The 72,089-nt window shown below is 37.0% G+C and overlaps 2 protein-coding genes and 2 pseudogenes across 4 annotated transcripts; 3 read left to right on the forward strand and 1 right to left on the reverse strand.

The window, feature by feature from the left end:
- The first annotated feature begins 16,624 nt into the window (after nt 1–16,624).
- LOC114410627 lies at nt 16,625–17,699 on the forward strand (annotated as a pseudogene).
- A 217-nt stretch (nt 17,700–17,916) lies between these two features.
- On the forward strand, nt 17,917–19,060 carry LOC114410628. Its single transcript, XM_028374584.1, has 3 exons — nt 17,917–18,285; nt 18,440–18,585; nt 19,033–19,060. The coding sequence occupies exons 1-3, from the start codon at nt 17,917–17,919 to the stop codon at nt 19,058–19,060; spliced, it is 543 nt and encodes a 180-aa protein (XP_028230385.1).
- Nucleotides 19,061–19,720: 660 nt separating this feature from the next.
- On the forward strand, nt 19,721–57,218 carry LOC114409462 (E3 ubiquitin protein ligase RIN2-like). 3 transcript variants are annotated; one of them, XM_028372934.1, is made up of 13 exons: nt 19,721–19,820; nt 20,457–20,895; nt 21,476–21,553; nt 22,362–22,448; nt 22,561–22,682; nt 34,904–35,000; nt 35,108–35,213; nt 35,552–35,709; nt 35,813–35,950; nt 36,034–36,101; nt 36,185–36,415; nt 37,472–37,850; nt 56,658–57,091. In XM_028372934.1, the coding sequence occupies exons 2-13, from the start codon at nt 20,656–20,658 to the stop codon at nt 56,712–56,714; spliced, it is 1,761 nt and encodes a 586-aa protein (XP_028228735.1). In that variant the 5' UTR covers nt 19,721–19,820; nt 20,457–20,655; the 3' UTR covers nt 56,715–57,091. The 3 variants fall into 3 exon arrangements, with proteins under 3 accessions (XP_028228735.1, XP_028228733.1, XP_028228734.1); XM_028372932.1 differs by having other exon boundaries at nt 19,722–19,875; nt 56,658–57,218; XM_028372933.1 differs by having other exon boundaries at nt 19,722–19,870.
- Nucleotides 57,219–59,054: 1,836 nt separating this feature from the next.
- On the reverse strand, nt 59,055–63,619 carry LOC114410629 (annotated as a pseudogene).
- Between the last annotated feature and the right edge of the window lie 8,470 nt (nt 63,620–72,089).

Raw genomic sequence — 72,089 nt, forward strand, 5'->3', positions numbered from 1 at the left:
AAATAATAGAAATTTTTTGTTGCCATAATTTATTTATTATATGAAAAACATTTGGTGCATTTTTTTACTAAGTTATGTGATTGTTATGTTGTATTATTATTATTTATCTTAATTATTGTTTATAATTTTAATTTTATTTTTTATACTTAATTAGATATGTAATAGAATATAAAAATGTTAATTACCAAATTTTGTTGATGAAATTTCATGATTGATATCTATTCTTGTTGAGTGTTGGAGGCCAGAGACTCACATGTTTCACATGCCAGTTGGAAAGTACACAATCACACTCCAAGATGTTAGTATTTTTGTTTGGTTTATCCATTGATGGTGAATCTATGGTTGATGTTGGTTCCCACGATTGGACTCAATTATGCCAAGATTATTTGGGAGTGGCTCCAATTGGTACTCATTTGAAAGAGAGTATGGTGAAATTGAAATGACTTAAAATAATATTTTAACATCTTTGAGCATGTACATAGGCAATTGCAGTTGGAGCGATTTACCTCTGCTTTAATTTTATGCTTGTTTGGAGAGTGGTTTATTGATCATTTTTGTGTATATGCACCACTTAGATATCTTCTGATGATTGCAGACCTTTAACAATGTTGAAGTTATAGTTGGGGATCAATTTTATTTGGTTTTTTGTATCTTAAATTGTGTAAGACGATTGATTATGAAGTCAAAGAAATTAGGAAAGCATGTTTGTTGGCACATTTATGGGCATGGTAAAGGTTCCCTTTCTTGGCACCATCACAACATTAGTCGTCAGTTCAGGTCTTCCCCTTGGTGCATGGTAAGTATGTAAACAATAAAACTTTCTTCAATTTGAACTTTTTACATAACCTAGCTTTATTAGCTTTATACCTAATAGGTACAAGGGTGATTAAAACCCTAATTTCACCAGTCGTAGGTTAGAAATCATAATTTACTTAGAGAAGTTGGACAAGATGCAAACCCATGACATAAGTAGTTTTTATTAAAAATAAATATTCACACTTATGAATGTTCTATGCTTTTGTTTTGTTATCTTGTAGATATTATGAGATACGTACACACAACACATGCATTTGCTTTCATTTCTTTGTTTTCAAGGATATGAAATTTGGAGATCTGCAGTGTTAATAATTTGTTTCCATATTGTTGAGTGGCATTAATTGGATTGTGTCCTTCACAAATTTAGCATGCAACAACATTCCAAACGTGCCACTTCAACAGGACAAACTCCATAATTTTACCATGAAAAAAAGGAATTAAAAATTGGGCTAATGCGCACCAAGTCTTCATAGATATTTGGAATTCAAAACATGAAAGGGTGTTTAGTGCTCCTATTGCTGAGAAAATGCACTTACCAAGTAATGCAAGCTACATGGTATGGTATTGAGCCCAAATTTGATGAAGGATTAGTAAAGAAGGAGCAAGGCTAGGTTTTGCGTAAGTAAAATTTATGTTTCAGATTGTGTGATGTTTAGGGTGACTACATTTATTATTTATGTGGTTAGAATTCAGTTTATATTTTTATGTTTGTTGCAAGTTGATACATTGGAGTAATCACACGACGACATCACAACACTGATAAACCAACACAAATGATGAAGTTGGAACTACTGTTGCAAATGTGTTGCAGGATTGAAATCAAATGGATCGCATAACAAGGCCAACACAAGTAGCCCCTCCACTAACCCAACATTTTTTACACCCATCGGAGAATGTCAATACTAGCATGGGTCATAGGGAAGGACGCAAACTTCATTGACAAAGAAGATTCCTTCAACACAATGCTTTTAAGTTGCCACCACCTCTAACTCAACCCAATGATGGAACTTTTTATGCGACTCCTAGTCAACCTTTTGACGATTATGTTCCATTCACGTAGGACTCCCAACATCAGTCGTCAAATTCAGAAGTACATGCATTGAGTTTCATTGTTTGTGATTAATCAACTATAACTAGTTACGTGAAATTTTTTTGTCTTGACATGTTACACATAATAATCACTTTGAGATTCATCATTACATTTTCCAACATCATCTGGAATTATCCCAACTAAGAAATAGACTTTCCTAGATCGCATGTACTCGGTTTGTAGAAGATTGGCCAAGAGTTGTATAAAGAGTTATATTTTCATTCAAAACAGGATGTCCACAATGTTGTAGTCTCTTAATGAACATGCATCAAACATTTGATACTGTTGAAAGTAGGCCAACAACATTGAAATTGAAATTTCCAAGAAATGAAGATGGATTGCTGTTAGAGAATGAGAGTTTTGTTGTCCTATAAGATTGCGAAATGGATAATAAGCAAATGGCATGATCGAAATCGATGCGTCAACCCAAGCTTAACACAAAATCATGTGAAGATGACATCCCAACTCATCAGCAACAACATTCTCAATATAATATCATTTTTTATTCATGGTTTTCTAAAGTTTTTCTAATCTTATTTTTTTCATTTTTTGTGTAGCCATGATTGAAATTGATCCACTCGTTTCCGTATCCATGATTCAAGAACGAATTTCAAGCAAAAGACATTTTAAAATATCGTATCATAGCATGGAAAGTTAAACAAATATGTTTAAAAAGGTGGTTGGAATGGATGATACGAAATTGTTTAGGATTTGCTTACGATATTGAAACCATAAATTTTTCATTTGAAGGTGTACTTCACATGTGATTTCACCAATTTAAATGTATTTTTTAGACGTTTAAATTTGTTGTTGACATTTCAACTGTTGTAAGCCCATAGTTGAAATTGATGGAACATTCTTGTATGACAAATATGAAAGAAACCTGTTGATTGCAACTTCCCAAGATGGAAATAATTATTGACATCCCATTGCTTTGGCAATTGTATTAAGGGAGATACTACGTGATTGATCGTGATTTTTGTCTAAGATAGGATAACATGTCACCCAAAACAAGACATATGTTTGATCTCAGATCAACATCAAAGTATCAATTGTTGTAAGATCACCAAAATTGCAACCACCACAGTCTTATCACATGTATTGGATTTTTCATATTGCAAACAACTTTAACCACAAATTCAATAATACAAAGTTAAACACAAGAGTTGATCACATTAGATTATTGCTGCTCTTTTTGTTTATATGTAAAAATTGGTCAACACATGCCAACAAACTATTAAATTTATTTTTACACATTTCTGTAGGTTATAGAATATGTTTGTGCCAATTTGAATGGAGACTTAAAGATTTCATGAGATTAATGCATAAATTATGCATTGGATTAAGTGAATTTCCAAAGAAAAATGAATATTTGCACATGATCGAGGTGGGCATAGATATGACCATATGACAACTAATATGTTAGAGGTAGTAAATAAGATTTTCAAAGGTACACAAAATATGCTCATAACTGCTTTGGTTAAGTTTATGCATAATAATTTGGTCAAGTATTTTATATGTAGAGGTGTGCAAGCCAAAGTAGAATACAATTTTGATTGACAACATTGCAAGAGGTTGCTAGATGCCTTTGACAAAAATCACCCCAAAGCTTGTACTTATAAAGTAGGATACGATATCATGTAAACAAATTTTAACGTTGAAGAGCCATTCAATCATGCAACACAAAAAGGAGGAAAAACATGGATTATTATCTTAAATGAGTGTTACTGCGACTATGAAGATTTTCAAGCCTACAAATATCCTTGCTAGCACATCATAGCAGTGTGTGCTCGTGTTAACATCAATTGATACTAGTATGTAGATCTGGTGTACAAAATTGAAAGCATCATTCAACCTATTTTGGCAATTGGAATTCCCTTGGCTGTGAGGAAACCATCCCTAAAAGGAGTGGCTTTATTATTGTTTCATATGCATCCAAATTATGTCTCAAAGGTAAATAAAATTTTATGCCCATAAGGAACGAAATGATCTGGATAAAATCTCAATGTAAACAAACGTGTAGCCAATACAAGCATAAAGGGAACAACAAAAGTAATTGTCCTCAAATTTGAGATTAATTTGGTGTGAATGAAGACAAAAATAAAAACAACCTATGATTGTAATTTGAATGAAGTTTTTGCCTTCTTATTTTTTGCATTTCATGTAGTTTCATGTATCATCTTCTAACAAAATTTCAACTTCAGTTTACTAAAATGTTTGACAAGTAAAAACATCATACAAATGGAAAGTAAAATAATAATACAAATTAAATCCAATATAAACACTCACATTTGATTAATTCACGATAAAATACAGGTAAAGCTTTCACCAACAAAAAACGTAAGACATGTTTCTAGGTGGTGCCTTTTGTAGGGAATTTTTTGCCCAGCAACTCCTTCACTAACCAGCTTTGAAAATGAGGACACACAGGTAATGGTAGGTAAGGTGACGTCTCTTGTAAGCAATGAACATGATGAAGTCTCGTTAGATGAAAAAGAAAGTGTGAAGACCCTCTGAATGACACTACCTGTAGGCTAGGCATTGGGTAGTACCTCCTATACTCACACCTGAAGTGGTGTCAAACCCCAACTAGGTGATGCTTGCAAATGAAAAAGCTTGAGTGTCGCCTCTTAAATCCTAGGTGGCAAAAACATCATTGACAGGTAGACAATTAGTTTTTCAAAATACCATTTTGGTAAAAAAATCCTTTAGTGGACCTATTAAGCTTTGCTCCCAATGATGTGAATGCAAACATTATACTTTACACCTAAATATGCTATTGATAAATTTTTTGTATCAGGTGATTTGTAATCAAATAGAAGATCTTCAAGCACTATGGTGATCTCTCCAAAAGTGGAAATTGTAATTTTTTATCAGCACAATAAAGATGATATTTGAGAGTTGTATTATATCTGTGTTATCGTATTTTTCTTGGTACCACATATTCGCTTTACGATGTTGACATCACATGAGCTTATCACCGATATGAAAATATCTAATTAGTATGAAATCAAAATTTTCAAATAATATACAACACTTTAAAATATTTTTTTCACAAAAAAACAATACTTTGATGATTAAGTTTGACATTTAGAGCATGATTAATACTATTATCTAATTCTTCTCCCTTAAAACTTGAATTGTTATCTGTAGTGGAATCTATTAAAATAAAAATAGAGTTACATATAAAAAATAAGGGATAAGTGAAAAAGTTCATAGATGAAACGTAATCTCATGATAATATTGGTATTAAGTATCTTGAACTCAATCAAAATCTAAATGAGTATGCTATGCATTGCCATTTTCATCATGTTCCTTTTAAGTGTCAACATGGACAAGTGTTCTTAAAGAATGAGATGATGTTGACATGGATGTATTTAGTTTATGCAATATGAGTCTTCATTTCTATCATTTTCATTGGCTAACTTTTGACTTATCTCATTAAATTTGTTCAATAAATTTACACCAAGCATATCAGTACAGTTTACACTCTGTTTGCTCTATAAAGGATTCTAGATAGAACTTGGTTGATATTTATCTAATTGTGTTGATTGGTATTGCTAAAAGTTAAATCAAAGAGTGGATTCCTCATTTTATTAATCTTGGTTCAGGACATAATTGTTTAGTACTATTATCTTTATTGATATTTTTTCTCGCATTATGTAACTTTTTTAAGTGTTCTTTTGCTACAATGTTCTTGCTTAAATTTTGATCATTTATGATCTTGTAGTACAACTAATAAAAAATATGATTATATCATTTTATAATCATGTTATAGGTCTATCTTTAGCAAGGTTGTATTTAAATTAAGATTAATAATAGATCAATCTAATCTTTTAAATAATGAGAAAATTAAGATGACCATAGGCCAATGAAATATGCACATGCAATAGAAAATATAAGCCACAATTAAATAACACAATTGTAAGGTTGATTAAGAAAAAGAAACAAACTAAAATGAAGCAAGTAAAAATACCTTTAAAAATATCACTTTAGGGACTTGATGATGCAAATAATAAGCAATTAGAAGGAAAGTCAACCTTCAAAAAAAAATATAACTCTTAACATTATGTGTATATGATTGGTGATCGAATAGCAAAAAAAGCAACTCAATAGTGGGTAATCACCAAACTATTGTTGTTGTTGTAGTGATATGCCAGAAGAGTGTTATATCAATCTTGCTTAAATATTGATCATTAACATCATCTTACATATTTTACAAATTTAGAATTTAGATAAATTCACTTAGTCGTGTTATTCATGTGAAATAGTCAATTGATACAACACATTGAAGCTAAGATAAAGTTAACATCATATCAAACAACAATGTTAGAATAAGGTGACATCACTATTGGAAAAAAATAAGATACACTTACAAAATCACTTATACAAATGAAGGCAAACTTATATACCACTTATTCAAATGAAGGCATAAATATGAAATAAAGTAACATCACTATTTGAAAATATGTAAATCTCAATTTTATATTGGCTAGAATACCTAAGCTACTTTAGGTTCCTCAAATGTTTATCATTCCTAATATCACACCTTGAAAATTAACACTCAAATTATAGACAATTTTGTGTTTGCGTGATATATGAAGATATAATTGATTCCAAAATTATTTATAATGAAAATCTATTTCAAGTAATTAATAAATTATAAACATGTTATTTTATGTGGTAAATTTAGCAAAATTTAGGATTTATTAGAATTTAATTTTTACATTGTGTACAATTATATTGTGTAAGATTACACCATGTAAATTCACACAGTGTAAATTAACATTGTGCATGAGTAATTTGAATTACACATTGATTTAGGTAATTAACACTATTACCTATGTTAATTAGCACAAATTAACTAGTTCTGGTTAAAGTAAAATGATAACTTAAAGTTAATCCTACATTAACTATTTATGGGACCAAAATTAAAAATAAAATACCCAAATATGTGCATTACTTGGCCAAATGACCAAGTTCTTTATGTGTTCATCAATTACTTCAATCACCCACCTTTAATCCTTGTTTTTTTTATTAAAGTCTTGGACAAAGGAATTAGCCACCCCTACATGTAGTTAAGTGCCTAATTCAAAAGAAGATAAAAATTGAGAGAGAGAGAGAGAGACAAAGATTTTATTGTTTCATGCTACCCCCGTGAGTGCCATAGATAGAGGAAGGAGGAAAGTTGTTTATCCTCACTTTGTTTTGACTTTATTCTTGGTATTTTAGCTTTGAATCCCTGAGTAAGTAAACTCAAAACTCAATTTAATCTACATTTTTCTCTCTAGAATTTCAGGAGCTATAATCCTATGGTTTTGATTTTTCATTTTGGTGACTAAGAAATTCTATACACAACAAGTGTCTATCCCTTGACTTAATGTGCAATTTTATGTCGATCACCACTTAAGGCAAGGAGGAGTTTCTTGTTTCCCTCTAGCTTTACTTTTTTTTTGAAGTTTCATTCATGAGAATATGCGTTGTGTGGGTTAATGTGGTGCCATTGTTCTTAAACTCATTCTCTAACACTAAAACCCTTATATTGAATATGCATGGTTGTTGGATGTTTAAATTTTTCTTTATATTTTTCATGACCTATTTTGAAAAGATGGTTAGAAAAATTGAAATTTAATATTGTAGTATTTGAAGAAAATATCAATGTATTGATTTATTACAATATGTGTGGTATCAATCAATTATTAAAGAGGTGTGAAATGTTAAGAATTTTGTATCTTTTGCCATGACTAAAACAATGTAATATGTTGTTTTTCTTGATTTATTAAGGTTTAAAATGAGTTATTTGGGTGTTAAAACTTAGGGATAGCCTTAAATTTCATTTAAATAAGAGTTTTCTAGTAAAAGTTATTAATAAAACAAGTTTAAGGACTTCTCGTAGGATGGAAATCTATCACGAAATTAAACTGATTTTTACAACAACATGGACTATTTTTCTTAAAGTTTTGACATAAAAAAATGAGTTTGTTAGATGTAAAAATGTAGGGTAGTATATAAGATTCATGAAAAACTGATTCCTAGAGCACTTAGGATACTAAATAAGTTTAGGAGTGGAACTTTGTAAAACTATGTGGTAAAGTAATTTTAGACAATAGACAACTTAATATAGGAATTTGTGCCTTTGGATAAAGTTACCTTAGAATTATTTATTATGAACAATTGATTTATTTACTATATTATTGTTGAGATAAATTACCAAAATTGATAATTGATGCATGCTTTGGATTGTGGTGATTTTCAGCTGATAGAATGAATGACTGAGATGCATGCATATATATATTATCATTGTTATTGAATGATAGGAACGACATAGTGTGAACTTTGGAAAATTATATATGTGGTGTCGAGTTTATATTTTGTTATATATTTGTATATTGTTATTTTATCTGTACACATTGTGGTTTGGGTTCAGGGGTGTCTGACTCTTGACAAATTATTTGTTATGTTTGTTAGATGGGTATAATTATAGTCGTTATGTTGTCTGATTGTTTTGTGTGACAAGTGGTGCTACCGCTTAAGGAGTCACGATGGGTTCCCAGAAAGTAGTATGTTGACTTCAGCCTTATTTCTCTCTCTTATTTGTTGGATGTTTGAGATCATTGATGCACGTGGCATGAGGGCTATGCACACGATGCAATGATAGAATTTAAGAGGATTGGATAGAGAAGGAACTGATGGTTCTATTTCTTCTATGAGAAGGTGAGATTACATTGAGAAAGTGGATGATGGACAAAGATAAACTGGGGTATACTAGGAGGAGAGGTTCAAATAACTTGGGAGAATTAACGAGTGGTGAATATCTAACATTTGGTGCACTTATTTGGCACGGGAAACTCACATGCCTCCCTTTGCTACTCCCGACAGGCTTTGAGACTATGGATTTTTGAGTTGGAAGCTTGGGGATCAGTGTATGTTGTATCCATATGTGGAGATAACTCTCAACCATCATCCAAATAAATGTGTAAGGCCATTAAGACTTGGGAGGATTGGTTACAAATGTTAGGCCCTAATAGGTGACAAGTGTGCTAGTATGCACTTAGGATCTTGAGAGTGTTGGTTGCATAGAAAAATCAGATGTAGTGATTAATTAGGTTGTATGTTTTCCTTATTTGATTATGGTTTGGTTGTGGCATTTGAGGAGTGAAGGACACATCTTTACAACCAACAATTTCTAGGTAATGACAATGTCGAGGAAACTGAGGCATCTGCAGGCTTGACATAGCTCGCAAAGAGAGTGGGCATGACTGTGTGCAGTAACATGGACTACATGTTACACTTGCCATACTCGAGTCCACCTCGTGCCAGCAAAAAATTTGGATGCAATGCCCATTACTTTAGACCACACATTAACCTGCTATATCCCATGGGGATTTACATCTCATTTAGAGCTTTGATGATTATTATGAAGACTTTCGCGTGTATCTTGAACTAGAAGAGCCTCGTCATGATTTGGAATTCCTATGGACTTCGATGGAGTATGATGAACGGGGCAATGTTCTCAAATATAACATGGAGCCGGTACACCCAATTGAAGTTACAAAGGATCGAGGAGACCATTTGAACATGTCATCCAAAGAGATCAAGGAGTACAAGGAACTATTATGGTAGTTAGAGCCAAAGTTAGAGGATGAGGGTAATGATCCTTCTGAGGACCTATCTTAGATAGTTCAGTACTACTAGTGTGATTGTGGTTTACTTTGGTCCCAATTTCTTTTACTGATTTTGATGTATTTTAAGAGATATTTTCTCCAAGGGCATGTATTTTGTTGTACCGGTGGTGTATTGTTTATTTTGCTTACTTTCTACTATTTTGGGTTGTATCCATATTATTTCTCGTGACACTATTGATGTTATTTAATTATGTATGAAGGCCAAGTTATTCTATATCCGTGTTTATTTAAATTTGATGTAAGGATTTATTATTTTCTGATTGACACATTTGTTTTAATAATAAAAAATATATAAAAAGATGTTTTTGCCAATTGGAAGTAAAAATTAAAAGCAGTGTCACGTATTTTAAAATAAATTAAATAAATGTTTTTCCAGCAAATAATTTGGAGTAGAATTTGAGATGTTACATTTAGACTAATTAATGAAAGTTTAGAGCATTAGTGCGTCTAGATGTGAGAAACTATTAGTTTAATTAATTAAGAAAGAAGAGAATCACTTTCCCACTCACTTTAATTATTTTTAGTTATGTCTAATAAAAAAATAATAAATGAATCAATTACTCTAGAATTAATTTAGAAGTTAGAGTTTAATTAGGAAATAAATAAGAACTTAAGTCATTAAGAGTAGTTAAAAAAAGGGAATAAACCTAGGGGCAGCCCTCATGACCTAAGCCCTCTATAAAAGGAGAGCAACTCACCCTCCCCTCCCATTTAGTGCCCCCGACTAGATAGAGAGGGGGGGAGCTTCTCTTTTTTTTTTTTTCTTATCTTCTCCTTCATTGTTGTGGTATTTTGAAGATTTTTGAAGAGACTTAGGTGTGTTTGCTAGCCACTTTCCATGCTCTTCTTCAATCTTTTCTTCTTCATCTCTTCCTATTGCTCCATTTTCATGTCTATACTCTAGGAGATGCTCAAAGTTTCAACTCACCCCACACTCATCTCTTTGCTTCTTTGTGTTAACCAAGTGGTAAAGGATGAGTACTTGATCTCTTAAGAGCCATGCTTTGATTTTATGAAGTTAAACTTCATTTATGTTGTGATTTTGCATGTCTTTGTGTGAATTTCGTATCTGGACCTGCCCCACTATGAATGATGGGTGCTGTATTTTTGAATTTTGGGCACAAAAATGAGTTCTTTGACCCCAAAACCTAGGAAAACATACATGATATGTCTCATTTGGAGTTGTATAGCATTTGGAATTAAATTTTTAAGTTACGACAAGATATAAATGCATATTGCTTTGTTTTAAAAAATTTTGAAGTTGGAGAAGGAATATGTGATTATGGACCTCAAAATTGAACTCACTAGGTCCAAAAACCTAGGGTTAGACATAAGGTTCACCCTATTTGAGTTATTATAGCTTATGAAATTACAATTTCAAGTTTTGCTCTTTTTCAATAAATCTTACTCTGTTTTGCATTAACTATACCTATGAGCTTGGTTTCTGTAGATTTTGACCATGGAAATGAGATCTTCATGTATGGAAACATAGGGTTTGATATAAACTTTGCAAGAAAGGGATTTCTACAAGTCTTGAAATTAGAAAACAAGTTTTGTGCACTTTAGGAATTATGTGTAGGGAAGTTTGCTATTAGGGTCAAATGGGAGTGGATTTAGGGAGTTATGAGTCTGAAACTAAGTTCATTGTATTTGAAAATCTTGAGAAGTATATATGGTTTATCTTAAATGGTTTTTTACATCAATGGGAAAATTGATTTCAAAGTGGGCAATTATGTACAATTCCTAGTGAGAATGTGTCATGAATATGTAGAAATGTATGGAATAAATGATGTGAATTGTGGAATGAGTTGTTTACTTTGATTGAGACTTTATTATGTGAAATTGTGGGAATTTTTATATTATAGGTTGTATGACCAAGTGAGTGTGACCACTTGACAAAACATGTTGCATGTTATAAATCTAAGTTTATTTATGATGTTGATTATAAGCCGTCGCACTTTAAGATTGGATCCAAGGGTGTTTGACCCGCGACAAAATTTTACTTTGAATGTCTTGCAATGATTTTAGTGATTAGATATGTGGTGATGTATGATTTTGTAAAGTGGACTATTCCACTAAAAGGTTATGTTGATAATGATCTTAGAGGGAGAAGATGATTAATTTCTTTCCCCTCTTGATATGTTTGTGTGTGCGTGTGTATGCATGATGGAGGATATTTGCAGTTAGGAGCTTCATGAGGATCGACACACATTACGAGGAAGGAATGGATGAATGAGGTAGCGAGATTGTGTTAGAATTAGAAGGATTATTGTGTCGGGAGTTGGGGCATGACCCTATACTCAGTGGGAATACACTCTCTAATATCCATTCACAAGTACCAATGCAACCATCGTTCATGCTTCTCATCATGAAGGATGAGTGAGGATTCACTAAGTGGGGGTGAATGACAATACAATAGGTACAATGAGGGACGGTCTAAACGGTTCAAAGGAACTTCAGGGAATGTTGAGTGGTGATATCCCGAGTAAGGGAATTTCCGATTAGTGAGCAAATTGGGTGTTGAGCGAGCATGCAACATTGAAAAGTTGTTTTGAGTTGTGCGTTAAGTGAGCAAGTGATCACAAAAGTAATTCATTGAGCGAGTATATTTTCCTTGAGCGAGTAAGAACGTTGAAGACTTATTTTGCTAAGAGATAATGGTCTTGTTAAGCAAGTTTAGGCCCAAAGTATGGGTCTAGGACCCTCTAAAAAGAGTACATAGGTAATATTAAGATTTATACTTAGTCAGTTGTCCCCTTTGTTTTCGTCCATGTATATATATGATTGCTTGACGCTATGTTGTGTTGTTAGTGTAATTCAATGATTTTGCCTCATGCTTAGGGTTGTATGTATGCAACGACAAACCTTTTGTTTAATAAAAGATACTTAAGACACATAAAATTATACCTATGCCTCTTAGCAAAGGAAAGGGTAGGGAGTTTTCCCTAAGGTTTTAGTAAAGGTTTTCAAGAAAAGATGTTATGTTCATGTAAGGTTTTAAAAAGAGTATCCCCTCAGAGATATAGGGTAGAACCTTCCTCGGTACCAATCACGTCCAAGAGTTACACGCTCACCATAAAACGGTGTGCAAAGGGACTCAAGATCCTTTATGTAACCAAGGAGTGATAAGTTTTGAAAATGCTTATAAAAGGATCTTTCATGTAAAGGTTTTAGAAAGGATAAATATAATGAGATTTCAAAGAAAAGAAAAAGAGAACAAGGTTTTCAAGAGAAGAAATAGTACAAGTTTCCAAAGGGATAATGAGTAGTCCAGGGAACAATAATGATGAGGTATCTCTATGATAGTTAGAACATGGAGAGCCAAGATGCCCCCTATATGTAGAGCCATCAGGTTTCTAGTTGTCCCTTGAGGATACAAGGGAAACTCAATTTCTTGGAAGCAGGACACAGCAATCCTTCATTATGAAGGGAGTCTCACTTATGGAAGGGAAGGAAACACCCTTAATAATAGAAGGGTAGTTTAGCCACTTTGGCCAATGGTATTTAAGCGGCTCAGATAGTGATATTAGAATTAACATAGGAGGCTAATTCTAAGTGTCGAAGGAAAAGTTAGAGTATAATCCAAGGTCTAAGGTTAAGATATTATTAGAAAGTGTTAGTTATGAAAGTGAGAATTAAGAAAAGATCAAAGAAGCATAGAGAGGAAGGAAAATGATCTCTAAAATGGAGTAAGCCTAGAGTCCTCAAAACACTCACTGAGACATTGTGTCTCATCCCTTTAGTTTTACTGTTTTTACATGTTAGCGGATGAACGCCTCTTGGAGAAGCTTGGAGCTTGGAGTTGCTTGCTTTGAGGAAGACTAATATAGCTTGTAGTTTCCAATGTATGGGATTTTTATTTATGTTTATGTATCTTTTTAAGGTTTTGTAAGACACACAAGTGTCAAAAGCTTTGTATTTGTTTGCTTATGTAATATAAGTTTATATTTTAATTTTGGTGTAGTTAAATTATGATGTACTTATATACTAAGTTTTATAATTTAGTAAGATAATGAAACCACATTCAAATCTCCAACTCATCACACGTGAGTTCCACATCAAGTATAAAAATGATCTAATTGAGCTCTTTTTGGGAGAAAAAAAACACAAACCATATAGGTATCACTTTAAAGCTTTAGTCTCAGTATAGTTACAAAAATTAAGTTAGTCTATTCTTTGTCCGGTATAACCAGGAGGTGTAATCCCCCTCGCACTGGGTTGACTCATTTTTGGGTTAAAGTGATACCTCTAGTTGTCACTCCATATCCAAGTCGAAGATCGAACCCTAAACCTTAGTTAAAGGACCTAAGTGTTGAACCACTTGTGTCAACAACTTTTGGTTTAAGTTATCTAATTATTTTTTTATAATTTTGTTATTATTTTAATTAATTATATAAAAATACCGCACCTTTAAAAAACAAATTGGAAGTTGACACATCATCAAACTCAATGTTAAACATAACAATCAACGCATGAAAAATGAGTAACCATTTTGAAAACTAAAACAATTACATGTCTCAATTTTTTTTATAAGAAACCAAAATTACATATTGAATAAACTAGGACACTAAGTATGTTTGGATGGAGAAATTAAAGTGGGTAAAGTATTTTAACAGGGATATTGAAATGCCTTCTTATAAAATAATTTGTTTGGATAGGATATTTTAGAAGTAATTAAAATGTTATCATTTTTTTAAAGCATTTTAATAGACTAAATTGATAGAATTTTTAATTCTCCCAAAAGATAGAGGAATTAAAATTCCCCAGCCACTCTCACGCACACTCTTTCTCCCTAGCTCTCAGCAACTCTCACGATGTCGCACACGCTCTCTCTCTCCCTCTCATCACACTAGCTCTCTCCGTAGCTCTCTCTCCCTCTCAACCACTCTCACACACCACATGTAGCGCTCTCTCACAAGTAAGTTTTTCTTTCAACCATCTCTATTCATCACAATCTATGTTTCATTTTTTATTTCATTTTTGTAGCTCGATTTTGATTTCATTTTTGTAGCTACAAGGGTCGCTTGATTTTATTGATGTATGTTTCATTTTCTATTTCATTTATTTTGTTTCAATGATTTTGATATGTTGGTGGGTGTGGAATTGAATGAGTTTGGAGTTGAGATAGGTTGTGAGCACCATATGTTTGTGAATATGCTTCAAAGAGAAATAGAGAAACAAATCTGTTTGAAATAGAGAAACCAAGTACAGTGATTAACTAGTGTTGGGTCCCAACTCTGCAACATATTGCTGGGTTTTTTTTTACTGTGAATGAACACATAAGATGTTGTGTATCAATGCAGTCTACAATGGCTAGATTTGGACTATTCCTCTTTTTAGTACTGTTTTTAATCAATTTTCTTTCTTTCAGAACATATACCAACTATTTTATCATATTTTGGATTGTATCATAATTTTGATTTTGATAGGAGATGTGAGTAACTCTAAATTGATGTGACATAGGATGTTGTGTATCAATTTAGATTTTGATAGGAGATGTTTAAAAGATCAAATATTTTTTATGTATGTTTAAAGGATTTCAAATCTCTCTTTGCAATTGTGGACATGGTTGGTGTTTTTGTGGGGTTCTGTAAGTTAGTTTGATAGAGAATTCTATAGTTAGTTTGAAAACAGAATTTCCAAAATAATACTAAGTCTAGTAATGATAGAGAAAAAAATATATACACAAGAATTTGTTTAATATGTATTTTAGTAGGAAAATACGAAGAATTGCTATTATTATCATACTTGTGAGAAGTCCAATTTGGAATTGGAGGAGCACAACTTTGTACCAACCATGCCTTTGATAAGTATGGTCTCCTTGTTGCCTTATCTTCCTCTGTCTCATCTCTTTTTTTCTCTTGCAAACCAGGTAGTATGCTAGCTAAACTTGGACTTAAGGTTTCTTTCTCGAATGAGAACCCCAAATCCTTGAACCCCTAAACTTCTTCAAATTCAAGATCACTTAGGCTTCTTCTCATTGTTTTCTGATTCAAGTACCTGCGCCTCATCTCCATAATATCCTCTTTGTTGAAGCTTTCAACCTCATTCTTTCTGGCTGGTCTACATCTTGGAATGCTACAAGACTGTCATGCATAGCCAAAATAACACAAATGAGAAAATGTGAGGATTGAGTAGTTAACTTCAAAACATTCAAATCAATCTGAATTTGGAAGAATATATGTCTTAAAACTTTACTTTCTAAATAGCTATTGGCTTTTCTTAAAAAGTATCATTGTAGCAGTAAATGCTGCTTGTTTTTTCTAATTATATGATTTTGCTTAGCCAAAAACTTTTGGGTTTTTGGCCATGCTTTAATTGGTGCTATTCTGGGTGCTGGCCACAATAAAAGCAATCATAAAATCTTACTAGGGACAAAATCTTATGCATTTAAAATATAAATGAAACATGTGTCTATTACTTAAATATCTTACAAAATCAGATGATTGAAGTACCTTAGAGGTTTGCCTGGGGGGCAGAATGTCAATTTGTGTAGGTGTTGACGGTTGCTTGTGGAATCTGCCAGGTCTAGTATCATTTACTTTGTCACCCCTTCATGTGTTCTAAATTTATATGGAGGCTTTTGCATCTATTTTCATTGAATTCTGATTATAAATTAAATGAATGTTGTACACACATAGGCCAAAGATTTGACTATTAAAAAACGTGAATAAGCCTTTGTGTAAGTTACGTAATTGTGGAGTTGGACGGGAGCAAATTACAAAGTATAAAGGAGAAGCAACTTGTTCACGTACACACTGTTCTCTATTTTTCCTCTTTGTTCCTCATATATAGTGTGGATAGTCAAGAAATGGAAAGTAGTATAGTTGATGCTTTGGCTGCTTCAAGAAAACGTAGAAGAGATGAAGAAGAGGAAGAAGAACTTGAACAAGCATTTTTCATTATTGTTAGTGTTGTCACTATGCTTTTGGGTGCACTGACTTGGTATCATGACAAGTACTTTGTTAAGGAACCTGCTCGAAATTTGGAATTAGAGTTATGCACTTTAGTTCCTATAGCTGAAGCTATGACAATGTTTTTGCATATCCTTGCTCACAACCTAAAGTATAGAGTTGTGAACTTTAGTTATTGTAGATCCATGGAAATAATAAGTAGGTAATTCAAGAATATCCTGCGAGCTATAATGAAAGTAAGCAAAGAATATTTGAAGTTCCATGACTATAATCTAGAGGGCTCGGTGGAAAAAAAATGGAAATGGTTTAAGGTAAGTTTGTCATTTGTTAGTAATTATAAGGTACTTTAAGTGATTACAACTTATTTTTTATTTTAAAATGTTTTTAAAATTCGATTGGAGCACTTGATGGGATACATATTCCAGTAACAGTTGCTGCAGAAGATAGACCTAGATATCGTAATAAAAAAGGTGATATCTCTACAAATGTTTTAGGAGTTTGCGGTCCAGATTTAAAGTTTATATATGTGTTGCCTGGGTGGGAAGGATCAGCAGGAGATTCTCGAGTATTGCGAGATGTTTTGCATCGTCAAAACTGTCTTTATATTCCAAATGATAATATTATGAAATGATGAAACTTTATTTAACATATAAAAGAAATATGCATATTTTTTATATATAATTTTTTTTAAACCATTGTAGGTAAATATTTTCTTGTGGATGCGGGGTATACAAATGGCCCTGGATTTTTAGCACCTTATTGAGGGACTAGATATCATCTTAATGAGTGGATCGGCAACACCCCTCAAAACTACAATGAGTTATTTAATCTTCCTCATGCAAATGCAAGGAATGTTATTGAAAGGTCATTTGGGGTATTGAAGAAAAGATGAAGTATATTAAGAACTCCTTCTTTTTTTGATATAAAAACACAAATAAGAATTATTAATGCTTGTTTCATGCTACATAATTTCATAAGAGATGAACAATAAAGTGATCCAATTTTGGAAGCCCAAGACTTGGAACTTTTATCTGTTGTTGACAATAAGTTAATCAATCAACAAATGAAAAGAGTCACAATAATATTGGAGATGAAGTCACAACTATTCAAACAATTGAGGAATGGACAAGATTTCGTGATACTTTAGCAACGAATATGTTTGTCACCTATCAGATAAGAAGAAACTTTGATTAGAGAGATGTTTTTAGTGGATTTGGATTTTGTTTCTTATGTGTAATTGACTCTATACTCATGTATGTGGATACTTTGGATTTTTGTATTTCATAATACTTTAGATTTTGTTTTCTTTTTATGTGTAATTAATTTTATACTTTCGTAGAATGCTAATTTGACTTGTCTCACCTTTATATATATGTAATTATATATGTGAGATTTTTTTTTGTCTAGAGAAATGGAATCAAGCAATGTGAAGAACAAGTCAAGTGGAAAAAGAAAGATGTCTAGTGAGGACACAAGAAGTTACTTCACATGGAACTTGGAAATGGTGCGTGTGCTAGCTGATGTGCTTAGAGATAAAAGAAATTTGGGTAATAAAGGTGATGGAAATTGGAAAGCAGTAGCATATAGTACTACACCTCAAATTTTGTCCAAGCATTTTGGAGTTCACCTCATGGCAGATAATGTTAAGAACTGTTTTAAGCTTTGGAGAACATGGTATGGAATTGTGAGTGACATTCTTAGTCAAAGTAGATTTGATTGGGATAGCACAAAGTACATGATTACTGTTGAAAATGAAATTGCATGGAATGAATATGTAAAGGTAGTCAATCATCTTTTAATTTTATTCAATTGTAGTTATTATTTGTGATGTTATTAACGCGTTTCTATTTTTTTTTCAAGTCACATGAAGAGGCCAAACGATTTCGATTCAAAGTCATTCCTAATTGGATGATATTGTTGACCTATGTGCAAAGGATAGAGCTATTGGAATCAGAGCAGAAAATGCATTAGATGCAGATGATATCATGAGCAAAGAAACAAATGAAGAGGAAGCAATTCATAGTGTGAGTTTTGACTTAGAGGGATCAAGTTCCACCACAAGAAAAAAATATTTGCCCAAGTAAGAGTGGAGAGAAAGAAGGGATGATTTCCTCAATGAAAGAAGTAGCCGAGTCATTGAAAGAATTTGTTGAAGTGACTAAGAAGAAGATGAAGAACAAAAAAAAGATGGAGATAAAATAAGCTCAAGAAGTGGTACATGAAGTGGTGAGTGAGCTAGATAATATACCTAATTTTAATGGTGCACTTCGACATAGAGCAATCGATTGATTGACAGAAAATCCCATTAAGTTTGCGATTATAAAAGCTCTTCCATTGGATGGGAAGAAGGATTACATATCGTCTTTTATGCCTTGATGCCAAATTATAGGTACATTTGATATCATGACAAGTATTTTGATGTTGTATAATTATATTTTACATTTATATCTCTCATTTTATATAACAAATTATGTTTTAACAAATATGATTTGTTCAGTAACACTTAACATTATGTTTTCTTCTGCAGAAAAGATGTGAAGGAATTCGTGTGCTAAAGCAAATGCAATTAGAAAATTTGGAATTATTTTGGAAGTTTGACTTATTTTGTGACTATATTTTGCTTTAGTCCAATTTTTTTTGGTGTAATTGCATTACTGGCCAATGACTTCTACATAAAACAAGTTTTATTTATAGACTTCTAAATAACATTCCAAGGTGAAATGGTACTACATATTTTTTATGCTGTGAGTTTTATAATGGATCGTAAATGGAATAATGATTTAAATAGTTAAATTAATATATTTTTAATTGAAATAGATTAAAATAGTACATATTTATTGGAATATCACACTCGACAAATAATATATAGAATTTATTAATGAAAAAAATAATTCTTTTGTTAAAAAATTGTTTTATTCAAATATAAAATTTTAAAAAAGAATGCATTTGATTATTTTATCAAAATAAGAAATTTTAAAAATGAAGAAATTCAATTTCTTTATCTAAATACAAAATTTTGAAAATAAAAAAAATTCAATTTCTTTATCCAAATACAAAATTTTAAAAATAAAAAAATTTAAATTAAAATATTTAAAATTATCAAAATTTAAAACTCTTTTTTTTGAAATTTTAAATTTCTACTTCCAAACATAATCTAAAATTAATTCAAATATATTAACAATGCAATCTATACGTGAGTCAATGTAACATTTACCAAGTAACCTACATTAAATTCGCGCATTTCAATCTTTCCTCTCTCTACCTAAACTCTCTCTCTCTCTCTCTCATGTCTTTGTCTTGATTCCGATGCGAATGGTAATTGCAGAAACCCCAACTCTCCTTTCCTCTCCCTCCTCCTAGATCGAGTCAGGTTCTTTTCGTGTTTCTTTCTCGTTCCTTTTTTTTTTTTCTTTCCCTATTTTGTTTTTGTATTTATTCATTTTCTGACAAAATGAAATTGTTTTCTTAATCAACTTTACCATCAACTACCCTTTGAATTTTATGATTAATTTGGGTTTGTTGCAAATTCTCCATCATTTTAGTACTATGATTCTAGGGTTTTCTACAATTTTTGAGCTTGATTAGTAGATATGTCGTTGATTGGTGGGAGGATTTTGTGTGGGGGAGAAATTGGATTGTTTCAATTTCGTTTTTTTATTGTCAGTTTGAATAAGAAATGGAAGTAAAGTCGTTTTTCAATTTTGGGTATTGATAATTCCCAAAGAAAAATGCGAAATTCACATGCTCTTTGATTGCTACAATTGATTTAGTGGTTGCAATTGCAAATTTGAAAAAAAAATACCCTTTTCCTTTTGGTTGTGTTAAGTCCCTTGCTGGGAAATGAGTTGTGGGATTGCCTTCACTGGGCTCAGGGTTTTCTATTGTGTAATCTTTTTTGACTTGTTTTTGGTGGCATTTTAACTGATCACTTGTTCATACTTTCTCTTTTAGGGTATCCTATTTTATCTGGAGACCTGACATGGTAAAACAGTAACACACAGATGGTCGTGTTTTAAGCTGATTTATAGACTTTGCCCTCTGGTTCCATTGGATTCTGAACCATATTTATGATGGGCAAAGGGCGGTGGTAATTTAAGTCAGATGAAAATTCAGAACATTTTTGTGGGCAAAGAGGCTGAAGTTATCACTAATGGCTTTGAGGGTTATAGCAATTTCAGTGGTTTCTACAGTATTAAGCTTTGTGGGTCTGCAGTTTTGCACAGACTTGTCTTTGGATAAACTTACATCAGATGGGCTAGTCGGCTGGAATCTAATTCACTTGGACAATGCCAGCCAAGACATTGAGTTGCCTTTGGGTTTGTACACCACCATAGGGCTACTGGTGAATTGCATGATCAATGTATTTATCCTTCTCAATCTTTGCCTCAAGGTGAGTTTGTTGTATTGAGCAGTAGTTACCAATATTAGGAATTCATGGATTATACCAATTTATGATGTTAATTTGTGGTGGCCTGTATGTTCACCCTTCTGGTTGAGAATGTGTACAATAATAGCATTTAATATAGCTGCGCTCTTAACTTTATTTCAAGAGTTTCTTCTGCTTCATTACAGACTAAGATAGAAAAGGAGGGGGGGGGGGGGTGATAAGTAGCTCTTAAGTCTTAACTAGGTTGTTGGTGTTTTTCCTATTTTGGACTAGTCAGTTGATACAAGAATAGGATAGTGTAATATAGTTCCTGAAAATTGTGGTGGTCAATTATAATCAATCTTTTTTCTGCCTAGGATTTGGTAACATTTTTTATTTTTATAATTTTTTATATTAGAAAGGTGTAATAGCAATGATTTACACATTGTTCAATTTATGCTGCTTTTGCTTTCTTCTTTATTTTCTAAGTAATCTTGTAGGCTAGGGTGTCCATGATTTTTGTCCATGATAGTATAGATCCTGTTAATTTCTTTTATCAATTAATATATTTATTACTGTTTATGGGACCTCTTATCACTTGCAGGCTGTGTTTTTCACGGAGTTATATGCTTCTGAAACTCGTAAACTGGTTGAACGTCTCATTAATTATGTCATTTACAAGGTTAGCGTTTTTCTGTTTCGCTGTTTTCTGAAATGTGTCACTGTGAACTTTATTCTGATTATTTATTGACAATGAATGTTACTAAAGTATATGTTTGTTTAGAATCATTTTATTATCAAGTCTATTGTGTCTGATTTATGGATGGGAGCTACTGCATTGATTGAGCATCTCTTTTCTCACCTCTCCCATTCTTTTCTTTTACTGAAGATATAAATTTTTGTTAATGTGTTGGTTTAGAGTTTGCTCCTAAGATTTGTTTTTAAGCAAGATTTGATTAGCTAATTGACATGATCAATGCAAGTGTTTCTCAGATATGTGGATTGTCGAATCTGTGGATAAACAAATCATATTGTGAGTTGTGACATATCTAATCATAAGTGGCAGAGTAGTAGCTGTCAATTTTTTTCTTTTGCTGGCCAGTTTGATGTGCTAGGATGCCAAGGAAAACATCTTTATCATCGTCATCATCATCATATTATTTAAATTATCTGCTTCATTTTTATTTTTTTTACTTTTGATCATTGTTAATGGTCAAGTTTAGTGACATTTAAGAAATTATCAATATAGTTTGTTTCGAATTTTACTTAAAGGAAAACATCTTTATCATCGTCATCATCATCATATTATTTAAATTATCTGCTTCATTTTTTTTTTACTTTTGATCATTGTTAATGGTCCAGTTAATATGTAATTATGTATTAGCTTTGCAAAGTTTAAATGTAATTTAGGAACCGTGTGATGCTTATTAGTCATAAATTGACACTACTTAATTGTTATTTATAAGTAATATGTAATGGTGGATGAACAGGGGATGTTTCTACCATTGATTGTGCCACCAACAATTTATCAAGCAGGCCTTTGGTCAACTTGGTTGACTGTGCTTTGTTCTTTGAAGGTATATGTTATAGTAAAAAACAACAAATGGAAATAATTCTGTAGAGATTTGATATATATAAACAAAACCAGTGTTTAGTAACTTGTTCTGACACGGTTAACATATTGCATAGATGTTTCAAGCTTTGGCTAGGGATCGTTTGGAACGGCTGAATGCATCTCCGGCTGCTACACCCTGGACATATCTTCGTGTATATTCAGCATTGTTATTTGTTTTCATGGTTGATGTTCTCTGGTACAATTTTCTCTCTTTTTTTTTTTTCTGTAACAATGTTCATATTATTACCACTGCTATTATCGTTATTACAATACTGGATATTCCTCTATTCCCTACTTGGGCATAGCTTTTGTCCTGGACACGGCTTCCAATAGGATTCATATCCTTGCTCTGTAGATAAAGTCTGCCCATATGGAAGCTCAGCTTGCTAATTGAGACACTCATAGTTATCAATAGCAGCAAATAGTGCTGCTATTGTGCGGTAATGGAGCATTGTGGCTGCTGGCTACTATAAGGAAACTCATAGCATCACATTTTTGTTTTGCTCAAATAGGAGCCAAAACTGCAGCTGAATTGTGGAGGATAGTGCTGTTATTCCCTATTCCATTTTCCTGCAAAACCTGATAGCTCACACATTCCAGCCAAGCTCACCCTATTTTTTCCTGACCCATCCCATTTTTGGCTAAACTAACTCCATTGTAGCTTCCTCTGTTCTGCATGAAAATTTCCTTTCCATCTTTCTGTCTTTTTTTTATCTTGTTTCCTTTTTTACTTATCTGCCCCTTTTTTTATTCCTTTTTTGTCTGCCTTTTTTTTGTTTTGTTGGTCTATCTATTTTCTAATACAAGTGCAAGCACAGACAGCTTTTATTTTATATTTCTATTTTCTTATCTTGTTTTTTTTCAACCTAGAACACTTAGACAACCTAATATTTGAAAATACATTGATATTATTAATTATCTGTTTGTTTTTGGGAAAAAACTTAATTGTTCCTTTGCACCTCCAAACTCTCCTTTGAGATTTGAAAAACAGAGGAGTGGTAACAGTATGGGCACTTTCTTAGTTGTTGCTACTTAACTGTGGCATATGCACAACATTTTTTTTTTTGTGCTGTATAGTGTGTTCACACTATATAGTTCCTAGAATTCCACTAATTTTTCTCTGTTTTTTCTCTATAAATTCCATTATCTTCCTTTCTTTTAACTTCATTCCTTAGTTCATAGCTTGAATGAATAGTGAATGTATGTTTGACTTTTGATTATTAATTATGAACATAACTTTAATTTTGGATAAATTATAATTATAATTATTTTTGTTTCCAATTTTCGGTATAGCGGCCATCCCACTAGTGATTATGAAGTTGACCACTCTGTGCTGCTATCTAAAAAAAAAACCTATCAGAGTATGTATACTCTAATACCTCGTGGTTAAATAGGCTCTTTGCTCAAAAGATGCTACTGAACCTCATTTGATAAACTAGCTTCCAATGATACTCTGCTCCATTCGGTGTTGTTTATGGCGGATGGTGGATCATGGTGGTAAGCCAAAAATCTGCCATAAATTTATGGTGGATGGCGTTGCGGAAAATGGCAGACCAAAAAGAAAATATATATATATATATATATATATATTTATATAAAACTAGAAATACTAACAAAACAGTATATATAAATTAAAAAGTAAAAAAAAACAGTAGATATAACAGTAAATACAAATAATAAAACTAAACAGTATATCAACTTTTAGTGATTGGTGGGTTAAGAGAGATGAGAGACAGAGAGAGTGAGAGAGAGAGAGAGAGAGTGAGAGAAGGAGAGAGAGTGAGAGACAAAAGTGCAGACAGAAAGGTAGACAGAGGGAGAGAGAGAGGTAACGTGAGTGTGAGAGAGACAGTCAGGGTGAGGGAGAACATCAACCGGAGGGAAACACCGAGAGTGAGTGATTCTGTGAGACAGAGGAACCTTTCCTACGACCGATTCGTTAAGAATGACGAAGCGCCTGCAAGAGTTAACGTGTATGAGTGGCAAACCGTGAGCCATAGGAAGCATAGAGGTGCGGCCAAAGAGACGCATGGCGGGAACGGACGCCGACAACAGAATCACCGGAGTAACTGGAGGGATGATGCAGAGATTACCTCCTTTTATTTCACCAATTTCCCAGAGGAGATAACCAAGAGGGAGCTATGGAGCCACTTCAGTCAGTGGGGGGAAGTTAAAGAGGTCTTCATCCCCAATCGGAGGAACAAGGAAGGGAGGAGATATGGTTTTGTGCGTCTCAGAGGTGTAATAGAAGTGCGAAATGTAGAGAAAGCTCTCGACAATAGCTTCATTCGGGGGGTAAAACTTCATGTTAATACTCCGAAATATGGACGTGGAGAGATGATGAAGGTTCACACTAAACAGAAGCCAACGGGGGTAAAGACAGGCAAGGACGGACCACCGTGTACGGACGAAGCTTCTTGCAGAGGTGTAGTGGGGACTTCAATCACAAAATCATATGCAGAGGCAGTGATGGCGCTGGGAAGGAAGTCAAATACCTTGACAAAGGAAGTCAACCAATTCGGGAATAACTTTAGCACCTGCTCCACGTTTTCGCTGGCCATACCTGTGGAAGATAAGGCTCGATACCAAAACGCCTGGGTCGGAAGGCTGAAGAACATAGCGATTTTTGAAAGATTGGAAGACGAAATGGCGTGGAATGTGGGTCCAAGCATTTCGGCTAAATACATGGGCGATGATATGGCCATTCTCTTTGGTTTATCAGATATAAAAGCGGCGGAGATTATTCGACAGGAGAAAGAACAGTCCTCCTCTCTGTTTTACTCCTTGACGAAGTGGTCTCCCCAAATGAGGGCTGAAACCAGACTCGTCTGGCTTCGAGTTTGGGGTATCCCTCTCCTCGCGTGGAAGACGGACTTCATGCGTAGGATGGTGGCCGCAGTGGGTGATTTCGTTGACGTCGATGACGACGTGGAACACATGCGGCGCCTAGACCGTGCCAGGATCCTGGTAAGGACGCCACGACCGCCGCTCATCCAGCACGTTGCGCATGTCCTCATTGACGGCGTCAGACATCGCATTGATATGGTCGAAGAAAACGGCGGAGGGGAGTTAGGCGATAACCGCCACGGGAGGAACTTCTGGAGTTCGTCTGAAGAAGTTCCTTCCGACGTAGCAGACGATGACATGGATTCCGTCATCTCGTGGCCGTCGGGGACATCTCCGCCCAGGGACGCTGGGATATCTGCCGGCGACTCTATTGTGGACTGTCGGGTTGCGCGATCATCATCGTTACCCAATGGGTATTCGCGCGACATGGACCCTGTGGGTATTGACCCACCTGACAGGGTGTTGACCACTTTATCTCCCTCGGGTTCTGTCGTTAGCCCAAGTAGGAAGCTTTTTGAATTGGATATAGCTCCTCAGCCAACACACCCTGCAACCTTTCACGATTACGTAGCGGACCCAGTCCCCGAATGCCAAAATCTTCCTCTTTTGTCCAAGACAGATGCCACAACTTCCCCCAAAGCAGTTATAGATGGCCCTTCTGATGAGAGAGATATCCCCAGCCTTGGCCGTAATTTAAAAAGTAACTCCCAAATCAACGGTTCTCACACCCCAACGTTAGAATCTTATGATAAACAGACCCACCACCTTAATGGGCCTTGCACCCCTGCGGCCCAACAAATGGGTTCTCATAGCCCCCATCAGAAACAGCTGAAGATATCGAGTGGACTGCAAGTTTATTCCAGAAGAATGTGGTGTAAAAAGAAAAAAGCCCATAAGGAGATAGACACTCACAACAACTCTGCACCGTCAAAGTATCAAGAGGAAGCAACCTTCGTGAGACAATGTGAACTCCTAAACCAAATGGGGTTGACTTGTGGGGAAGATTTTCAGCATCTCATGGAAAGCTTGGTTGACATGGAGCAGAGAGATTCTGACTTGGTAGCAGAGAAGGGACATGACAATGGTGTTAATGATAAACCTATCATATAACTGTAGAGGCTTGGGGAGGGGGGTGAAGTGGGCTGCTATTCGTAAGCTCAATATAAAACATAAGGTGGATTTAGTTTGTTTGCAGGAAACTAAGAAAGAGTCTGTTACTAAGAATACTTGTCAGTCTATTTGGGGAGATGCTAATGTATCCTGGGATTTTGTTCCTTCAATCAACACTGCTGGAGGGCTCCTTTGCTTGTGGAATTCTCTGGCTTTTGAAGTAGATAGGAGGGTCAAGGGTACGAATTTTATGCTGTTGACAGGAAGATGGATTAAGGACAACATGATGGTGAACATAGTAAATGTATATGCACCGTGTGATATAGCTGGGAAGAGAGAATTGTGGGATCATTTGAAGCAACTAAAAGCCTCAAATCCTGAGGCTGCTTGGTGTTTTCTGGGGGATTTCAATAGTATAAGAAATACGGATGAAAGGATTGGTTCCTCCCAGAGGTCTATGGGTGTTCATGACAGGGATGGCTTTAATGAGTGGATAGCTGATACAGACCTTCACGAAATTAAAAGCTATGGCAGTATGTTCACTTGGTGTAGGCCAAATGGTTCTGTAAGGAGCAGACTTGATAGATGTTTGGTATCTGCTCAGTGGCTCACTAAATGGCCTGATTCCTCTCAACATGTGCTTAATAGAGACTACTCGGACCATTGTCCAATCCTTTTGAAAACTGACGTGTTGGATTGGGGTCCTAGGCCTTTTAGAGTCATGGATTGTTGGATGAAAAATAATCAATATAAAGCTTTGGTTAAGCAAGTGTGGTGTGGGGAAATGCAATCTGGATGGGGGAGTATCGCTTTGAAAAACAAACTGAAGACTCTAAAATCCAGTCTAAAAAGATGGAGTCTTCAGTATGGGGATAGTCATAAGAACAAAGTGGACCAATTGAAGCAGCAGCTGCATCAGCTTGATTCTATAGCACAGGTCAGAACCTTGGGGGCTGAAGAAGTCAAGGCAATGAAATCCACTCAGCAGGAATTGTGGGAGGTTTCTCTTGCTCATGAATCAATTCTGAGACAAAAATCTAGAATTAAATGGCTCAAGGAGGGGGATAGTAACACTGCATTTTTCCACAAATCCATCAATTTCAGGAGACACTACAATGCAATTCAAGGTATCTTCGTTGAAGATACCTGGGTTCAGCAGCCAAACTTGATTAAACAAGAAGCTGTTAAATTCTTTAATGCCAGATTCACAGAGGAAAAAGTGGACAGACCTATCTTGGATGGGGTCCAATTCCATACAATTAATTCAGCTCAAAGGGAGGAATTGTCTGCACCTTTTTCAGAACCTGAAATTAAGGAGGCTGTATGGAGCTGTTGTGGAGATAGATGCCCTGGGCCCGATGGTTTCAATTTTAATTTCATTAAGGAGTTTTGGGGGGGTCCTAAAACCGGATTTCAGGAGGTTTGTGGATGAGTTTCATGTAAATGGTAGCTTTCCTAAGGGTAGTAATGCATCCTTCCTGGCTTTAATTCCAAAAACAAATCACCCTCAGTACTTTGATGATTACAGGCCCATTTCCCTCATTGGGTGTATGTATAAGATCATAGCTAAATTACTGGCTAACAGGTTAAGGAAAGTGATGCCTGCCCTCATTGATGAGAGACAAACTGCTTTCATAAAGGATAGACACATCCTTCATGGAATTTTAATCCTTAATGAAGTTTTGGAGGAAGCTAAAAGAAGTAACAAGCCAGCCCTGGTGTTTAAAGTGGATTTTGCTAAGGCCTATGACACTGTATCATGGTCCTTCTTGGACTATATGATGGAGCGAATGGGATTCTGCCTCAAATGGAGGAGATGGATTAAGGCTTGCAACCAATCAGCTACTGTTTCCATTCTGATAAATGGCAGTCCCTCAAAAGAATTTGCTCCAACAAGGGGCTTGAGGCAAGGGGACCGTTTAGCTCCGTTACTCTTTAACATTGTGGCTGAGGGCTTGAATGGTATGATGAGGACAGCTCTGAACAAGGGCCTTTACAGCAGCTACCTGGTAGGGAAGCAGAAGGTTCCAATAAATATTCTGCAATATGCGGATGATACCATTTTTGTGGGAGAAGCTATTTGGGATAATGTAATTGCTATGAAGACAATGCTCAGAGGTTTTGAATTGGCATCAGGGCTGAAGATTAACTTCTCCAAAAGCAGTGTTGGTATTTTCGGGGCTCAATCCAATTGGGTTCAAGAGGCTGCTCGGTTCCTTAATTGCAGAACCATGGAGACCCCTCTTATGTACCTGGGGATCCCTATTGGGGCTAAGCATTCTAGTTGGATGGTGTGGGAACCTCTCATTAAAAAATTTGAATCAAAGCTGTCTAAGTGGAATCAGAGATGTCTATCTATGGCTGGGAAGGTCTCTTTGATTAATTCTGTCCTCACTGCTCTTCCTATATATCTCCTATCTTTTTTCAAAATTCCCCATAAGGTGGCCCGAAGAGTGATTTCCTTGCAAAGGAACTTTCTATGGGGGGGAGATTCTGATCATAAGAAAATAGCGTGGGTAAATTGGAACAAGATATGTCTCCCCAAGGAGTTTGGAGGCCTTGGAATCAGGGATATTAAGAAATTCAATGCAGCCTTGTTGGGAAGATGGATTTGGGACCTATCTTCTAATCAAGATCAGCTATGGGTTCGAACCTTATCATCCAAATACGGGGGCTGGACAGATCTAATCAATGGCAGAGATAGGCCTTGGCATTCTCAATGGTGGAAGGATCTCAGAAAGCTAGTTAAGCAGCCTGAATTTAGCCCTATTATTCAGCACATGGAGTGGAAGGTAGGGGATGGGAGTTTAATTAATTTCTGGAAGGACAAATGGTTGGGGACTGGTTCTGTCTTGGATCAGCAGTTTAATCAGATGTTCCTCATCAGCAGACAGCAGAATAGTAAGATTTGCGATATGGGTAGCTTATCCAATGGTACGTGGCGTTGGGATTTAAAATGGAGAAGAAACCTCTTTGATCATGAACATGCAGAAGCTGTGACTTTCATGGAGCTGATCAGTAATGTCCAGATCCAACCTCATGTGAAGGATTCCTTGCGTTGGTCAGCAGATTCTTCGGGCATTTACTCTTCTAAGTCAGCCTACAGACTGCTAATTGCTGCTAACAGAGATATTCCTCAGCCAAATATCTACAATTCGTTTTGGAGACTTAACATCCCCCCAAGAGCTGCAGTTTTCGCTTGGAGAATTTTAAAAAACAGGTTACCCACTAGATACAATCTTTTAAAAAGAAACGTATCCATCCCAGATCAAACATGCCCTTTATGTAGCTCTCATCAAGAGGAGGTTGGTCACCTGTTTTTCCATTGTAAAGTCACTACTGTTTTATGGTGGGAGTCTATGAGGTGGATTAAGATGGATGGTCCCTTAGCAGCATCCCCAGCAGATCATTTCATTCAATTCTGTGAAGGCTTTGGAACTGCCACTAACCAATCTCGCCGGCGTTGTTGGTGGATTGCTTTAACTTTCACAATATGGCAGCATAGGAATTCCTTGGTCTTCCAAGGCAAGAGTTTCGATCCTCCAAAAGTGATGGAAGATTCCCTATTCCTGTTATGGTCTTGGCTAAAATCCAGAGACAGGCACTTTAGTGACTCCTTTAATTATTGGTCGTCCAATATAGTGTGTTACTTTGGTTAACTGAATTTCTTCAGTTTTGTTTGGGAAGGGTGTATCTGAGTTTCTCAGTTTTTTTTATGGGCTTTTATTTTCTTATGCTCTCAGATGTATCTTTCACCAGCAGTACCTCTGGTGCTGCTGTGTTTCTTTGATTTTATATATATATAATATTTTGTGGCCCTTCAAAAAAAAAAAAAAAAAAAACTAAACAGTAGATATAAGGTCCTTCTGGGGGTGGTTTTTTGTTTCCAGTTTCGAAATTATTAAAAACTAAATCCAGTTTATGTTTTGAATTTTCAGTTTCAGTTTATTTTGGTTTTTAAATTTTAAAAAGTTGTTGTAAAATAAGTCATGTGAGTTGCACATGTGTTTTAATGAATTTTTTTATTTTCAAAAATACCCTTATCCTCTTCCTTAAACATTACAACATGAACAGATTCATCACATTCATCAGATTGCAACTTCAACATTTATTTTAATAAACCAACATGAAAATGAAAAAAAAATAGAATCAGATTGCAGCATAGTTTTTATTCAACTAAATGAGAATCAACGCAAAAAAACATGAGAAATGATATTTGTACAACAATTTATACAACAAAATACACAACTAAGAGAGAAAGAAATAAAAGGAAAAAATTGAATTTAAATTGTAATAAATGATAGGATTGAGGAGAGAGATGCACACAAAATATGATGTTGTATAAATTGTTGTACAACTTGTTGTTTGTGTATCATATCTCAAAAAATATAGAACCAATATCACATGTGTTCAACTAGTCAGATTGCATCTCATTATGCATTTCAGATCATAAAAAAATGTCAAATTCAGCTGAATCACAATTGCATATCAAACAAAAAGAAAATATAAATAGTATTGCATAACAGCCCGTGCATATTAGTGTCAATATTGCATTAAAAAAGGAGATAAGTATTAAATCCCTGTTCATGGATTAATGAAAAAGGAGATAAATATGCAGCAAAAAACAAAGGGGAAGATCCCCTGTGCGCCTCAAGTGGCAGCGGTGCCACACACTGGTGGAGGTCGGAGATGCGAGCGACGAACGGCGCAAAGAAACGGAGAGACCACCGTGAATGGAGGAGATGGCAGTGTGTGAACAGAGATAACAATGAGAGAGAGAGAGGGGGTGAGACAGAGCGTCGTGGATACCAGCAGAGAGAGCAGCAGTGGCACGCGTGAGAGATAGAGATCAGCATCAGCGCGAGAGAGAGAGAGCAGCACAGCGGTGAGAGAGAGAATCATCAACTGCGCGAGAGAGAGAGCACATTTGAGAGACTGAGAAGAGTGAAGAGACCTTGGGTAAAACCAACCCCACAAATCCTAAAACCTATTTTTATTGTTTGTGGTTTATGGTAAAAGCAGTTTTAAAATGTAGTAAAAATTCAACTTACCGCAGATTTACCCAAACATGCTTTTGTTTTAAAATAGCATTTTAAAACCATAAATCAGAAACTGGCAACCACCCCGAATGGGGCCCAAGTAATTAAAAACAGTACATATAAATGAAAAACATGACAAGTTTCATGAGTTCACAATAGGCAACACCTAACAAACTCATTCAAGAGTTCAATTGTTCAAAACAACAAGAAGAGCTAGGAACAATGATAACCGAACATACTCTTGAATGATTTTGTTTTGTTATCAGGACCTAACAAACTCATTTGAGAGTTCAAAATAACAAAATGATAAAAGCATAACTGCATAATGCAAACATAAAGACTCTAATCATCTTCTGGAACCCCAATATAATCCTCTTCATTGTTATCAATTGGAGCATCTCCCTCTCCCTCTTCTCCATCGGACGCCTCAAAATGATGCAAGATGTCTTGAATCTCATTCTCATGTTCTTCAGGTTCCACATCCTCAAACTCCAAATCCTCATCATTTTGTTGGACCGCTTTTTGCTTCCTTGTTGAAGATCCAGCACCCACTGCCTGTTTTTTAGCAGCAACAACAGTAGCATCATGTCTTCGTGGTTGCTTTCTTCCCTTTGTTTTTCACCTAGTATATATCCTAGTCTCTTCAACCTCTGAAGCCTCATACACACAGTTCTCCAATTTAGTGCTTCATCATCATCAAATACCAAATCATTTCCAGTATCATTATCATCATCCATCTCTCCCACTAACCATTCATTGCTCACATCAATTTCGTTGAGAGAAATTGGATCGATTTCATCTGTAGCATTATATCCCTGTTTGAGTTGCTGGTTGTATTTGACAAACACTAAATCATGCAACTTTTTGTGCTCAAGCATATACCTTTTTTTTAGAATGAATCTGAAACATAAATTAAACTTGCTCAATATCTCAAATACACTCCAAATAAAACTTGACCATCAAAATTAAATAAAAAGCATACTTGCTCAAATACACTCCAGTTCCTTTCACAGCCTAAAGCGTTGCAGGTGCAACTCAGAATCCTTATAGCTAGCTTCTGCAAATTTTGAGTTGGGGACCCAAACATTCTCCACCAATAAGCTACAATTCCAACCAAGCATGACTTAGAAACTAGAACGTTAGAATTCTGAATATGAATTGTAAAATTAAAATTTTAAAAAAAATCAAATTGTAGAAGTTTCTTATTGGGAGAATAGGTAATCCTTTGTGCCATTGCTAATTTAGAGCCAAAGTGATTACCACAAATCTTGTACAAATGCAACTCAGATAGAATTTTCGGTTGCACTTCAAATTCTGGTACCATCTTCTTAATGCAATCCAACATCCCATTCTGGATCTCAAAATCCTATGAAGCACGGGGATGCTTGCTAGGTGGCGTTCCCTGTTTCTGGTATTACACGCGGACGAGGAAGGTGTGGGTATGGCATGGGGACGATGTTGACTTATTGGGTATGGCTGACAAAGACAGGGACGGCAGTTGCCTTTCGTTGGGATGTATTGGGGAAACATGACGGACGAAGGTTTCTGTAATTAGGGGAAACTAGGTTTACATGCTGGGATCATCTATGTAACCTATACAGTCAGAGATTTGGTTCTTTAATTCATGCTGAATAGTTTTGTATTAGGGAACCAAACCTCCACATGGGAGACTGGTGCTTGTACATATAACAGTACCCCTTGTACTGCTTTCATATTAATATATAATTCTCTTTGTGGATCAAAAAAAAAAAAAAAGAAGGGGGAAACCACATTTATTGGCCTATGAAGCTGACAATTCCATCTTTGATCAATGATTTCAAATACATCTTTGTACTTGCTTTCCACCCATCAGAAATAAACATCTTTCTGATATCAGTTTTCTCTTTGTGGAGCCTTTCTAAGGTTAGATATGAAGTGGTAAATCTAGTAATAGTATGTCTCACCAATTCCCTCTGGTTTGTACAATTTCTCAACAAGCTCAAAGTACTAGAATGAGCATAGATAAACTCAACTAGATTGTTTGCCCTTCTAATTGTCTTCTTTATCAAGGGAAGCTTCCCAATGTCTTCAAGCATCAAGTCAATACAATGGGCTGCACAAGGAGTCTAAAATATGTTTTCTTTTCTCCATCAATATCTTACCCGCTGCAACATGGTTGCTCCCATTATCAGTGATAACTTGAACCACATTCTGTTCTCCAACTTCCTCCACAATAACATCCAGCAACTCAAAAAGCGAGGTTGAATGCCAAACCGGCTTGGTACAAAAAGCGAGCAATATGTTGGTGCACCTTCAGAACTTCATTCTTTTCCGTTGACTCTTTTATGTTAGTTTGCCTCAATATCTTATTTTCAGACTGGTTTCATCTGCTGAATTCTTGCAAAACCTGTCCATTGGGCCTTTTTTAGGGGCATTCGTTCTCTTTGCAGCAGAAGCAGCAGCAGTGTCACAGTTCTCAATCTCATCTTCACTGGAATCATATTCAATTGGATAACCTAACTCAGAATCTCTGAAATTTGGCACACTAGCAGTAGCAACACTACTGAACCCACTCTTTTTGCTAGCCATATATTCCTTAAGCTCTGCAACAATGGCTGGTGGGGTCTTTTGCAAGCAGCAACATTACCTGGCTTCCCTACCAAGTGTTCTTTGGCTCTGGTTATTCCTCCCTTGGCGACCTTTGAACAGTAATTACAAACACTGGTGTTTGTATCCCCTTCCACCTGTGGATGACAATACTTCCAACCTGGGTCTGCTATTTTTTCCACCTTGTGTAGTGTGGTTCAGCCATTGTAGAAAAAGGCTGAACGATGAAAAAAACAAAAACAGAAGATCAATAGCTGTTGCCAGAGATAGCAGTCGCCGGAGGAAGGAAAGACAAAAAAAACACAAATAACAGAGCCAAATGCACCGGGGAGGGCAGAGTCGCTGGTGAGGTTGTTGCTGGCATCTAGATTGCCGCCACTGCCGTCACCGGTGTCAGAGTCATTATTGGAGGTTGTCCAGCAGCAGCAGCAATGTTGCAGATGCCATACAGAACCCGCCACGCCACCGCTATTCTTTGGCATTTTGTAAAAAAAAAAAGCCACGCCAAACCGCTATGGCACTACCATAACTGCAATTTGATAACACTGGCTCCTTTGGCATCTCCCTGAAAGTTGACTTTTTTTATTGGAAAGTTGCTGCTGAATGCTGCTCTTTTTCATTGTATGTGCATCATGTCAATCGTTATAGTCTCTAAAGTGTACTTCTGGGGAGCTAACTGTAGAATTTATGATTTTACTTTTTAAATTTATAATATAGTCAATTCACTTTGAATATGTTCAGATTTAATTTTCATGAATGCTGAAACAATCTCTGTTATTATTGTAATTGGATAGCTTCTGAATGCTTCTGACACTTAACTTTTTTATGCTCCTAGGATAAGGTTTTGTCTGACAATATATCGAACACATGGGTCCTCTATGTATCTGTTATTATTCTTTGAGCCTTTCAGTATTGTTTTTGAGACCCTACAGGTATTTAGAATGCATCTTTGCAGATTTGAGATACATTCATCTGGTTAGCTTCCTATGAGGTACTGTTGCCGGGTTTAATGTTGTTTTGTGTGTTATATGATTTGTAGGCCATTTTGATACATGGATTTCAGTTGCTTGACATATGGCTGCATCATTCAGCTTGCAATAGCAATGATTTCCGAACACCTAAACTGCTTGACATGTTAACTGCAGGTAGTTTGGATAAAAATCTGTTTTTTAAACATCGAATAACTCATCAATATGATTGGGATATTAAGAATATGCATCTTTCTGTTCTACACATAATTTAGATTGTCACTACTTTTCCCCCTGGTTGCTCATTTACTTTGATGGTTTGCAATACCAATAAATTGCTATCTTTTTGAAATATAAGTCCTTTCTTTTGTCTGAAAATAAAAGATCACTAATTTACTTATTTCATCGGTTTGTTTGCATGAAAGATGAAGCTTGGTTTTTTAAGTCACAAGATATATCTTTGTGTCCTTGGAGGAACTTAATTCTAGCTTCCTGATTAAGTGGTGTAACTGCAGGTTCATTGTTGGAATTGAAGGGAATTCTCATTCGGAACTTGGGGTTTTTCTTAGACATGGCAACATTTTTTATGGCACTTGGCCATTACTTGTATATATGGTGGCTTCATGGCATGGCTTTCCATCTAGTAGATGCATTCATATTTCTAAATATACGTGTAATTATTTCATTCTTGATTCTTCATGAATTTTACTATCCACAGAAATTTAACTGACATTTGCATATTAACTACTTGTAATCATTGATGTTGTTTTGAGCAGGCATTGCTTAGTGCAATAATAAATCGCATAAAAGGCTTTATCAGGCTAAGGATAGCTCTAGGAACACTTCATGCAGCTCTTCCTGATGCAACAACTGAGGAGCTAAGAGCATATGATGATGAATGTGCTATTTGTAGAGTATGCTAGTTTGCTGCCCTCTGATTGATCTTGGTATTGGTTGGATATATTTTTAAATAATATTATGAATGCGTTTATGATAGGAACCAATGACTAAGGCTAAAAGGCTAAACTGCAATCATCTCTTCCATCTTGCATGTTTGAGATCTTGGTAGGGTTGCTTTTATGGACTTTTATCCTTTTCTATTTGGGTTAATCTTATTGAGATACTATTGGTTGCTTTACTGATTCCAGGTTGGATCAAGGCCTGACTGAGATGTATACTTGTCCAACATGCCGAAAGCCACTTTTTGCGGGTGTGCCTGAAAATCAAACAAACTCCGATGTGGGGACGATATCTAGTGATGAGCAACTTGCACGGCAAATAAGTGCTGGATTGGATCGGCCAAACTCTGCTAGGCATACCATGCCTGCAGGATTGTATCCAAATCAGACACTAAACACTCCTGAAGGTGTTCCTTGGAGGTTCAATCTTCATACTCAATGCTACATGGGCTTATCTCTCTTTTTTGAATTTAGCTGTTATTTATTTGTTAAAAATGTAGTTTTGAAAAGTTATTAAGCCACAACTGAAGGTGATACAAAATTCGTAAGCACAGATGCCTAACAAATGAAAACGCTAATAATAAAAGCAAAGAAATAAACTCAATAGAACTCCTCAATCACTCAGTTGAACTTAAGGAAGCACCTGGAATCCTGGAGGTAGTCAATTAAGCAGTTATTTCAATAAAAGAGCATGAATGGAATCTCTGCTGGAGATCCTTGATCTATTTTTTTTTCCAACCATAAACACCACAACCCTGAAAAAGGAGGACACAGCAGCATGGTCTTGTATTTCTTTGTTCTACCAAAGCCTCTGAAAAAATGAATTGAAAGTGTGATTGTAGAGGCTGGTGAAACCCAGAGTAAGCAAAAGAATTCCAAGGTGGCAATTCTGAAGTTGACTGGCCACTTCTCAATGTTGTGAAAATGACTGTGACCCCGAACTTTGAAAACACATGAAATGGATATCAGGGGATGTAGCTGTTTAGGTCCTTTAAGTCTTTAAAAGATATTTGTAAAAGTAGAGAAGGGGAACAAACTTTTTGTTCACTGAATTTATCTTTTGCAAACGATTTGGAAGAGAAATTTATCTTTTTCAAATCAAATACTTTAAGAAATACAAGCACCAGATCCTTTAAAATGTTTATATTGTCTCCTAATGATGCTATTTCTTATGTTTAGGAACTTCATTTTTTGAATGAAGAAGTATAGTTGTATCCATCTATTGGACTCTGTAAAAGGAAATATGTTCAATAATCAAAATAAATAAAGGATATTGACTCTACAATAACTACCGTAAGGAAATATTACCTAACTCCCTCTTATTTGATTTATTGCAAGAAAAGAATGGTTGATTACTTTTTTTCTTCTTTTTATTGACAAACCTAGTAGTTACCCACTGCATTTAAAATATATAGATTTGTTATCTTGCATGTATTGATGCATTCTCTTTTGCTGATTTTACTTTTTCTTATCTAGGGGTGCAGGGCTGGACTCAGGTTGGTGGCATTCTTGGCCAAATCAAGGTGTTGATGGGGCTGGTCCATCTACTGCTATCAGAACAGTTGGATTGGGAAGAGTTCAAATGATGATGAGGCATCTTGCATCGGTTGGAGAAACCTATGCTCAGACTGCCTTTGAAGATACCGCGTGGAACCTTTGGCCCATTAATCCCTCTCAGGCTTCTGCAAGTGGTTCAACCATTTCTCCCCCTGGTGGAAGATTGCCAGAAAGAACTGGTAGTTTACATTTAAGGAATGCTTCACAGTCAGCTAATGATGATGTTGCAAATATACTTGCCATGGCTGAGACTGTTCGGGAGGTTCTACCTCATATTCCGGATGACATGATATTCCAGGTGTGTTTTGGATATTTGCATTATATAATGTGCCAGAGTTTTCAAAACCATTTCCATTCATTAGAGAAATTTTGTTTAAGCATTTAATATTGGGTATGTGTGATGGTTGAGGGCCAATAAATGAAGTTTATAATGTAACTTTGTAGTTTCACTTGTCTGTACTTTAAGATGCTGTTGTAGTAACATCTCTTTAGAAGGGCACTGTAGTGGTCTGTTATTCTTGACTTTCTTCGTTGTATTATGTTCATTTTAATGTCACCAAAGCCTTTAATATTGGAAAACGATTGATGTAATGTAGCAGTCTATTAGTGATACTGCTCAATCATTTGCATTTTTTTTTTTTTGATCAGCAAAACTAAATATATTATATATATATGATCAAAACAGTACCAGAGGTGTAGTACAAAGGGATATACATCCTCATATCTAGACACCAAAATAAGGTATTCTAGATATTAGGAGAACATGTATTTTGTTCTAATTGTAACACCCATTACATAAGAAAACCCCGCCTAATATTGCTTGACCATTGATTTAGATGGATTGTGAAATGTTTCTCAAAATGTCTAAGCCAAGTCCAGGTCAAGAAAATAGCTTCATCAAACAATCTATTAGCATCAAATTCTGCATTTGAGAATAGAATTCTGTTTCTTAATTTCCAAATAGCCCAAGTTACCGCCAACCACCAATATCTCCACCTCTTAACCCTTAACCCTTCTGCCTGGATGAAAATATGCTGGAGAAAGTGTTGTTTAGGCCCGAGAGGAAAGGCACTTTTTAAGTTCAACCAAGACATCGATTCCCACCAAATTGGTTGGATCAAGATGCAATGGAAGAACAGATGAGATGCCTCCTCTTCAGCACCCCTGCAAAAAGGACAACGCAAATCCTGAATCTGTACTTGTCTCCTATGCAGATTCATCCTTGTTGGTAGTCTGTCCACTTGAAGCTTTGAATATGTGAGGAGGAAAACTTTTCACTAACTTGCTTAGTTTTATTTCATTCAAATAACATATATATATACAAATAGGAGAGAGACAGCTTTACAAGCTTTGACAAGACAGTACACACTGCTGTCTTCTACAACAAGATAAAATAGGGAAATCTACTCTAAAGATACATCTAATAATACCCATAATTATAACACTCCCCCTCAAGCTGGAGCATATAAATTATATGCACCAAGCTTGGAACATATAAACTGAATTCTAGGCCCCCTTAAGGATTTAGTCAAAATATCTGCTGGCTGATCATTGGAATTAATGAATTCAGTGACAATCTCTTTAGACAGTAGCTTCTCCCGAATAAAGTGACAGTCAATCTCTGTGTGCTTGGTTCTCTCATGGAAGACTGGATTTGAAGCAATATGAAGAGCAGCCTGATTATCACAATACAACTTCATTTGCATCACTTTGCAGAATTTCAACTCTTCAAGAATTTGTTTGACCCACATAAGTTCACATGTAACTACAGCCATAGATCTATATTCAGCCTCTGCACTAGATCTAGCAACAACAGTTTGCTTCTTACTTTTCCAAGAAATAACATTCCCTCCAATAGAGACACAATATCCGGATGTGGATCTCCTATCCATAGGACAACCAGCCCAATCTGCATCACAATATCCAGATACTTGTGTATTACCTTTGTCTTCATAAAGTAATCCTTGACCTGGAGCTCTTTTAATGTATCTAAGAATACGCATAACAACATTCCAATGATCAACACGAGGATTATGCATAAATTGGCTCACCACTCCAACATCAAAGGAAATATCAGGTCTTGTAATGGTGAGATAGATGAGTTTTCCCACAAGTCTTCTATATCTCTCGGGATCAGAATACATTTCACTCTGATCTGCAAGAAGCTTCAGATTCGGATCCATAGGACTATCAACAGGTCTACAATTCTGCATGCCTGTTTCCTCCAAAAATGTCAAGGGCGTACTTCCTTTGAGAGATCATAATACCATCTCCTGACTGAGCCACCTCAATACCAAGGAAGTACTTCAAATATCCCAGGTCTTTGGTTGAAAATGACTAAATAAGTGCTCCTTTAGCTGAATAATCTTAGAAGCATCATTCCCTGTAATCACTATATCATCAACATATACTATCAAGTAAACACATTTTCCAGGGGATGAATGACAATAAAAAACAGAATGATCAGCCTCACTACGTTTCAACCCAAAAAGTTGAACAATATGACTGAATTTACCAAACCAAGCCCGAGGGGATTGCTTCAACCCATAGAGAGATTGATGCAACTTACAAACAAGACCATACTCCCCCTGAGCAACAAACCCAGGAGGTTGCTCCATATAAATTTCTTCCTCAAGATCACCATGAAGGAATGCATTTTTAATATCAAGCTGATGGAGAGGCCAATGACGCATGGCAGCCATAGCAAGAAAGAGACGGACAGTAGTGATCTTAGCTACCGGAGAGAAGGTGTCACAATAATCAAGGCCATATATCTGAGTATAGCCTTTAGCTACTAATCGAGCCTTAAGTCGATCAGTTTCACCATTAGGCCCAACTTTAACTGCGTAGACCCATCTACAACCCACAGCCTTCTTACCGGGAGGAAGAGAAACAAGTTCCCAAGTACCACTATGTTCAAGAGCCTGCATTTCATCAATCATAACTTGTCTCCATCTAGGATGACTAAGTGCCTCATGAATATTAGAAGGGACAGAATGTGAAGATAGAGAGAAAACAAACGAAGAATATAAAGGAGACAAACGATGATAACTCAAAAAGTTTAGATAGGATGAAGATTACGAGAGGATCTAGTACCTTTTCGGATGGCAATGGGCCAATCTGAATCAGAGGGATGAGAAGTAGCAGGATCCATGGCTTGAGGATTGATTGAAGAAGGAGGAGAATCATGAGGAGAAGCTTCAAGTACTGAAGGACCAACTGGCTGTATCCTGCATTGGTTTGTGAGAAGAGGTGGAGAAGCAACATCAGTTGGATGAGGTGGAGAAGAAGGAACCTCACTGACATCTGGATTTGAGGTATCTAAAGGACATGGAGAGGGAATTGGAAGGACATTCTGGATGGAAGAAGAATGGTCAGTAGATGATGGGTAGAATGGTGTGTCTTCAAAGAAGGTTACATCTGCAGACATGTAGTATCGCCTGGTGGATGGTGAGAAGCATTTGTAACCCTTTTGAAGAGGAGAATAACCTAAAAAGACACACTTGATTGCGCGGGCAGAAAGTTTGTCTAAACCAGGAGAGAGATCATGAACAAAACAAGTACAACCAAACACTTTAGGTGGAACATGGAATAAATGATCATGAGGGAAAATGATTGAGTGAGGAATTTGATTCTCAAGAGAGGAGGAAGGCATTCTGTTAATTAGGAAACAAGCAGTAAGCATCGCATTCCCCCAATGGTGTGTGGGAACATGAGAGGCTAACATTAGTGATCGTGTGATGTCAAGGAGATGACGATTTTTCCTTTCGGCGATACCATTTTGTTGTGGTGTATGGGGACATGTAGATTGATGTAGAATGCCTTTTGAAGATAACAAAGAGGAGAAATCATGAGAAATACTCTTTGGCATTATCACTTCTGAAAACCTGAATTGTTGTTTTAAATTGGTTTTCAATCTCATTGAGGAAGGACATGAAAATAGGCAAAAGTTCAGATCTGTCTTTCATTAAATAAACCCAAGTACATCTAGAAAATTCATCAATAAAAGTTATAAAATATCGAAAACCAAAAGAGGAAACACGACTTGGTCCCCAAATATCAGAATGAATGATAGAGAAGGCTGAATTACATCTTTGAACAGTTTGTGGAAATGAGGACCTAACATGTTTTCCTAGTTGACAAGGTTCACATTCTAAGACTCGAAGATTCTTCAAACTAGGGACCATCATTTTCAGTTTTGGTAGACTTGGGTGACCTAGACGATCATGCAAAAGTTTGGGGTTTGAAGTTGCTGAACAAAAAACAGAAAAGTTGGGCTTCAAGTAGTAAAGTCCTCGTGATTCACGTCCTTCTCCAATCAGTCGACCCGTGCCATGTTCCTGGATAACAAAAGAATTAGCGGTAAAGGTTACTGAGCAATTTAATGAACGGATTAACTGACTCAATGAAATTAAATTGTAGGGACATTGAGGAATAAACAAAACAGAATCCAACTTCAATGAGGAAGATAAAGACACTTGACCACTCCCTTGAGCTGCAACTTTGGAACCATTAGCCACAGTAACAAGATGAGAAATTTTTAGAAAAGAAATGGATGTAAAAGAAGACTTGTTACGAGAAATATGATCAGAGGCACCTGAATCAAGTATCCAAGGACTGGGACCATCGATAGATTGAGAAATACATGTTGTTGAATAACATGGTACAGAGGAAGATGAAGTCTGGCTGTTGGATTTCTCAGATTTCAGCTTAAAATATTCTTGATATTCTTTATCAGAGAACTTAGATTCTGATTTTTCGGTTTCGGTCTGAGTTACCTGAGCTACTTTGTCAGGGAAGTCATGCAAGGAGTAACAAGTCTCTTGTGTGTGGCCCATCCTCTTGCAATATGTGCATTGAGGACGTCCACCTCTCCCACCGCGGCCTCTTCTACTGTTACGTCCTCCCCCTCTCCCACGAGGTGCAACCATGGCTGACGTCTCCACTACATCAGCCGGATTTTCTTCTTTCAATGCATGGGGAACACGAAGCAGCCTAGTGATGAGAGAATCCATCGATGGAACCTGATCTCCAGCTAAGACTTGATCACGAACGTGATCAAAGTCTGAATGTAGACTCCTCAAGATGAGAACCATATTGAACTTATCTAGCTTTCTATTCACTTCCTCCAACGATTCAGCCACAAGGAGCCTCTTCAATTCTTCCACTGCTGCCCGAGCTTTACCTATGTGTGCAATCATATCGTGGTTGGTTTGTTTGAGAGCTGTGACCTTCATGGTTGCATCAAACAAACTCTGAATATCATTGGCAAAGATTTCCCGGGCCTTTTTCCAAAAAGAGCAGCATGTTTTGAACGATATGAGAATCTCCAAAACATCTGCCTCAACTGACTGCCATAAGACAGCACAGAGCTGATAATCTAACTTTTCCCACTCAGGTCTCTTATCATCCGGAACTGCCTCAGCATCTTTTTCAAGATGGTCATGATGCCCTTGCCCAAGGAACCACAGTTCTATTGAAGCAGACCAGGATAAGTAATTTTTCCAATTGAGCTTTGCTGTTGTGATAGTGGGAGTTCTAGAAAACGAAAGTACTGGGCCAGACGAAGCCATTTTCACTCACAGATCAAAGGAAACTAAAGTAGAGAGACAAGGAAGGCACAAGGTCACTCAACGAAGTGCCGAAACCAAAAACTAATGGCTGATATGGACTCAGGAGAGCCCGACGAGACGGTCGGAAGCAAATGCGCGCGTTTCCGGCAAGGGGAGGGCGGCACGTGGTGGTCACGCGCCGGCGTTTGGCGCGCACGGAGACGGCGCGTGGGGAAGCTCCTGGCCCAGCGGTTAGTTGGGCTGGGTTGCGCTCCTCGAGGCGCACAGAACCCTGTAGTTGCCGGTTGAAACGGCCGGCGGCGGACGGCGGCGGTTACGACCCGCTCTGGTACTAACTTGAAGCTTTGAATATGTGAGGAGGAAAACTTTTCACTCACTTGCTTAGTTTTATTTCATTCAAATAACATATATATATACAAATAGGAGAGAGACAGCTTGACAAGCTTTGACAAGACAGTACACACTGCTGTTTTCTACAACAAGATAAAATAGGGAAATCTACTCTAAAGATACATCTAATAATACCCATAATTATAACATGTCCCTTATTAACCGCCAAGCGAATACCGTTATCTTGCTAGGAATTCTAATCTTCCATAATTCCTTACACCATTCCTCTTGCCGACCTCCTGTAATAGTTTCCAAAATCAGATTATATGCGCTGCTTGTCGAATAATTTCCTGATTGATCACCTAACCACTCCCATTGATCTGATCCTTGCTGCTGAATGTTCATGCCTTCGATCTCCCTTAGGAAATTGATGGCTGACTCGATTTCATTATCAAACAGCGATCTTCTCCACATAAAATGCCACTCCCACCCTGAATGTAGATGATGTCCCATCTGTCTAATGGTTTGGTTCTGCTGTGATGATATTAGATACAGTCTAGGATATCTCTCTGCTAAAGGTTGTTGCTGACTCCACTTGTCTTCCCAGAACCTAATCTTATCCCCACCTACGACCTTCCACCTCATTTTGCTGTGAACGATGTCTCCCTGATGTGCAAAATTTACTGTTTGTTTTAAATCCTTCCACCACACAGTTTGGTGTCCTTCCCTCCCTGCTTCATGAAGACTCCTCCACCCTTCATATTTTGACTCCAACACTCTGGACCATATCTCTCCCTTCTCTTGCATTAGATTCCACTTACACTTGCCAAGCAATGCAAGGTTAAAGGTATCAATATCTTTAATCCCCAGCCCACCTTTTTCCTTTGGCAAACATACTTGGTCCCATTTAATCCTTGCGATCTTATTTTGATCTAGTCCTCCACCCCACAAAAATCAAAGTTGTATCCTTTTTAGCCTTTCCACCACTGTTTTTGGGATCTTGAAAAAAGACAAGAAATAAATTGGGATTGATGTTAGTGCAACCTGAATTAATGTCACTCTCCCCCCCATGAGATATATCTTTGTTTCCATTTTGCCAATTTCCTCTCATATTCGTGGACGATGTTGTCCCACATTTGTGTTCGCCTCGGATTAGCCCCTATAGGTATGCCAAGATATGTAAAAGGAATAGTTAGCAGACTGCAGTTTAGATATTTAGCCGCATCACTCTTCCACTGGTCTGAAACCCCAAAAGCTCCAAAGTAACTCTTTGCATAATTGATTTTTAGGCCTGCGATTAACTCAAAAGCCCTCAAAGTAGTCTTTAAAGCTCTCACAGTTTCCATATTTGCTTCTCCAAAAAATATGGTGTCATCCGCATATTGTAAAATACTTATGTCAACCTTTTTAGATCCCACTGGATAGCCTTTGTACATATTTTCAGCTACTGCCTTTCTCAGTAAACCAGATAAGGCTTCCACCACCACATTAAACAGGAAGGGTGCTAGCGGATCCCCCTGTCTAATTCCTTTTTGAGGTAGGAACTCAGTTGTGGGACTTCCATTCACCAAAACTGACATTGACATAGACTTTATACTTCCTTCAATACATTTGATCCATCGAGAGCTGAATCCAAACCTTCTTAACATGTACAACAAGAATTCCCAAGATACCGAATCGTATGCCTTCTCAAAGTCTATTTTAAATATAAGGCAAGGCTTGTGGTTCTTTTTTGCTTCATCTATTATCTCATTGGTGATAAGTACACTCTGCAGCAAGTGTCTACCTTCAATGAAAGCAAATTGTGTTTCCTCAATTATTGCTGGCATCACTTTTCTGATTCTGTTTTCAAGCAATTTCGCCACTATCTTGTACATGCATCCAATTAAGGAGATGGGTCTATACTCTCCCAAATGTTGTGGGTTTGATATCTTGGGAATAAGAGCTATAAAAGAAGCATTACAACCTTGGGGAATAGCAACATTAGCTTGAAACTCGTGGATATATCTAAATATATCATGCTTTAATGTATCCCAGAACTGCTTTATGAATCTGAAATTAATGCCATTAGGACCTGGGCTCTTATCATTGCCACACTCCCAAACTGCATTCTGTATTTCTATCTCCTGAAAAGGGGCCACAAGCATGGAATTCTGCTGTTGATCTATGGTTTTGAAACTAATACCATCAATCTTAGGTCTATGAATATCTGCTTCTTGAAATCTCTTGGAAAAGAAGGTTCTGATTTCTTCCTTCACCTTGTTAGGTTCATCTATCCATATACCCCCAATGAGTAGTCCTTTAATGCAATTTCTGTTTCTATTTACATTCATCCTGATATGGAAATATCTAGTGATACAATCACCCTCCTTTAGTCATCTTGATCGAGATTTCTGCCTTAGCAATGATTCATGGGCTTGGGCAGCCATCCACAAAGCTTCCTGCAGCTGCTTTCTTTTACAAATTTCCAGATCAGTCAGCTGTCTATGTAGTGTGTCCTCCTCTAGCTTATTTAGCTTCTCTTCCAGGTTCTGGACTTTTTTAAAGCTATCTCCATATTGTTCCTTGTTCCATATCTTTAGTCTGCACTTCAGCCTTTTGATTTTTTCTTTTAATACATATGCTCTCCATCCTGAAACTTGGACAGAATTCCAGCATTGATGTACTACTTCTCTGAAGGACTTATCTGTTAACCAGCAATTTAATATCCTAGAAGGTTTAGGACCCCAATCAACATTGTTAGCTCTAAGTAGAATAGGACAGTGGTCCGAAAAATTTCTTGGTAAGGTAAACTGCACACTTTCTGGCCATGTGTCCCTCCATTCAGGGGATATTAATGCCCTGTCTAGTCTGCTTTTAGACTCACCATTTGGTCTAAACCAAGTGTATTGTCTGCCCACAGAAGGAACCTCCAAGACCTCCAAATCATCAATCCATTCATTGAATTCTTGAATACTATTGTCTCCAAGTAGCCTTTCAGATTTTCCAATTCTCTCATTTGGGTTCCTTATGCAATTAAAGTCCCCAAGCACACACCATAATCTTACTTGGGATGATTGTTTCAGCTGTCTCACTGAATCCCACAATATTCTCTTGTTGTGTATGTCACAAGGAGAATATATTGTCACAATGCATATTTTCTGGGCTTCTCTGATGCATTCTCCTTCCAAGTAAATGAATCCATTTCCAATGACCTTATTTTGTAGCTTGAAAGCTGTTTCAGTCCACATGCACAAAATGCCACCAGCTGAATTGTTTGCAGGCTGCATCTCCCACATAACTTCAGTACTTCCCCATAGAGTCTGACATAATGACTTATCAATAGTGTCTTTCTTAGTCTCCTGAAGACATATATGAATATTTTCTTTGTTGATCAATCTCCTTATGGCAGCCCATTTTACTCCCCTCCCCAGACCTCTAACATTATATGAGGCTATATTCATGGATCCATTACATTAGCTCCCAACCTCTCAGCTTCTATCTTGTCTCTGGTCTCCATACTACTTAATTTTTGTAGAATTTTGCTTTGCTGGTCATCTTCTATGTTTTCCACTGTCACCCCCAATTGTTGGATCATTTCCCACATTTTAATTGCTTCCTGGGTCTGTATATTATCTGTATTTGCCTCCTCTTCAAAGTCTCTGTTGATATCTCTTGTCCCACTGCTAGAGTTATTTCTTCTGTTATCTTGCTGTATGTTATTTGGTTGCTCATAGTTTGCCTTCATTTGTATTTGCCCTTCTAGCCTTTGATGTCTCCTATGGGACCAACTCTCGCGGGAGTATACCTGCCAGTTACATCCCATTTCATTTTTATTTTTGGAGGGGGTGTGGCCCAAGTAGCTTGTAGGTTCATTAAGTAATATGGATGGCTGGCCCAAGTTAGGCCCATATTGTAATGTCATATTCTGATGTTCAAAGCATTCTTCTATGTCATGTGCCCCGTCATTTACCAAAAGCCTGCTTTCCTTTTGTTGATGTGTTCTTTGCTGCATAATCACGTGGAGGTGAAGGGGGCTGACACTGTACACCACTAGTCTCCCCCTTCTCTCTCTGCCTATTTTGGTGAAAGACACAGGCTCGTATCTCTTGACCGTTGAAGTAGCTTTCCACAGTTGGGAACTTTGCTGCATGCGTCTCGATATTGGCATTGACCGTTTCCTCATCATTCTTTCCAGTCATTACCCGCGGGCCTTCCTCCTTATCCATCGGGTCTTCGGTCTGCTTCCATCTAGTGGGCATTCCAGTCAGTGTCGTGTCTCCGACGCCGGTGTTTGGCACAATAGAGCTATGTGGGGAGTTGGAGCGCTGATTCAACGGCGAGTCTCGCGTCAGCTCTCGGTTTGTACCCGCAAAAGTTGTCGCTTGTAGAAATTCGTCTCCGGCAAGGCTATCGGCAGATTCCCTTTCTTCCGACGAGTCACTGTAACTGCTGCCCCTACTGTGGTGCTCACAACTCATGGACCCGCACTCCTCAACAGCAGAAACTTTGAAGGTTTCGTCGTCGACGTGAACTTAAATGACGTGCTTGATCGTCGGCGGCCATGGGGTCCTGATGAGGACTCGTGCCCTATCCACTTGTCGTTTAGTTTCGACATCCTCGTCTACATCCACCATGTCTCCCATAGTCCCAACTATCTGCCTGATACGATTCTTGTCCCAGACTTGAAGTGGAATACCCCAGCAGTGGACCCACACCATTCTATTTCCGGTGCGAAGATTTGGCTTCCACTTCTCCAACGAATAGAAATGAGATATAGTTCCATGTAATCCGCCGTTCATGAGTCGTTCAGCTTCGTCTTCATTCATTCCAGTTAAAAGAACTTGATCATCCCCTAAGTATCGCGGGGCTAAATCCAGTCCCAGCTCCCATCTCAACTCCTCTTCCAACATTTCGAACCTGGCGGGGTTGGTCAGTCGTCCAACCCATGCGTCCTCTAACCACTTGGTTTCTTCTTTGTTCACATTTAAGTGTACTGAGGAAGTGTTGCTTTCGTCCCGTCAAACAGGTTGCTTTTGGTCCTGTCTTCGTGGCTGAGTGGTGTTTTTCTTTCTCACGACATCCGCGTACGGTAGTGCTGTTCTCTGGCATTGCTGCATGGTTCGCTGAAATCGTGTGGGCATGTCTCCTCTTTCGTTCTTTGCTTGTCTACCCATGTCTTCATGTGTTCGTCTCTCTTGATTATACTTGGGAATATTGTCAAAGAGCTTCTGACCTCCAATGACAATGTTATCTAGCTGCCTTGCCATCTGCTGTACGTCTCGGACCCCTTTAAATTGGACGAAACCGTATCTTCTTCCATTGTAGTTCCTTCGATTGGGTATGAAGATTTCTCTTACATCACCCCATCTTTTGAAATGCTGCCAGAGTTCATTCTCTGTGATATCATCCGTAAACCTTGTAAAGTAAAATGAAGAGATATCTGTGTGATCTCTCCAGTTTACTATAGCTGCCTTCTGCTGTGCTCTTCCTCTTGTCTCGGCATACCTCACATGGGGTTCCTTTCTAAGGCTCACACGATTCCTCACACCTCTCTTGGCTCTACTCGTCACTCTTACCCACCCAGTGTCTCTCTCCACACACTCCTCTCTCTCATCTCTCTCCTCTCTCTCCTTTCTCTTTCTCATCTCCTAAGACGCTTACATATGTATCTATAAACTCAATGTAACTCCAGTTGATTTCTTCTTTGCTGTATTCTTCCTCATTTTATGACTTTCTTAATACTTGGATAAGAATGTATTGAAGGGTAAATGAAATGATCTGATATCATGTTTATAAAAATGGTGGATGGAATTGGTTTGGCTGACTTTTGTAATATGAAAAATTTAAGAAAAATTGGTTGTAGGGGTAACAAGTCTACAAAATGTTATTTCTTTAATATTTTGTTTTTCTTTGGATTGCATGTATCGGTCAGTCTTTTTATTATGTAGCTGTTTCATATATAAGAAAATGAATGATCCATTATTGGGTGAAACATACAAGTGAACTGATATAGAATTGCTATAATAAAAACATGATATTCGCAAGCACACTTCGGCTACTGATATTTGATGAATATCAGTGTACAAGGAAGATAGATAATAGATTACACTCTGATATGGGAAGAAAGAAAAGAGATAGAACAGCTATGATGGTGTGTAAACCTTCCTACTTCAAACCCAGAAACCATATCAAATGACATCCTGCACTCCCTCCCTTGTCTCATATACCATTCAACCTTATCCTTCTAGCTCATGTGAGACATTAACCTACTGCCTTCTCTTTATTAATCCTCACAAAGACATTAGTAATAGGAAAATATCTGTACTGTCACAAACCCATAAACTTTACTTGTGGCTATAGCAGGCAACTAAAGAAATTGTCTAGGTAGTTAGTATACCCTTAAAGTTTCTCAGTGAATGAAGTATCTCCCAAATTCTGTCAATGACATAATGGCATGAGATGGATAACTTTTACGATCATTGATGATACATGTCATTGTCAGAGTTCATTTTCAACTTCTCAAGGACAAAGTATGCTTGTTATGAACAAAACTAAAAAAATTGATGCTGAAAATTTTCGTCATATTGGATTGCCACCTCTGATTACTGTTCTGCATCCTATAGTTGATGTTGATAGACTTTGGATAAAGGTGCTGATTCCAAGACATAAAGTATGCAGGTGTAGAAGTTTTTACTCGACCAACCAATCAGAAATCATCTTAGTATGACTTTTAAGATATTTATTATAAAAGTCAACAAATTCATCATCCAGGAAGGATGATTTGTGATTGAAGGACAATATATATATATATATATATATATATATATATATATATATATATTGTATTGTCGAAGAATGTGACACTGATGCAACTACTTGAGATACATGAGAGAGATAGAGAGAGCGGGAGAGGGGGAGAGGGAGAGAGAGGGAGAGGGGGAGGGAGAGAGAGAGGGAGAGAGAGAGTACCATCATCATCGTCAGAGAGATCTGAAGTATAGGAGCCATGGAATCATAAGCAGAGACAGAGGTAACACTAGAGAAAACAGAAGGAACTTAGCAGGTCATTCGAAGAGGTGGAGGGAACAAAGGGAGAAAATAGACGATAGGCTATACCTTAACGACAATGGCAGGGATAATAGCCATGGTAATGAAGGAAACTGGACTAAGGTGGTTAGCAGGAGGACAACAAAGGAACTGAAGAAGATAAAACTAGCTGAGAGACAACCATATAATCACGCGTCATGGGGTAACTCTACACACCACCATTTCAACTGGAGGAATAAGGAGGATATCACGTCCTACTACTTCACTCACTTCCCAGATGAAGTCAATGAAGAGCTGCTCTGGAAAAAGTTTAAACAATGGGGTGATGTGCGCGAGGTTTACATTGCCAAACACTGCAATAAGGAAGGCAGAAGATACGGCTTTGTGCAGTTTAAAGGAGTCTCGGATGCAAAATGACTGGAGGTGAAGTTGGATAACATCTTCATCAATAACCACAAGCTGTTTGTCAACTTACCTAGGTTTGCAAGGTCAACTCGAACCTTAGCTTTGCAACAAAAGGGTATTAACGGACGGGAGCCTAGCAGCGAGTTCAGCAAACCTCGAGAAGTAACCAGCAGACCAACACTGAGATCCTATGCGGAAGTGACGATCAAGGGTGACTCTCAAGGGGACAAGACGAAATGTGAGGTTTTAACACCCACCATTTCGATCAAACCACAAGAAGGTAGGAAATACTGGTGTAATGGTGCTTGGGTTGGGAAGCTAAAGAAAGCTATGGCGGTGGAGAGAATGGAGGACCGAATAGCCTGGGATTTAGGGTACAATATATGTACTAAATTCCTTGGAGATGACATGATTCTTCTTTCTGGGCTGTCGGACGAAAAAGCGCAGCAGATTATCAATATGGAGACTGATAGCGGGAACTCACTCTTCTATTCCTTGGAGAAGTGGCAGCCGGGATGTCGGCCCAACAATCGGGTTGTTTGGTTCCAAGTGTGGGGCTTCCCGATAGAGGCGTGGGAGCTTGAGCACATTAAGACGGTCGTCTCCACTGTCGGCGACGTCATCGAACCTGACGACGATACTAAAGACCGTCGCCGGCTGGACAGAGCTCGCCTGTTGGTTCGGACACCCCTCTCGCCGGCGATTCAGAAGGAGGTCAATGTCCGTGTCGGCGATATTAATTATAAGGTGTGGATGGTGGAGGAAGTAGGGGGCGATGGAGATTCGAATTTGAGGAGAACTTTATCGTCCGACTCATGGTCGGATGAGGTAACGTCGGAGGAAGGAGGCAACGATGTTGACGCCGATGATGACAGTGATACCACCTTCTCCTTCTCGCCAGAGCTATCCTTGAAGAAGTCGACACTCCGCTCGAACCACTGGTCAGATGACAAAACCAGTGGTTACAGCCGCGACACCACATACCAGTCCAGACCGCTGGGTAACAACTACTTTGATGACACATGCAGAGAGGGAACAGAGGATAAAGTCAAGATTACCCTGAGCCTGAATACAGCAAAGGTTGACTCTGGAAGCAGAAGTGCAGAAAAGGCAGAGGCAAATGGTTGCTTAAAAGAGGCAATCCTGAACATGGATAAAGCTGCTTCTCAGGAGCATAACGGTGACCCTGGAGGAAATATTTTGAATTGTGGAGATAAAGCTTCAAATGTCCAGACTCCTTATGGGGAAAGCGTGGGAGATAAAAGGCACACACATCCTTATCTAAGTCTGCCCTCCTTGCAGACCCAAAAAGATGTTGGGCCAAGTTACAACTTGGGCCCATTTCGGGAGAATGAGGGGAGTAATAAGGATGGACACTCACCCACAGCCCATTCTTTTAAAGAAATTTCTGATATGTATTCCAAAGTCTATGTTAGACAAAAGCATGCTAAATCTAAAGCCCCATCTCTCGAGCCTGTGGAAGAGGAAGCTCAAATAATAAAAGATGATAATGGAATGGATGTCATGCATGAAATACAAGACAAAAGCCCAAATCAGAGACATTTCGATTTAGAAAGGGGTCTAGAAATCACAATTGAGTGTAATACAACAGTGTTGGAAGAGGTTCAACTGCAATGGAACCTTGGGAAAGTCCTAGGTTTGGAGGCTGAAACAGATCAATCTGACTATATCCACAGCTTTGCCAACATGGAATTTCGTGATAGGAAGGAAGCTATGGAGCTGGGAAATAGAAAAATCTGCAGATGAATATCCTTTCCTATAACATTAGAGGGTTGGGTAGAGGTATTAAATGAGCCTCTATCAGGAACCTGGTGGGTAGGCTTAAAGTTGACTTACTTTGTCTGCAAGAGACAAAGAGGGAATCTTTCGATAAGGCATCTTGCCAAGCCTTGTGGGGTCATCCTGATCTTGCTTGGGAGTGGCAGCCTGCTGTGAATGCTACTGGGGGGCTGCTGTGTGTTTGGAATAATAAAAATTTTCAGGTTGATCTTCGAGTCTTTGAAAAGGGTTTCATCATGTTGGGTGGGGTTTGGTTGGCTGATTTGCAAAGGGTTGTTGTGGTCAACATTTATGCCCCCTGTGATATTGTGGGTAAAAGACAGCTGTGGCAGGATTTGAGTAGAAGGAAGATGCAATCCCAAGACAATTGCTGGTGTCTTGTTGGGGATTTTAATTGTATCAGGCATCCCTCAAAAAGAATGGGGAGCAATCGTGGCAATTCAGATACCAACATAATATCTGAATTTAATAAATGTCTTGCTGTTATGGAGGTTGATGATATTCCTTGTGCAGGTAAGCCTTTTACCTGGGTTAGGCCCAATGGATCCAGTAAAAGCAAATTGGATAGAGTTGTGGTCTCTGATGGTTGGCTATCTAAGTGGCCAGATAGTTCTCAACTTAACCTTGAAAGGAATTACTCTGACCATTGTCCTATCATCATGAAATCCAAGAGCATTGATTGGGGCCCTAAGCCTTTTAAGGTTTTTGATGGATGGTTAAATAATAAGGATTATCAGAAGGTGGTGAGGGATTGCTGGCTGATAATCAGCCTTTGGGGTGGGGTGGTTTTGCTCTAAAATGCAAGCTAAAGACTCTCAAACAAAGGTTGAAAAGTTGGAGTAAAGACAATGCAGGTGATCTGTGTCTCAAGGTGAAACAGCTTCAACAGAATTTGAATGATCTGGAGAATTCCATGCCTCCTCAGCCTTCTGACCAGCAAGTTCAACAGTTGAAGAAAATTCAAGCTGATCTATGGGAAAAGGCTAACCTGCATGAATCTTTTGTCAGACAGAAATCAAGAAGCAAATGGATTAAGGAGGAGGATAGTAATAGCTCTTACTTCCATAAAATTATTAACTATAGCAGGAGGAGAAACACTTTGAGGGGGCTGATGAAGGATGGTATTTGGGTAGAAAATCCTAACTTGATTAAGGCAGAAATTTTGCAGCATTTCCAGAGTAGATTTAATGAACCTCATCTGAACAAACCTAACTTGGATGGGGTTTATTTTAATGCTCTGTCTCCTACTTAGAGGGAGATGATGGTTGAGCCTTTTAATGAAGAGGAGATAAAGTGTGCTGTGTGGAATTTTGGCAGCGTCAAAAGCCCGGGACCAGATGGGTTTAACTTCAGGTTTATTAAACACTTTTGGAAGGAGCTAAAACCTGACTTGCTAAGGTTTATTGCAAAATTCTATGTGAATGCTACATTCCCTAAGGGCAGTAATTCCTTTTTTATTGCTCTCATCCCTAAGGTTAAGGACCCTCAGTCTATCAGTGACTTTAGACCTATTTCCCTCATAGGCTGTGTCTACAAAGTCATTGCTAAACTGCTAGCTAATAGGCTGAGAAAAGCTCACCTCATTGATGAAAGGCAGTCAGCCTTTGTAAAAGATAGACAGCTGCTCCATGGAGTTCTGGTTGCTAATGAGGTTGTTGAGGAGGCTAGGAGGTTCAAGAGGTCATGTCTGGTCTTTAAAGTAGATTTTGAGAAGGCCTATGATTCTGTGTCTTGGCAATTCCTTTTCTACATGATGAGAAGAATGGGGTTTCATGAGAGATGGATTAGCTGGATCAAGGGATGCATCACCTCAGCTTCTGTATCTATCCTAGTCAGTGGAAGCCCAACCTCTGAATTTAAGCCTCATAGAGGCTTGAGAAAAGGGGATCCTTTGGCCCCGCTTTTATTTGATTTGGTTGCTGAAGGTTTGATGAGGGAAGCAACAAGCAAAAACTGCTTTCAAAGTTTCTTGGTGGGGAAGAATAAGGTGCGTGTGAATATTCTTCAATATGCTGATGACTATTTTTTTTGGAGAAGCTTCTATGGAGATTGTGAAAGCTGTGAAGGTCATTCTTAGAAGTTTTGAGATGGTTTCTAGACTGAGAATCAACTTTGCAAAAAGCCAATTTGGAGTAATTGGGCAATCAGAGGATTGGTGCCTTTCTGCCGCTGCTTACTTAAATTGTGCCCTGCTTCATTTCCCTTTTTGTTACCTAGGGCTACCAATTGGAGTTAATTTGAGAAGAATGGTGGTGTGGGAACCTATAATCAGAAAATTTGAGGTTAGGCTGAATAAATGGAACCAGAGAAGCATTTCAATGGCTGGCAGGATTACCCTAATCAATGCTGTCCTAACAGCATTGCCAGTGTTGTATTTGTCTTTTTTCAGGGCCCCTTCAGCAGTGATTAATAGGCTAACTGCCATTCAAAGGCAATTTCTTTGGGGTGGCAGCTTTGAAGGGAAGAAGATAGCCTGGGTTGCTTGGAGACAAGTGTGTGCCTCTAGAGATATGGGAGGTTTGGGGATCAAAGACATTAAGGTCCTCAACAATGCTCTTCTAATCAAATGGAAATGGCTGATGTTTCACCAATCAGATCAGCTTTGGAGCAGGATCCTGGTCTCTAAATACAAGGGATGGAGAGGCTTGGAACAGGGGCCACCAAAGAAGTATTTCTCTCAATGGTGGTCTGACCTAAGGTCTGTTAATGAGCGTCCGAGTATGGTTGATGTCTCTAATCAGTTTTCTTGGAAGGTGGGTAGGGGAGATCAGATTCTTTTCTGGGAAGACTCTTGGGTTGATGGTGGGATACCTCTTAAAGACCAATTTCCAGAATTATACCAAATTTCTTCCCAAAGATCACAGATTGTGGAAGATATGGGTTCTTTTTCTGAAAATGGGTGGGAATGGAGTTTCTCTTGGAGACGAAATTTGTTTGACAGTGAGATGGGGATAGCTTCAATATTTATTGATCAAATTGCAGCTATCAGTATAAATGGTAATCTGAAGGACACTTGGGTGTGGGGAGCTGAATCTAATGGGATCTTTTCTACCAAATCTGCTTACAACCTTATTAAAGCAGAGCAGTCTTCTGGAGTCCAATGTCTGGGTTTCCATCAGCTTTGGGATCTTAAAATCCCTCCAAAAGCCTTATCATTTGCTTGGAGACTGCTTTGGGATAGGCTTCCTACTAAGGATAACTTATCTAGGAGACTAGTTGACATTGACAATGATCTCTGCCCCTTTTGTCAAAGCCAACCTGAGGCTGCCTCTCATTTGTTCTTCACATGTGGTAAAGTTTTGCCTTTGTGGTGGGAATTCAATACATGGGTTAAGGAAGATAGAGTTCTCCACTATCGGCCGATGGATAACTTTCTCCAGCACTCAACTACAGCAGGAAGGAAGGACATCAATAGAAGATGGAAGATATGGTGGTTGGCTGCTACAAAGTCAATTTGGAAATTCAGGAATGACTTAGTGTTTCATAATCAGTCTTTTGATATCTCTAAGCTGGTGGACAATACAATTTTCCTCACTTGGTCTTGGCTGAAGGGGTGGGAAAAAGATTTCAATGTTCCTTTTCACCACTGGTCCTCAGCAATGTCCTTAGCCTTTATATAGTTTTGCTCTGTAGGGTTGGGTTTGTGGTGTCTTTCTGTTGGGTTGCTGTCTTCTGTATCTTCATCAGGAGATCTCTCTCCTGTGTTTATGTAGTACCCCTGGTACTCTTTATCTATTAATATAATTATTTTTGCAGTTCAAAAAAAAAAATATATTGTATTGTCAGGAGCATATATTATTTATTCAAAGTTTTAAGGGTTTACTTTCCAAATATTATAGTTGAAGGGTGTAGTTGCAATTGATCTATAGTTGAGGGGGTTTACTTGTTATTTTGGATCCATGATTTTATCATATAGATTGCTTGCTTGATGTAATGTGCATTAGAATCTAAAGCAATTAATATTGCAGGACTTGCAAAGGACAAATTCAGTCACGGTTACTGTGAATAATCTCCTCCAAATGTGACGTATCAAGGTGTATTATTTTACTCCTCAAGGAATATGAAGAATCAAGGACTTGAGAGTTACTACAATTGTCCTTGGAAAGGCATAGGCTTCATTTTATGTATATAGAGTCAGCACATTCAACCTGCTCTACTTAAGAAAGAGCAGAAAATATAGGCATGTTCTTGCTTTCTGTCTTCTCCTCGAATCTGTAGTAAAATAAGTGTGGGGTATGTTCCCAAGTTGGGTAAGTTCCTATCTGTCATGGTTCCGTTTCAATTGTAATTTTGAATCTGTTGCTACCTCCAAAATATGTTGTAATGTTCTTTCCACTCCCACTCCATTTTGTGGGGTTGGCAGACAGAATGAGGGGAATATCAATTTCTTCAAGTGACTCAATTTGGGTCATGCAACATCTAATTCGAATGTGTTCTAAACTATACAGAACTTATACAATAGGTTTTCTATTATCACGGTGCGATTGGAAGATGGTAACAAAATAATTCAGTGCAAGTTTGGTGGTTGAGTTCAATTTATTTTGAATAGACATTTATTTATTTTTAGCTTTTCAGAAAGTTTTTAAGAGACAAACAATTTATTTCTCTAAGTGGTAGAATTCATGATTTATAAACAACTGATGTACCCTTTCAATGACAAACTCCTACAATACATACAAATTATCTTATTCTTTTTTCCACAGAGGCTGTATGATCGGAATTGAAATAGTTGCACATATGAAATCCCAATTATGCGTTATATATTCAATTCAAGTGTTTACAACCTGTAATATTAGAATCATAGATCGTGCATTAATTTGATTCCAATGCTGATGTTTGTACGTAATAATAAAATGATAAAAAATAAATAATTACATAGTCCTTATTTTTAAATGATAATTCGTATATTTCTACATTATTATTTTTTCCCGAATACGATGAAATGAATCAAATGATGCAAGAAGACATATTTACTCAACAACATGGTGGTCAAGGCCTATGTTAGAGCAGTAGTTAATGTAACGATAGGTCTAATAGATAATTTTTCAACATGTACTTTTAAGATAGAGAAATAATTTAACAAGGTAAAATTAATAAAAACTTGTAAATTTAAATTAATTTATGCATTTCAATAACTTTAGAAGACTTCTTTTAAAAAAAACTTTAGAAGACTCATTTAACATTTTCACAAGTTAAGGCATAAGTCAGTTTAATTTACGAGAGAAATTTAATTTATTTTACTTTTTAAATTTATCTTATATTCTTATCCTCCTATAAATACTTGTTGATAAGTTTTCTAAACCAATTCAATTGAGAATTTAAATTTATATCTTGTATGAAAATAAAAAAAATACTTGTACATCCAATTTGTTGAGGAAAAGATGGTTTAACCTCATGGTTTCAATGAATAACAAATAAGGTGATGAATAAGGGTGTTAATTGTTAACGAGTTTTTTTTAAGTACATATGAAATATTTAGTGACTTTTGTATGAGAATTACATATGTCTTATGAAAAATCGTCATTAGTCTTATGGTCTTATACTCTTGTTATCTTAAGAACCATTCAACCTTATGAAGAAAGAAACTTTCTTTTTCACAAGGGTGTCATCATTGATGAAGACAGAATAAGAAACAAAAAAAAAAAAACATGTTAGTTCGTAAGAATGGAAAAAAGATCTACCAATTAAACTCTATCTATTCTCATTTATATACTAAAAAAAGAAATTCACTAAATTCTGTAAATCCCAATTAATTTTTTTTCTTAAACTATCATTAATTGGAATTTGATATCAAACACAAGGTCTCGATTATATAAAGGATATTTTAAAGATAATTTCATTAAAATAAATTAAAAGTAATTGAGATTTACTTATATTTGAGAATAAATAATTTGAACTGTTTTTTTATTATAAAAAGAATGGAGGGAGTATATATTATGAAAGATAGATACATAGATAGATAATAAATAGATATTGTTTCATTGTAATGACCAAAAAATTAAGTCACATTTAAGCTAACACGTCAACTAATAAAAATATATTTTCAATATACTTTTGAACTAATTTACTTATTTATCCGTGCATCGTGCATGTCCATATCTAATTTTAAAACAAGACTACAATGATGGAATGCCTTATTTTGTGAAAAAAAATCAAACAAATACTTATCTTTCTTGCATCCGAAACAAAGAAAAGAATACAAGGCCCTAAACTAGAGTTGAATAAAACATACAATTATCACATGTTAAAAGTGTCAATAAGTCAAACAACCTTCCTCATAACCCACAACCAAACAATTTCTAGTTTGCATTAGAACTTTTATCATCCATGCATCATAGCATTTTGGTTGGAAAAAAAAATTGTAGCTAATTGCAATCCAATCCACATTCCTCAAGAATGGGCCCATTTGACTTGGGTAAAAATGGATCAATTTTCACCCACAAGACAGAAATGAAAGAGGAAAGGGTGTTGCTAGGTGCACCCAACACTTAAGGGGAAAAAACTAAAATACCCTTGATTTGTAAGCCTTTTAAGTTGATCTGTAAAAGGTTTACGAATCAACTTGATCTATACAATTTACGAACCACCCTCACGCACACCCATCACAAATGCAAAGAAAGCGCAGGAACAATTTTGACATTTTTAAAAAATGCTGGGTGCACCTAGCAACACCCAAGAGGCAAGAAGGATTGCCCAGACTAGAACAATGGTAGGAGTCCTGTTATGCCTACCTATCATACCTTTGAGGAAAGATACAAATGAAGAATTACCCACAAAGAAAACAAGAGTTTACCAAGTAGAGGCCACCAAGACTCAAAGCCATTGTTTATTGCATATGAGACTTCAACAACTCCAACAATTATGTTTAGTGTCAACAATATTGTTGGTATGATTAGTAAAGTGGTCCACTTCAAAGCAAACATGTCAGAATTCTCCTTGTCATATGCTTTTGATGTCACAATGAAGTATGTATTTACACCTCCTAAGACCTTAAACATCCGTGAAAACACTGCAAGAAAATGTGTCGAAACCCCTCCAATCACCCAAAATTGCTCATTTCTCCATTCATTAACTGTAACACCACTCCATCTCATCTCTAACACAATTGTATTAAAAATGCAAAAGAAAAGAGACATAAACCACATGCCAACTGCATTACTGTGCTGCAATGCCAACAAGAATATTGATAATAAGCATACATATTGATATTATTTGCAATATTCTAGCAAAAAATTAGAAACCAAGCCACCTTTCCCTATTTCCTATCCCTCTCTTTTTCCCCTCAATTATAGTGTCAGATGAGCTAAAAAACTAACAACCAGTGGAGTGATACTTTTTTAATTGTGTCACTTTTTAATTGAAGGGATAGGAAATGGTGATAGGTGATTTTAATGTATTTCTCCAAGTCACTCACTCATAACTTTAACACCAAGTAATTAGAGGACATGAGTGACAAAAATCATAGGCTAAAGCCAATTAGTTTGAAAGAGATGCATAATAAGAAGGTAACGTTTTGATTGATTAAAATATTATCAAATTAATTACACATGCTCTTATTTATACTGTTTATTGGGCCAATTATCTGTAACTAATTTCCTAACCAACCAACTAATCATATACTTTATTAACTAAGACTAAGGTTGCAGTCATACTATTAAATTAGAATACTGAAAAGCTCTTTTGGATAAAAAAAAAAGATAAACTTCATACCCTAGGAATGATAAATTTCCCATTGAGGAAGCAAACAACAGGGAGGGTGCAATATACCACCAAAGGTATTGATGTCCATGGATATACTATGGAATTTATGTAAGAAATATGTTGCAACCACTTTAGTCCTCCATATCCATACCAATAAGGGAAATGTTTGCTCATGAATATTTCAATGGATCCAAGGGCCCATTGAAAGGCTTGTTGCAAACCAATAGAAAGGTTTCTTGGGGTAGATACTTTAAATCCAGGTCTCCTAGGAGTACAATATATAGATCTCCATCCATGACAATGCATTTTAAAACCTGTCAATATATCTTCTGTAACTGAACCATAGATCCACCCAACCTGAGCAATTAAAACAATTCTTTTAGAGTTGAATCCATGCTTACAAGTTACAACTTGAACAAGAAGACTTGAAGAAGAACATAGTAATGGAAAGGTTTCCTTGCCTCTTTTCCCCATTTTGTTTCTCTTCATAGCCATAACTAATGACATGTATTGCTTATGTAAGTTGAAAAGCAAGGTTTCCATGCTTGAGTGTCTCACCATCCACTAGTTGAGTAGATGCAATGAAAATAGGAGATTGTCCAAATTTCTTGGCAAACTTTGGATTTGAAATGTGAGCTGATGTTTCATCTTCTATGCTTGCATTCAATGTTTTACTAATTTACATTGGACAATGATATTTTTTTTATAAAATCATTTGGTTCCTACTTCATAAGTTTCTTCACTGAACCTTATATTTTTTTTCCAAAGAACAATTGAAAAGTAAAGTGTTTCTAATCTGATTAGCATCTTGGCATAACTGTTATATATGACAATGCAAAAGAGAATTAATTGTAACTTGCAGGCAAATATAATATAGTACCATGTTCAATATATTTCAAAGCACCTTCAACTATAGATGATTCAGAATGTACTTTTCTATGACTAGTCTCCATTATCTCGAACTTGGGTGTCTTCAACTTCTTCCTCTTCCTCTTTCCCATACAACAACATCCACAACAGCACCACTCTGGCCAACAATTGCATGTCTTGGTTGGAGGCTTCTTTTTTTTTTTCTTGGAGAATCAAAACCATAGAGTGCTTGCCTTCTAAAAACACATCATGTCCTAATATATGTAGGTCCTTGTATACCATCCAAGCCTTTCATGTTAATCTAAAAGAAAAGAGAGTTAGCTTATTACAATTCCATTTAGAAGGGAAATTCAAAGAAATAAGTTTGTTTTTCTTAGAGTATTCATACACCAACGAATCCATTTGTTTGATTGACATATTGCTTATCACTATCAATACTATCAAATCTGTGAGAACTGAGCATAGGAGACCCTTTTTCTTAATAATGGGTCCATCATGAAACACATTGCCTCTCTTACAACTTTGCTATTATTGATGCAATGATTATAGTCCAAGTTCAACATAGAAGGCACGTTCAAAAGCACAGCCGACACTCTAACCTGTTAGATGGAATCATCAACAAAGAAATACATTAGAAAGTTTGCACTAAATTAGATCATTACATAAAATTGTGGAGCTTTCTCAAGCTTCTTGTCACCTTCATTTTTTGTGTGTTGCTTACCAATGCATTCAATGATCCATAAAAAGAAAGAAAATCATGCGAGAAAAATGATGTGTAAAAAAAGTAGAGAACACGTTGGTCTTCCTAATAGGTGCCTGATGCTAAAAAGATATTCTCTATCTAACAATGCTCATGTGTTCTTATGGTGTCTCCTGAGATACTAAACCCCGATTCCTCATGATAGTTTAGCCTAATCTTGATCAAGCATCGTCCGCAGATTCCTCTTGTAAGACTAAACTCAACCAGGACCACATTAAGACAAACATATTCAACTAAATTATCGCACCCCGATTCCTCATGAAAGCACGACAACTCAGCCCTGCACTATCAAGGACTTTAGAGTCAGACCAGTTTCCACTGTTGAATGATCCTAACAAAGCATGCATCTACGTGATCAAGGTAAAGGCATACTGGAATGAAAATCAGATAGCACAGAGAACACACAAAACATCATTAAATAGATAGAAATATATTTACATCAGGTACCTACAGGGAAGATCCAACAGAGGATTTAGCTTTCCATACCAGGAAGCCTTCTTAACAACAAAGAGAAGAACAAGATGAAAGATTGTAAAAATATAAGTGGTGAGAATGTCTCCTTCAGCTCTAGGATCTCACAATCTCTCACAAACTCATCTCAAGCTCTCAAACCGGCTCCTGCTTCAAGCTCTGGTCTCTGCAGATCTTCACACAACAAAATATCTCAAAACTCTTTGGAACTTGGACCTTTCTCTCTCTAAAAACCCTAGACATGCAAAGCTCTGAATCCTAGTCCAAACTCTCTTTCTTAAATCTAATTTCAGGCTTAAATAGGTGGGCTTTTTCGTGCTTATGCGCTTAGCGCACTTATGGACTGCTTAACGCACGTTAGTGATTGTTGGCTTAGCGCGCCTTTCTCGCTTAGCGGATGAACTGAAGCGGTGCGCTTAGTGAGATGAAGTGGTGCGCTTAGCGAACCTGTACAACTCATCTTCTTCCATAATCTTCCTCGCGCTTAGCCCAAGAGTGTTGCGCTTAGCAGACGCTCGCTAAGCCAGCAGATTGGCTTAGCGAGAAGGTGAAAAACAACACTTTCCAAAGCTTGCCTAATTAACCTGAAATTGAGAGAAAATGATTATTAAACACATAAAATGAGAATACTTAGTATTTATTACCTATACTCAACAGAAAATACTTATAACACTACAAAATAACCATAAATTAGGAGAGTTTGATACAATTTATACAAGTTTTATACATAAAAGTTAGTCATTTTCACCGACTAATAGAGACCAACCACACATAAAGAGCAGGTGTGCAATAGACAATTCTTACATTTCTCTTCTTGCATCTCAAGTTGAACGTATCATATGCATCGACCAAAACAACGATGGTCAGGCTTTCCTTGCGGTGATGATAAGCAAGAAAGGCATTGATGGCATCTAAGTCCACTAGCCCGTTTACATTTGGAAATAGTATAGTCCCAAACACCAACAAAGCTAATATGTCAATGAACGAGGTCCACTTTCCTTGATCTACCAAAGCTTCCGCCTTCTCCTCCAAGCGCTTCCTTGGTATCCCTACCACCCCATTCTTATATTGCTTCACTCGGTCTAACTCTTGTGCTGAGATCTTGACCACTTTTGATGTTCTTGCCATGGAAGGATAGAATCCAGAAAAAAGATATGGCTTCCTTCCTCCTAGCGGGCATCCTAAGATCCCTTCGAACATTTCTATGGTTGGTACCAACTGAAATTCCCCAAACATGAAGCATCTGAGTGACTGGTCATAGTATTAAGCGAGAGATGTTATGGCTTCAACGAACACTTCTATCATGGCCAAATCACAAATTTTTCCATATGCCTTACTAAAGGCTTAACGTCAAACTTGATCCATCCTCTACCGTAGCTCTCGCAAGCTAGCTAGTTCTAGGTTCTTGACTTTGACATGATATAACCTTTTTTTAAAAGAGGGCGCTTGGTTCGACCCCATGTTTGCTAGAATGAAAATTTTGATGACCAATACTTCAACACCCTATCATAGAGGAGGTACGATGAGTGCATCAGGGCATGTTTATGCTATGCATGACAAATGCGTTTATCTATGGACACAAGAGCTCAGAAGACCCTCTCTTCTTACCCACATTGCATTGGGCATCATGGTTCGTTCGCAGTCATTACCATGGTGCCCAATGCATGCAATTAAGAAGGCGATGCATGTGACATGCTAGAATTTCTACCCGGAATTTTGTAAGTGTTACATTTAAATAATTATATATATATTATTCAGTGTATATATATATATTCTTGGTAGAAGTATGTACATTGGGGGAAAGATATGCGGGTTAGACTAATTAACAAAGAGTAACCCATAACCGAACGGTTATAGATTAATTCGTAATTAATTAGTCTAAAAATTATCGTTTTGCGTGCAACTTAAAATTTAAAAAAACCAACCTTTGAACCACGCTCAAGGTCTCATTCTGAGCGTTTTGATATATATATTGCCTACTTTCGAAAATGGGCCCCGACGAGTGCAGAGAAACTGGAACAAGAAAGGCGGCACACAAACCGAGGTAGGATTTCAGCACCCAAAAGGTCCAATTTTTTCTCCTTTGTGGCTGAGTATGAGGTCAAATCAAAGGAAAAAGGTGGGCCCTTTTGTTCCATTTAAAATGGGACATGTGACAATTGCTTTTAAAAAAAGAAAATGAAAAAGAAAAAGAAAAATCATTTTTTATAAAAAGCCCAAATCTTCTCTCTCTTCCTTCAGAAAAATTTCAGAAGCTTTTCCTCCCTTCCACGTTGCTTTTCTTCTTTCTTCTTCTCCACCATTGTTGCCTCCATTGAAGCTCCAAATTCCTCTTCCTTTCTACCCCAAATTGCGAGGAAAAGCCCTTTTCGGAGTCTTGGAGCATACCTCTACTTCGTGGGGCTTTAAATTTCAGGTAAGGGTGGACTTCTTCTCACTTGAAATTTGTGAGTGTTGGGTTTTTGGGAGCTATGATGGGTAGATCTACTAGGTTATTGCCTTAGGGTAGTTATTTGTGAAGGAATTTGTTGAAATCATGCTAAACTTGACATGTTTGATGTGAGCAAAACTACCCATGCTGATTTAGGGTTTTATAATGATCCTTTCTTATATATGTATGCTTAAAATATTGATAGAAAACTGGTAGAGATGATGGGGAGAGTTAACTTAGGGTTAAATGTGAGAATGGTAGTGTTGTGAGTGGAAAAGTGTGAGATTTTGAGGGTTAGAAAAGCCAAATTTGGGGTTAGTGGAAATTGGAGTCTAAGGTGAGTTGATTCTAGTTTATAATGTCAATTAGGACTTGTAGGAAAGCTTGGGTATGGCAAATGAGAAAAATGAGTGACAAATGTGAAAGGAAAGAGCCATTTCTAAGGTAAATTGGGTGTTGAGAGGTCAAATTTTGAATAGGTAGAGATTTCATCTTAAAACCAGTTTGAGCAAGTCTAAATCAATGTTATAGACTTGATGAAGATGAGAGTTTATCCCAAAATTACCCAATTCTCATTTTCACCTTTCAAACCTTGAGAATTCACTAAATTGGTGGGTTTTGGATACCTATATTTTGCTTTACCTTGGTTTGAAGTTTGTTTTTGGCTTGAACATGATTTAGACATGGTTTAGGACTTGTAGGATCCAATTTGAGTGAAATTGGATACAAGCAAGCTAGAATTCGAAATCTGCCACATTATGCAGAAAAATGATGTTAAATTGTGCAGTAGATTTTACCAAATGTGCAGAAAAATAGTTGTGCAGTGCTAGTCACAGGAAGGGTAGTACATCTCGTGTTCTAGGCATTTTTTAGTAGATCCCAACGGTCAAAAATTAGATTTCTGTATTAGGAACCTCCAATAAAATTTTCAAGGCGATCCAATGGTTAACAAATCGAAACGAAGAGAATGTTATTGGGGCATGTGAGTAGGAAAAACTGTGGAATTTGAATGAGCTTTGTACAAAGTTTTCTGCCTCCACTCTATTTTTATTGGTTTAGGGTAGTTTCATGACATATGGAATTGAATTGTTTGGATATTGTGAAATCTTGGAGGGGTTGATGGGACCCGGTGCTGAGAGGAACGAGGATAAGGGCTACGTAGGAGTGCGTTAGCTCAATTTAAAGGTGGGCAACTAAGGATGGTGTGCTTATGCCTGACTTGTGGAAATGGGAGAGTTGATTTGCACCATCGCCCGATTGCCACCTAGTACCACATATGAAGGGTGCCCCATAATCCAATAAGCTTGATATGAGGAAGCGTGGAAGAGTCAATCTTCCTACTTTTGTTTGTTGACCACAGAGTGGTACCTGGAGATATGTCGCGGGGGTCAAGAGACCTTGGGGACGTCAGGTGGGGTGCTATTGCCCAAAACCAAACTTGGCCAATCCTGACCCAACCCGGGCATAGTTAGTCAGTGAGAACCTGCGACGTACCTAAGTAGGCGAGCTCCTGGCAGTCAACCAATAAAAGAACAAAGACCACAAAGCAAGGAGGCTTGTGTGGCGGCTGGTCAGCTATGTATCTTGGGTGGTATCTGAAAATTAGCCTCTGGTAATCGATTACCATTCGTGGGTAATCGATTACAGGGTTTAAAAATGGAGACAGGATGTTAAGTAGCTTATGGTAATCGATTACCAATTGTGTGTAATCGATTACACAGTATGATAGGGCACTGGTAATCGATTACCAGTTGTGTGTAATCGATTACAGAGTGCTACTTGCTACTGGTAATCGATTACCATTTATGTGTAATGGATTACACGGTGTAATTTGTAGATTCCAATGTGCAAAGGCTGAGTAATTCATTTTTGGGCACTGGTAATCGATTACATACTTTGGTAATCGATTACCAGAGAGGAAATCCCTTGAAAAAGACATTTCTACTATACGTAGCCGTTATGGGACGCATAGTATGGTTACCTGTGTAATTAGATTTCTTGTGAAAGATTCTACCCTCTTTCTTTTATCTCTTGTAGATCGCGATGGCAGCACAGTTGATCCATGATCGTGTGGTGATGGAGTGCCTAGAGGGTGTTTGGGAGACCCTCGAAGGCAATGAGAGGTGCCGATTCCGTGGCACAATTCGACTCACTGCTACTTCATTAGTACATCCGGAGGAACCCACACGCACACTTTAGCAGCCTGTGGAGTGGATACTACCTACACCTACTCCATATCGACTAGTTGAGCCGGTTCAAGTGATAGAGGTGTCATCCTCTGAAGAAGATCTTGAAGAGGACCCAGAGGAGTTACCTCCTGAACCTGCTATGGACGCCCTTGACTTACCTGAGGATGATGAAGACCCACTCCCTGATGTTGATTCTCTAGAGGATATTATGTCATCATCTGAGGCAGACTCTATAGAGGAGAGTGGCCCTGGAGGGACAGCGAATAGTGACGACTCTTCATCATAGCAGACGACTCCTTAGACTAGGCGTACATACTTTTTGTGGATGGGTGTATCTAGTTCAGACTCCTAGGTTTACTCTTTTGATTTTTGGATGGGTAGACCTATTGTATAGAAATTTTGATGATTGTATATAATGTGGCTGAAGCCACCACAGTTGTTACCTTTGCTCCGGATGTCACTATGTTATTTTGCAAACTCCCATATTTTGGACAGTTTTAGATGATAAAAACAATTATGTTTGATCTTGTTATTTGAAAAGGAAATGTTAACGAATTTTATTTGAAAAGAGTTTACCGACCGCATCTTATTATCTTTCACGCGACGACCTAAAATGATGGCTTGTATATTTTTTTTGAAAGAGCAAAATAGTTTAGAGGTTATGAGTGATCAGAAAGAAATGAATCCGAATAGAGTTGTGATATGGCCATTCAGGACTCTATAGTGATAATTCTCCTTCTGAATTTAATTACCGTGAAATGAATAACAGTGCAAAAAAAAGAGAAAAAGAAAAAAAAACAAATTTTTTTTTCATGGTTTCTGCTATTTAATTTATTACTATTAAACCAGTCATTATTTAGGGACGCCACAATGCAAACCTTCCGACTTCCTGTGACAAAGATGACGAAACAAATGCAATGCATAAGTAATGACACAACATGGGTATGCATGCATGAGAGTATGAGGTTGGTAGCACAAAGAGAACACGCTAAATGAATGAGCATGATAATGCAACGACTTAATGCCAAAATACCGTGTGTGAACATAATAACATGGTAAATACAGGAATGATGTACACATAGTGTGGTTGTTCCGTGTACCTAAATTAGGAACCTAATGAAAAGTGTTAAAGGTTTTCTATTTAGTGAAAACTCCCAAGGATGGTCGCACATAACTTTCAAAGGTTTCTAGAGATATCATCCTCTTAGACATCAAACATTGTGGCGGTAAGGACTACCAGCGACAATGTATCATGAAAAAGAAAAACTCTAGATGAGGCTTCACTGTCATCAAACGAGTCAGAGACCTAGCATGACCACAGATCAACCTCCACTTCCTATGTCTCCACGGACCCGGGTATAGGGCCCAATAACTCACTGTGTGTGCAAAGGTGTAACTACCATGTGTGCATAGAACAAACAAATATTTCTTGATGTAGCTCCATGTGGAAATTGTAGGCCTTGGATCTTATTCATCAATGGAGTCCTTTGCTTCTTGAAGTTCAATGACAACAGAATGGAGAAGCGAGAAAGATGATTGGAGATGTCACTTCAAGGAGAAGATGAGTCAAGCACAAGCTCACCACCATAGGAAGTCATGGATAAGAGCTTGAAGGAGGAAAAGATGAGGGGAGGGAGAAGGATAGAAGAAGCACAAAATTTTGTGCCTCAAATGAGGTCTGAACTTTGAAATTTAATTCTCAAATGATCAAAGTTGAAAAAATGCACACACGTGGCCTTTATTTATAGCCTAAGTGTCACACAAAATTGGAGGGAAATTTGAATTTCTATTCAAATTTCACTTGAATTTGAAATTGAATTTGTGGAGTCAAATTTTGGAGCCAAAATTTCACTAATTATGATTAGTGCATTTTAGCTATGGTTCAGCCCACTAATTCGAGATCAAGTCCAAGATTCTCCACTAAGTGTGCTTAGGTGTCATAAGGCATGTAAAGCATGAAGGACATGCAAAAAGTGTGACTATATGATGTGGCAATGGGGTGTAGCAAGCAAATGCTCACCTCCCTCTCTAAAATTTAATTGGATTGGGATTCTCTCAATTCAATTAAATTTATTTCCCAACACACACATCAAATATTCACTTAATGTATGTGAAATTACAAAACTACCCCTAATACAAAAACTAGTCTAGGTGCCCTAAAATACAATGGCTGAAAAATCCTAGATTTCTAGGATACCCTACCTACATTATGGAGCCCTAAATACAAGGCCCAAAAATATTAAAATCCTAATCTAATATGTACATAGATAAGTGGGCTCATACTAAGCCCATAGGCCCAAAATCTACCCTAAAGCCCATGAGAACCTTAGGGTCTTCTCCTGCATCTCTCGCCCAATCTTCTTGGAGTCTTCTATCCAATGCCCTTGGGGAGTAGGATTGCATCATTCCCTTCCCCTTGAAAAGGATTTGACCTCAAATCTAGAGGTTCTTGAAACTTGGAGCTTCTTCTCTCAACACCTATAAAAAGAATAATAACATATATATTAGTGGTGTTTGGCATGTTGGAGTAGGGTAAGGTCTGAAAATCCCTTTCCTAGGAATTTCCTATGAAGGAACATGGTTCCTCACTAACTCAATGAGTGGTGCTACAAGTATAGAAAAATATGGGACAAACCTTATGTAAAATTTTGTTAAGTCATGGAAGCCCCAAATTTTCCTTATACTTGGTGGGGTGGGCCACTCAGGAATGACCTTTATTCTCTTAGGGTCCGTGGGAACCCCTTGATCACTATTTAAAAAATTAAGGAAATTAATGCAATAAAATATACTTTTTTCTATATTTTCATGTTGATTATTTCTACCAAAAAGTACGACAAACCTAAGGTTTCCCATATGAGCACTTAAGTTTGTATTGAAACTAAAAATAAGAACAAACCTACCTAATGAGTCCCTATATATGTGAATCACGAAGATGTTGGATGCATGGGTGATTTTACAAAAGAGGGTTGCACCACTCAACACAATCATCATACCACCTATCATAGGGATTTGGTGCCTCAAAATACTTATTTTGGGCACCAATAAAGCACAAGGAGTTAAGCTCTTACAAACCAAACCCTCATCCAACAACTCTTTACATGAGGAATAACCTCAAGCTCAAGAGGTATGGTAGTGCTAAGGGATGTTTCCCTTGATAGGAGAAGGTAGAAAGATTGTTTTAGAAGGAGTTCTCTTTTGATATCACCTTTTGTTGCAAAATGATTTTCCTTCTTAACAATCTTCTTGGAGGAATCATTTTCCTCTTTTTCCTTCCCTTTGGCCTTTGAAGACAAGGCCTTACTATCCTTCGTTTTTGTTAGACAAGTGGCCTCAGATATCTTAAGAAGGGGGGGGGGGGTTGAATTAAGATATTCCAAACTATTTCCCCTAATTAAAAATCTATTTCACTTTTTACTCAAGTTATGAATTCCCTTAATGACAATCTTCTTAAATATTAATTCAAATGAAACAATTTGAATATGAATATAAAGCAATAATAAATAAAGGAGATTAAGGGAAGAGAAAATGCAAACTCAGTTTTATACTGGTTCGGCCACACCCTTGTGCCTACGTCCAGTCCCCAAGCAACCCGCTTGAGAGTTCCACTATCTTGTAAATTCCTTTTACAAGTTCTAAACACACAAGGACAATCCTGTCTTTGTGTTTAGAATTCCTTTACAACAAGAGACTCACAGTCTCTTAATCCCTTAGAGAATGAGAAGAAGAAGAAGAACAAATATCTCTAGAAAGAGATGGATTTTACAGATTGAGCACTCAAATAATTCCTTAATGAATTGCAATTGAATTGGCCAAGGAATTTGTAAGAGGATAAAATGAATTTGCTCTTTGAGAGGATAAACACTTGTTGTTCTGAAAATCTCTGAGCAATTTCGTGTTTAAGTCACATATATATAGACCATTGGTGGTCATGAATAAAGCCTTTGAAAAGTTGTGACTCTTGAAATTATTTTTCTGAAAATCCTGTCTGGTAATCGATTACAGTAATTGTGTAATCGATTACAGCTTTTAAAATTTGAATTAAAACGTTTACTAACTGCTGGTAATCGATAACCAAAATTGTGTAATCGATTACACAGTCTAAAATTTCGAATTCAAATTTTTGTAGCTGTTATAAAACGTATTTGGCCACTGGTAATCGATTACATCCTCTGGTAATCGATTACCAGAAAGTAAAACCTTTGAGAAACACTTTTTAATTTAAATCACTTGGCCAAACCTTTGCTAATTCAATTAGGAATTCCCTTCCTAATATTCTAGTGATCATCTTGATGTTGTGACTTGTAATCTTGAAGTATTGTCTTGAATTCAATCTTGAAAAGCCCATTTGCATCAATTGTAACACATCATCATGATCATCATCAAAACATCAAAGGCAATTGCATCTACAATCTCCCCCTTTTTGATGATGACAATACAATACCTGAAATCAAGATTCAAGCAAGCAACAAACAATTGTATATAGATAAAATGTGCATGCGTTTACTCCCCCTATATTTCGGAATTCATGATCACTTGATTTCTAAGTTTGTTAAGCTTTTTCTTAAGCTTTTTCTACAACCTTTTCTCCCCCTTTGGCAACATCAAAAAGCCAAAGAACTCGGAAATCAACACAGATATAACAATGGAGTAGCAAGATATAAATATCAGAGTAAAAAAAAAAAAGCCAAACTCACAAACAAGAAATAATCAAACCAGAATTCAAATAACATAAAATGTCAACAACCACAAAATATCCAAGACTGAAATTTAAAAACCAAAAGATAAATAAGCAAAGTACTTAGCATAATAATGTAAATTCTAAGAAACTAAAAGCCAAAATACACGGCTTATAAAAGACATATAATCAGAAACTAAAATCTAAGAAGACGGAGGTGGTGGAGGAAAACTCTGATGAATGTATCCGACATCCTCTTCAAGCTGTGTAAGGCGAATGTCCATACCGGCAAAGCGTGAATCT

This window comes from Glycine soja, chromosome 4, assembly GCF_004193775.1.
Source record: "Glycine soja cultivar W05 chromosome 4, ASM419377v2, whole genome shotgun sequence".
Lineage (NCBI taxonomy): Eukaryota > Viridiplantae > Streptophyta > Magnoliopsida > Fabales > Fabaceae > Glycine > Glycine soja.

What these genes read in the sequence shown, in the direction of transcription:
- LOC114410628 (XM_028374584.1), top strand. Translation starts at nt 17,917, where the DNA reads ATGGAATCAAGCAATGTGAAGAACAAGTCAAGTGGAAAAAGAAAGATG. An exon ending in CATGGAATGAATATGTAAAG is followed by an intron (nt 18,286 to 18,439) that starts GTAGTCAATCAT and finishes CTATGTGCAAAG; the next exon opens with GATAGAGCTATTGGAATCAG. An exon ending in AGAAAAAAATATTTGCCCAA is followed by an intron (nt 18,586 to 19,032) that starts GTAAGAGTGGAG and finishes TTTCTTCTGCAG; the next exon opens with AAAAGATGTGAAGGAATTCG.
- LOC114409462 (XM_028372934.1), top strand. Translation starts at nt 20,656, where the DNA reads ATGGCTTTGAGGGTTATAGCAATTTCAGTGGTTTCTACAGTATTAAGC. An exon ending in TTAATTATGTCATTTACAAG is followed by an intron (nt 21,554 to 22,361) that starts GTTAGCGTTTTT and finishes GTGGATGAACAG; the next exon opens with GGGATGTTTCTACCATTGAT. An exon ending in CGGATGACATGATATTCCAG is followed by an intron (nt 37,851 to 56,657) that starts GTGTGTTTTGGA and finishes TTAATATTGCAG; the next exon opens with GACTTGCAAAGGACAAATTC.